Genomic DNA, 71,887 nt, shown 5'->3' with positions numbered 1-71,887 from the left:
AGAAGGTTTTAACTATCGAACTTGAGGTGCGAAGAGGCACAAGGGCTAAGTGTCTGCTTAATGCGTAAGAAATGAAGCAAATTGATACGGTGATGAAACACATTCGAAATAACAGGCTAAACTTCGTTTCCTACTGTAAGCAGCTGTTCTGTCTTCCTTGAACGGAGTACGCAGAAGACACGTCGACAACCATAGCACGCCTAGTTGGGCGAGGATCAGATCAGGGGGAGGGCACTGCAGTGCACGAGGGGCGGGGCGGCCACAATCCCCTGCCCCCACCTCCACACACGCACACACAGTGACATACGCACACACATGTAGAAAATATGTATAGGAGAGGTCTTGTTATCTGAGATCCGGCATGTTAAAGCCGCGCTTTTCTTTTTGTTTTTCAATATGACCTTAGGGTCACAGAATAACGGTTCATAAGATGCAGAGGGGAACATGTGGAGAGACAGTGCAAGACAACAGTATAAAACAAATTTCAGCCCTGCCGCGTCACATCCGTGGATCGCGCCAATAGCAGGCCTCCACCGCCTTGAGCATCTAGACTGTCGTAACCTCCTCGGAGGCATATGGTTCACCCCTCGTGGTTGAAGGTTAGCGATTTTTATTTTAAACGCCATTCCATTTTCGTGAGACGAGCAGGGGCGCAGCTCGATACCGGAAAATACGCATAAGTGAGGTCCAAACATTGAACATCATTAGATGAAGAAGTAGGGAGTACACCTTTTACCAACACTGTCGGTTGATAAAAGCTGTACGTTCAGTTAGCATACGCGATTTAACAAAGTACACATATGCACGTCGGTTGCAATCGTAATGCTCAGCTCATACGTGCGCGACCACTTGATCTACTTCAGGAGTTAGCCACAAGTGAGCCCATTTGAATTTTTCAGCTATTCATAAACTACAGCGCACTGCCTAACGACAAAACGCTTCGCCGGAGTACTGATTCCGCTCATGCGTACGTAGCGGTCGACGAATATTGCGACCTTCACTTAACCAGTGAGAAAAAAGAGCAGAATGTGCTGACTCATATGCCGCACAGAGAAAATTCGGAATTTATGATAGTTACAAATCGCGAGACGAGAATTATTCACCTTGCACGAGAGCATACGTGGCTCGTACGAGTTCCTTCAATACGCAAACATTCCTTGAAGCCCGACAAATGTATCATGAAACGTACGTACGTTTCCTGATACATTTTTCTTGATAGCAAAACACAGCAAATCTTGAATAACAGCTCAAGTAAACCCTGTTCGGTGTGATAACTGCTACACAGTGCAGTCTCGTTAATTAAGCGAACTCGCTTAATTCGAAGGCCGAATTAGAGATAGTTGACTGAAACACGCATTCTTCATTAAAAAAACATTAATGTATTTTCCGCTTGACAATCTCGCGCACGCGGCACACAACAAACTGAAATTCTAAACATCTACCGAGTCAAATCAAAACGCATGAACGCGCCAAACGTACCTTTGCTTGATACAGCGCGCCCTTTTCTGAAGACAGCTGTCGCGCCGGCTGCTTTGATACGAGTGGCGTAGCGCCCCACGCAGAGCGAAACAAACTGCTGGGAGTCCCCGCTTCTGAGGTCCGGCCGCGTGAACTGTACGTTTCGGAAATAAAAGTCTTATTGCCAATTTCAAAACTTTGTATCTGTCATAAATTTTGTTTGAAAAAAAAAATCTCACTTTTAAGGTCCTGAGAGTTGAACATCTTAATGTGATATAAGCGGCGTAAAAATTAAAGAAATAAAAGGCAGTAGATTTCACGCGTGAAAACAAGACGGGGAAATCCCCTCGGCAGTTTATCTTGCGACATCTAGTGCAGTTTCGCAAAAACTACTTCTGTTGTTTTGTGGCGCCCTCTATTGGCAATGTGCAGAAAACTAAGCGCAGCGGGAAATTCGAACACTATAAAAGACGTAGAGTCTAGTAACTGCAGGTACGACCGTTCAGTAGCCGATTACAGTTTTAGTTTAATAAGTTTTATTAACCATCAGAATATAAATGGTGGCAGGGTGCCCATAGTAAAAGTTGCCCATTGGACAGCTTGACTCGGCCATGGATACCCAGCCGCTAACTTCGGCACCAAAAGCGGGTCACACTTACATGTTACAGTACTATCGCGCTCAATATGAGTTGCAACGCGCGGTCATCGACCGGGGTTCGTTCCGTGGGGTGCCTCCTCCAAACAGTCGCTCGGAATTATGGGAAAAACTGCTGTTCCAGGAAACAACAGCACCCCCGCTCAGGAAAAAGTTTTTACCCAGAATTCCGAGCGACTGTTTGGAGGAAGCACCCCACGGAACGAACCCCGGTCGATGATCGCGCGTTGCAACTCATATTGAGCGCGATAGTACATGCGTGTTATACATAATAATACAGGATCACGATAGGTACTTCCCATAATAAAAATAAAATAATATATAAGGAGCAACTAAGCGAAAAATACCGTCAATTTGCATTACAAACGCAAGGAAGAGTGTCAATCAGTAAAATATGCTCCAAAAGGTTCTTGCGCGAGGTGGTTTCTAGGGCGGTGTTATTGAAACAGTGGGCATATAGCAGACGTGGTGGTATGTTTTCAAGTGTTTAGCAGCCATATGCCGTTATGCTTGTTTAAATATGCCATTTAAAGATGTTTCTTGTGTTGTGTACTTTGTAGCTTGGCTCAGTGTTCGTCAGTTCACCAAGAAAAGACGATTTATTAGCAACCTCGCGATTTAAAGCGTGGTATAAACGAAAATTATGTAGTTTTGTGATCGAAAGTATGTTATGTTTTTGAAAAAATGTCTGCGTGTGAACTTTTTAGGAAAATTTGCAATTATTGTTATAAAGCTGTACTGCAAGATGTGCATTTTTGTATTTTCTTCTCACGTTTTTCCTCACACTAAATACTGTCGTTTAGGCGAAATATAAGCGAATAATAAACTGGCAGCAGTAGTCTTGACTGCGATAACTGACATAATCGATAAATGAAACCAGTAATTCGCGACAGTTTGCTGGAAGTAAAATAGATATGATCGCCCCAGATCATCTTTTCGTTGAACGCAACACCAAGTGTCTTAAATGTGGTGCTATATCGAAATGAACGCTGCTGAAGCAAATGTGTTTTGTAAGTGTAACTTTTATTTTTGGCGCTGAAAATAAGGGCTTTTATTTTCTCGACGACATGAGAAAAATAAACTCGAATCGTCAGCATATATTATACATCTCGTAGGGGTTAATATATGCACAATATCACGGATAAAAATATAAAAAGAAAAAGACCAAGCCTGAGAAACACCATGGTAAACCGTTTCTATTTGCCATATATACCCTTTGTTACTAACACCTTGTCTGCGATTACACAAGTAAGACTGTATGAGAGGTCCTGAGTGACGTAGTAAACTAAAAATCATGCTTTCTGATTAGTAGTTAAGGATTCAACAAATAAGAAGCTTTTTTTAAAAACCTACGAAGATGCAGATAACGAATTTGTTTCGATCAAGGTGTTTTAATATGTATTTCTTTTATCTAATAGGGCGTGCTCTGTAGAGCGGTGCTCATTATATCCATACTCTGAAGCACTTATTATATGTTGTTCCTTCTCAAACTTTTCAAAGCGCCTGTGGATTAGTTTTTCAAGTTGCTTCGTGCAAACCCTGCTTGACGGCAAGCTGAAAGAAGTGAACGAACTATCGCTGGCTGGTCACCACGCTTTTGCAGCACATTACACTGCCTGCGGTAATGATCTGTCAGCCGACTTTTATAACGAATGTATAGAAGCCTAGGTCTAAAACAAATATCTAAAAGAACACTGACTTCGCTCCCTTTCGGTGCGCAGAAATGACAGCGATGTCATGGACGTTTAAGAGAAAAGCAGAACATTATTTAACAGTTACACAAAACGCTGAAATAATGATGTAGCCTTCGTAAGGCATAATCCTCTTTTAGTTGTGTGCTTACTCCAAGACAAATAAAAAAAATGCGTGGGACTACTGTGCAACAGCAAAATGTGCCGCAGTGAACACCGATCGTCATCTGGATTTCAGTTGTCAACCACACATCTTATATACGCTCACCTTTCGCAGCTTCACCTTGTTGTCGTAATGGGCTGAATTTATGCTACTTTTTTTTTAATATCGCGCTGCCTCCCTGGCAGTGGCGCGGATTTTTACTATTCATCTGCAGCACGGCTGCGAAGCTTCCCCGTAGAAAAGCTCACCGCCTTGTTTCGTGACCTCGGACGAATGTTCATCCCATCGAGGCTTAAATCTACGGATTTATTTTAGGGCAGTTTACAGTGCAGTTAGGGTTTATTTAGGTAAGAACTAACCGTTAACTGCTGGTGCTTATGACACTTAACTGTAGATTTGCATAGGATTAGGTTAGGGTACGTTTAACGCTAGGTCAACTTTAGGATAGGTTTTAAATACAGGCGTCAGCAATTAATGGTTAACAATTAACAACTAACTTCATGATGACAGTTTAGGTTAGGAGCGGTTGAGTTAAGGTTTGTTTTAAGCCTCCGTTATGTTTTAATAGATAGGTTTACAATTGTACCAGTCTATAACACTTCACAGGAAGTTTGGTTAGGCTGTTTAAGGTGAGGTCAGATTAGGTTTAAGGTTAGGTTATGCTTTAAATGGAAGTAATATCAATTAGCGGTTCTGTTAAGAGACTACGAAGGCTTTGGCGCGGTGAGTGTTTGTCCGCGGACACGAAAGAAGGCGGTGAACTTTTCTCCTGGTCAGTTCAAAATTGGTGCGCTTTTGTCCGGTGAGATTTCTTCCGGCGAGTTTGTGCCTGGGATTCATTCCCCACGACTGCCGCGAAGGTAGCCTTCCACGACTAGTTTGTTGGTTATTGGTTATTGGGGTTTAACGCCCCAAAGCGACTCAGGCTATGAGAGACGCCGTAGTGAAGGGCTCCGTAAATTTCGGCTGTCTGGGGTTCTTTAACTTGCACTGGCATCGCACAGTACACGGGTCTCTAGCATTTCGCCTCCATCGAAATTCAACCGCCCCGGCCGAAACGATTATTTCGCCGTTAATGAACTGCTATCCAGTCCGTTTGTTCAAGTGTGCAATGCAGCGCTACAACAACAATGAACTAGCAAGCGGTGGCACGTTTCCATACGTTTGATCGCTTTGCTAAAAATGAATCTCACAGCACGTGACACGCAGATGTTGCACGACTGTTGGGGTATTGTCGATATTTTTCCATTTGCTCCTATATACATGTATGTGTGGCGCAGGTGTATCAGCACCCATACCCGACTATCGCTCATAATTTGACACTCGGCGTATTATCGGGACGAAAAATGTCCATGAGACGTGAACGGCAGCCGAAGGTGATAGCTGTGTTATCGCGTGTTTGCTCAAGACAAAGATATAGGGCAGGTGGAAGCCAGACCTAGATGCTATATTGGCATGTATGCGCCCAGATCGTCTTCCGCGCGTCGTACAGCCTTTCTTCCCTTATGCATAGCGCAAGGACACCGACAATAGGCGTGATTTTGGATACAGTTTCCATGTTCATTGTTTTACTACCCTTGGATATTCAAGGCTTCTCGCCGATGGTAATAACCTGTGCGTAAAATTTATGAAGTAGGGATTACATGTTCATGCCTTCCAGAATTTACTGCGTTTTTCAGGGTTAATAAGTTATACTTTCAGGGAAGTAACATCCGCAACGAAGCCGATTTGTGGACCAAATAATGTTTGGATCTGCATATCATGCTGCCCTAATAGGCACAACTTCAAAAGAAGCGCGCTCTGGTAGGGGTGACAAGAAAGTCGATGTAGCATGAGTATTATCTTAATTTTCAGCAAGTGACCTACACTTTTACCACCAATTTCTTCATTGCATAGAATCAGAGCATAATGGACTAACGTCGCGTGATTCCACCCGTGTGTGTGCAGTTTGCGAACACGTTTTGGCGACAGAAAATTAAACGCATATGCTGTTGTCAATTCTATCCGCCACGGCTCTTTTGAGAGCATCGAAGATTCCTCCGCCGTCGCTTTGGCTCAGTGGTTATGGCGCTCGGTTGTTGACCCGAAAGACGCGGGTTCGATCCCGGCCGCGGCGGCTAGAATTTCTTTGGAGGAGAAATTCTAGAGGCCCGTGTACTGTGCGATGTCAGTGCACGTTAAAGAACCCCAGGTGGTTGAAATTTACGGAGTCCTTCACTACGGCGTCTCTCATAGCCTTAGTCGCTTTGGGACGTTAAACCCCATAAACCAAACCAAACCAAACCGAAAGACGCGGGTTCAATCCTGGCCTTGGCGGCCGCATTTCGATGGAGGCGAGATGCTAGAGGCCCGTGTGCTGTGCGGTGTCAGTGCACGTTAAAGACCCTCAGGTGGTTGAAATTTACGGAGCCCTTCTCTACGGCGTCTCTCATAGCCTTAGTCGCTTTGGGACGTTAAACCCCATAAACCAAACCAAACCGAAAGACGCGGGTTCAATCCTGGCCTTGGCGGCCGCATTTCGATGGAGGCGAGATGCTAGAGGCCCGTGTGCTGTGCGGTGTCAGTGCACGTTAAAGACCCTCAGGTGGTTGAAATTTCCGGAGCCCTCCACTACGGCGTCTCTCATAGCCTTAGTCGCTTTGGGACGTTAAACCCCATAAACCAAACCAAACCGAAAGACGCGGGTTCAATCCTGGCCTTGGCGGCCGCATTTCGATGGAGGCGAGATGCTAGAGGCCCGTGTGCTGTGCGGTGTCAGTGCACGTTAAAGACCCTCAGGTGGTTGAAATTTCCGGAGCCCTCCACTACGGCGTCTCTCATAGCCTTAGTCGCTTTGGGACGTTAAACCCCATAAACCAAACCAAACCGAAAGACGCGGGTTCAATCCTGGCCTTGGCGGCCGCATTTCGATGGAGGCGAGATGCTAGAGGCCCGTGTGCTGTGCGGTGTCAGTGCACGTTAAAGACCCTCAGGTGGTTGAAATTTACGGAGCCCTTCTCTACGGCGGCTCTCATAGCCTGAGTCTCTTTGGGACGTTACACACTCATAAACCAAACCCAACTGAAGATTCCTGTTGTCTTCTATATTTGAGCGTAGAATCCGTTCCAAGCCTACTAGCTAGCCTACTAGCTTATGCAATTCTTATTGCATGCAAAAATTTATTGCATGCAAATTGCATGCAATTCTTGACCATCGTTCCACTGCAGATTGCATATTTTTAGATTTCGCCAAGGCTTTTGATAAAGTTTGTCACCGGCTTTTGCTACTAAAACTGCGCATGATAGGGCTCGATACTGACGTACTAAAATGGCTAGAGTGCTTTTTAACAGACCGTCAGCAGTTTGTAGCAACTAATGGAACTAACTCACATTTACACCCCGTTCTTTCTGGCGTTCCTCAAGGTACCGTGCTTGGGCCCTTACTCTTCTTAATATTCATTAATGACCTGCCTGATTCTGTTACATCATCAATTCACTTATTTGCAGATGACTGCGTCCTTTTCCGTGAAATAATAACCGACGATGACGTACGCGCAATTCAAACTGACATTAACAACATCTCTTCTTGGTGCAAAGCATGGCAAATGACGCTAAACGTTAACAAGTGCAAATTCCTGCGCGTATCAAGGTCATCTAGCAACTCACCTACGTATCAACTTAACAATGTAGCTCTCGAATCAGTAGCGTCATACAAGTACCTTGGCATTCATATCGCTTCTAACCTTAGCTGGAACAGTCATGTCGAATTCATTGTCAACAAAGCTAACCGCATGCTAGGCTACTTAAAACGGAACTTTCGCTCGGCCCCTTCTAGTACCAAGCTTCTCTTTTACAAAACGTTAGTTCGTTCGCAACTTGAATACGCATCTTCAGTTTGGGACCCGGGCACTACTGATCTCATTAACCAGCTAGAAATGATTCAAAATAATGCAGCTCGTTTCATCTTCTCTAATTATCACCGCACCGCTTGTGTATCCTCAATGAAATCTAATCTCAATCTGCTACCCCTCACATTTCGTCGAAAGCATGCACGGTTATGCCTCTTTCATAAGATATTTTACCATGATGACTTACACGATAAATTGCTCATTCCGCCTTCATATGTATCATCACGCATTGACCACGCTCACAAGGTTGGCATAAATTCATGCAACACTAAATGTTTCTCCGATTCTTTCATACCCCACACATCTAAAGACTGGAACCGCCTTCCCTCTTCCGTTGCAACAATTGAAAAATTTTGGTTATTTCAGTCTGCCGTGCGCAATATAGACCATGCGAGTTCTTCTTAACATTGTATAAAACCTACCTCTTTCCTGTGTGTTCATATATTATTTAATTTCACCACTGTGTACACTCAAACGATTTTCATTGTGTTATATTAAGTGTTATGGGACTTTGTTTAGATCATTTTTAACCAAAATTAACTGTCACTTACAGTATTACTTGTATGTTTTTGTTGCTGTGCATATCTTTTGTTTGTTTATTGATTAAAACCCACTCCCCTCTGTAATGTTTATACCCTGAGGGTAACAATAAATAAATAAATAAATAAATAAATAAATAAATAAATATATTGAACACCACTAAAAATGGGGTGAACTAACTGGCCTAAAAATGTTTGGCAATATGCCGACCGACTGCTGTTAAAACGGTGCCCATGAGTTTCGTCTCGAATCTGACAACGCGTTTTCCTTCTGGAAAAAAAAAGCGTGTGGGTCAGTTACCGATTATGCCCTGACGAGGTGAGCCATCAAGGACTTACCAACAAACTTTGTTGGTGTGTGTGGTCGTGCGGGTGTGTGAAGTTTCCGGTGTCGTACTGACAACCCCTCACCAGACAGCCCAGCCTAACTCTCCGACTTTGGGAATTTTCAAACCTTTTAAAAGGCAAGCGACAGGCGCCGCAAGGGGTAGGTGGGGTAGCCTCCCGCCTTATATTAGATCCATTTATATATAATGTAAATTACTTCAGTTTCCTTCTCCTTATCCGTCTCCTTTCCTCGACGGCAACCCTGTCCTGGTGGAATGGGTAGCGACTTTGATCGGAGATCCGTTCAGTGGCACCCGAACCCCGCCTCCAACCTCAGCGAGCAGCAGTTTATACAATGAACACGACAGACTAAAAGGACAACAAATGGTTTTTAATTAATAATCTCTACTACGCCTGCAGCCTTTGTGCGCAAAACACCTTAATATAAGACCGTGTCTCCTTGTTGCCGCTGCGGTGATTGAAGGCGTGGAATTAATTCGGCGCTGAAGAAGGCTGATATATTCTCTCGACAGCTTCTTTGCTTATTTCAGTAGCGAGAGGAAGGACCTTAAGCGAAATCCCGTTTTTTCCCAAGTTTCCGTTGGCCCAGGCAAGATGGCTGACCATGTCCTTCGGGCCGTCGCAGCATGACCACGCAGTTTTTGTTTCAGCTTTCCAACATTTGTTTCATCGCCCATAACCCTTCTAGCGGGAGCTCCGCCATCTTTGGTCAACTGTGGCACGTGGGAAAGCTCGCTTGTGTAATATAACATAAAGGCCGCTATTAACGTTAATAGACATTTCATTAACGTTGCTCAATGTCCCCTCTGAGGAAGGTATCCTGCGAAAAACGAGCTCCTTTTGGGGTTTCGATAGCCCCAGTAATGTTACAGCAGTTGGTGCTCATATTATTATATTAACTGGAATCGAGGACACGAAAACCTTGATGTCGTCTTGGTAAACGTAGATTTAGGACAAAGCCATCAACTCAGACTATAGAAGCACTTTTACAGCACCTTGGGGAAGCTGGTCTCTTGAGTGGCGAAAGTCGAATGAGAAGTTGGAGACAGAGCGGTTATTTCCCCCTCCTCTTCTTCCTCACCCGATTCTGCCGGACCACATCAAAGATTCCTGATCGCACTGTGCCGAATTTATTTACCGTTTTTTATAGGTGCGGTGACACAACTTTGCCGTCAGAGAGCGGCCTCTCGGCTCGGTGTCCAAGTACGCTCTCCCCAAATACTTTTGACTTAATTTGGGAGGATTAGACGTCATTTATGCTGCCTTTAACGGCAGCCCAACCTAACGCCGGAGGCAGGGGGTGATGGGAAACTCGTTGGTCGTCGCCTGTCGGGAGCTTGGCTGGGACAGACCTCCTCAGAGCACAGATGACAACCCCGTAGAGTCCAGAAACTTGACGAAGTCCCTGCAGTTGATGCAGTGTAGGGAACAGGTGCATCTCCGTGTCACAGGGTAGGCCTAGGTTACGCATGTGGGCCACGAGTTGCCGTCGCTGAGAGTCGCAGCAGGGCAGGTAATCAGTAGGTTTCCAGGGTGTCATCTTGTCGGCAGCAGGAGCATGCTGGAGAGAGGGCTTGTTAGTGGTAGTATTTCCTGGAAGGAGTCCAGGAGCATCCGACCCACATTCGCAGCATCCCTCCTTGTTCGGTTCTTGTCGGGCAGGAGCTTGAAGAGGGGCCGTGAAGCGACTATTCATTCTGGTTCAAGAGCAGTGATGGTTGCCTTGATATGTGGCCGTGCGAAATCCTGCAGGGTCTCCGCTGTGGAGAGGGAAGCAGCTGTTTCGTCAGCTGCCTCAGGGTATCGGCCTCCTGGTTACTGAGGGCGCCAACGCGGGAAGGTAGCCAGTGGAATGAGATCTGACGGCCGGCCTCTTCCAGGTTATGGAAGCGGGCGTGGAGAAATGCCACGGAGGTTTGAGGGACAAGGGGTGTTAAAGCCTACGGAGATCGGCCCTCGAGTCGCATACGATAGCGAAAGGAGGGAGCTCCGTGAAGATGTCCGCCGCCAAGTGAAGTCTTGTGATCTCAGCTGAGTTGAGCTCGAGGAAAGATCAGACGACAGGATCTTGAGATGAACAGCTGAGGAACGATGTAGATTACAGCGGCTTCCCCTGTGGACGGAATGACGTATATATCTGTGAATAACTGACGACGTCTGGCAAGGCCTTCCAAGAGGGTACATGTGGCCTGTTGGATTGCCGGGCTGGGTGAATGAAGGCTTTTTGCTCTTGAAGCGATATCGGCCCCTTCAGTGGTGGCCGGGCTCTCCCCTCGTCTCCACTGCCGGCCGAGCCGCTTGAGAGTCTTCCCTTCCCCTTTCTCCCTACGGTCCTCCTCCCCAGCGGGCTCTTGGTATAGTATAGGCACAGGGTCCTGGATAGTTCCTGGTGCCCGTTGGCTGTTATGTAGGGGTCCGCCGCTCCCAAGTAGAGACCGCGGCCAGATCGGATGACACTCCTTCCCAGGGTGGTGCGTTTAACAGGAGCCAGCGCGTCGCCTCGGCTCTTCGCCGTCTCCCAGGCGCCAGTCGGCCTGCCCCCACTCCACTGCGAGCCGTCCTTGGGTGTCTTTCGTCCGCCGTCGCTGAGTCGCACGCAATACGCGCACACAAACAAGCGCACAAAACGCTCGTTCTGTCCACGTTCGGGGGCGACACAACCGCACGCATGAAATTTCGGGTCAAGGCTCTGAACTTTCGGGCAAACACGCAAGCGCAGAAAAGGCGAGCCCAACGGCGGAAAACTTCAGCAAATCGCGAGAGCGCTATAAAAATTCAAAAAGAACAAGCTGCTTGAATGGCTGATTTTCTGCAGTCGTTTACTTAGGAACTGTGCATCAAGTGTAAGAAGGAGCATATCGCTTACACGACGTATACAGGACGTTTCACGTAACTTGAACCGAGGATTAAAAAAAAGTGGCGTACCGGAGCTTGGTGAAACCAACTGCATGTTGTTACCCGTCGTGTGGCGCTCCTCAGTATTTTTTTTAATTCCGCTGAATTAGTTAATTACTTACGATTAAATATGCAAATTTTCTAATATTCACTTTGTGGTCACGTGCGTTTCGTTAAGTTGTAGTGGGGGTTAAGAGAGAAGCGGTCCAGTCTTTTGTTGCAAGGTACCTCCTACGTGGTCCTGCGTGGTCGGGATCTAAAGAAAGCCTCCGAAATATGAACTGTTGCTTGTTGCTTACATAATCTCTCTATAATTACTCTGCTTTGAACGACTGAGCAGAAGTCTTAGGTTGGCATCCTTTTTCTTTTCGCCCCTTCCAAACGCGTAGAGTGACAACCACTGGCACGATGAATGATGTGCCCCCGCAATACTGAAAAAGAGGGCACTTATTGCGTCTCCAGAACCCTATTTTATCAACAGAGGCACGGCCTGGAATTCCAGAAAAACTTTCTGCTTCTCAGGGCAACCATGACATACTGGTTTTTGGTGAAATGCTTCCACCACGCTTGCTGCATGTAAGTGCGCCCGCATCACCGGCAATCTATCTTGGCATGAAATGGGACAACCATGCTGCCCACTGCACACGCAAGGGCGCCATGGATCACTTCCACGATTCTAGACATGCAACCAGTCCAAGACTGTCGTTCACGAAAACCAGTGTTGCTGGCGCCTTCCTCAGTTCGACAAAACAAAGGCTTTCAACTCCTTCTGTGCTGATATCATAACCATACCACGCTTGGCCGGGCAATCTGAGTTGCTTATTTTAGGACGTTTGCTCATCGCCCATTCGAGGTACTACCCAAAAGTTCGGGAAATTTAAACAATGCGCGAGAATTTGGTGTACTACGCCTTTCCGCTCGTAGATATGATAAGCAGTCTGCCCTATGTATCAGTGTGCTGACAGCCGTGCAGTTGAGAGGACGCATTGTTATGCTGTGTTCGATTGTGCAAGGGTATACTTAAGTGATTCGAAATGGTAGACAATAAAGGGCAAAGAATTTGCAACGAATTCGGTTTCAAATTTAACAAACCTGCTGCAGAAAGCTTTCGGAGCTAATTTTATGATCCAAAACAACACGTTTTTGTTGTACAAACGCTTCAAAGATAGCCGAACGTCTGCTGGAGGCGATGGGCATTCTGTACGACCGCCAACGAGCATAACACCGAGAACATTCGCAGAAGTTCGTGATGATGTGTCCTTGCAGATTGCAGGCGAAATATACCCACGATGTCTATGATATTGCAGGAGAGCCATACCGGGCAGTTTCGGGACAGTATTCTGAACAAACGTACATAAAAGTGTAAGAAAACTGGCTGCTCCACCATGAAAAAAAAAACATCGCAGTGTCTCCGCACCTGCACTATTCGTCTGACCTTGTCCCTTTTGTCTTTTTTTCCTGTTCCTGAAAATGAAATCGAGGATGAAAGGGCGCCAGCTTAGCATAATTGCAGAGATCCAGTAGGAGTCGCAGGAGCTCCTCAATGCACTTGCACTTGGCAATTTCCACGGATACGTGGAATCATGGGAAAGATGCTGGGCTCGGCTTATATGTATATGCTCAAGATGACTACTTCGAAGAAAACAGTACAAACTAGGAGATAAGGTGACCATCTATATTTCTTTTTACGATCGAATTCAGGGAACTTTTGGGTAGCACATCGTATATCGCCATTGATGACTGCATTTCTTTGCTTCTGTTTCAACTGCACGTCCGTGACAGCCGCAACGAAAACGTTGCATGCCTGACCCTGGGTCACTGTGTGTGGGGCGTTTGGTAGGCTGGTTTGATTGTCGCTCACGTTTACAGAATGTTCAGTACTTGCATCCGGAGACAAATGAAATGCCTCAGGCTCAAGAGAACTGTGTGCGGAAGACGACGCCTGATGCTGTGTCTCTGAATGGTCCAACTTCTCAGCGTCGGCTATATTTCCGGACTGATCATTCAAGCCTCTATTTTCCGCCCGCTTCGTTCTTTCGTCGGTAGTGTTCGTCTTGTCGGACTTATGGATGCTTCCTTTCTTTTTTTCCTTGCAGATGAAAGACAGAGAGGACGTCAGGTAAGAGCACACGGAACAACTGCAGGAAGTATAGTACAGGTCTCTTCGACTTGTCCAGAATTACTACACCTCCTAGTTGAGCGTAATATTTTCTGCGCTGGATCATGCCAATTGTGAAGTGCTTCTCGCTGACGTAGCCGGTAGGTTTCAGCTACCGATCCTTTCTTGGGACCGCCCTAGCCCATGCCTGCAACAGCTGCTGGCCTTGAAGGAACTGCAGTTGGGAACGAAGCACTTACATAGTAAGACCGGGTCTGTTTCCAGAAACATGCTCCAACCAGCCCGACTGAGCCCTCTTCTTGAATTCAAATGCCTAATTTTGACGTTCGATAACTCGAACCGCATTACCAATTGAGGAAAATTAAAAACAATTCACATCTTCGATGTTGATTGCCATCAATTTCGCAATATAACCTTGCCCCCTAAAATCAAAAATTAAAAAGTTTAATAGTTCATTTTAGTTAATTAATCATCGGAATATTGATCCATGTGAAGTAGGTGATGTCCGCCTTGCTGTACATGCCAGCTAAGGAGACTGCACCTACGTATATCTCACAGTTCTTAAAATAAAAATCTCTAAAGGTTAAAAAAGCACCCTGTATAACTTATAAAAACCACACATTTGGTGTTTGCTATAGTCGCCCTATTCTGATTTCTATGATACTATTAACATCACTAGTAGCTAAAGTGGCTGTTTGGGCTTGTTGGTCAGTGATCATGGTTAAAGAATGCAGCGCGAAAAGACACGGACAAACGAAGAAGTGGACAGGACTGGCGCCAGTCCTGTCCACTTCTTCGTTTGTCCGTGTCTTTTCGCGCTGCATTCTTTAACCATGATCACTAGTAGACCCATCCAAAGTCTTCTTTAACGCTATTAAAAGAGTTAGCTGCATTTCCATAATTTGAACATCTAATTGCTGGTCGAACGGGCGGAGGCAGTGGACCTGGATCGAGGGCACCATCGGTGAGGGCGACACCCACTATGCTCTATAAATAAAGATCATCCGTTCATTAAACCACATCACCTCATCCGTTCATTAAACAATATCACCCCAGAGTAAGCCATTTAACACGGAGTGTCAGACTATCCTCGGTTCTTATTCTTTGTTCAGGGTCACTTAAGTGATTAATGGTCCAACACGGTTGCTGGTTCTTTTAAACACTACAATTGATTGGTTCTTGCCACTACTTTGCTCCTTATATATCCTGTCACATCCTGCTTGGACTTTTAGCCACCACTGCTACCTAGGCTTCCAGTTTTACATTGAGTTTAATTTCATTTCAATTTCTGCTTATTCAGTAGAGGAAATAAACGCGTTACAATTATAATATACAAATTCTTGCGTAATTATTAACAACAAACTTTCACTCTTCTTCGATCATTACATTTCGAGCTTCGACGCACGTTCACTGCCGGGTAACTCAGATATATTCACTAATAAGAAAAACAGCTTTTATGTTCACATATATACACAGAAAAACGGTGCCAGCTGTTATAGCCACCACTCTCCACATTGTACTGGTGCTCGATGTGGAAACAACGGGTGCCTTGGTATTCATTGCAGGGATTGCAGTTGCCTGTCATTTTTTTAAACTGCTGTACCATTACGAAAAGTAGCAATCGCCTTATCAGAAATATAAATTAAGCTTTTCAAATTATTTCTGCTGAGACTATGTGCACTGTTCCCTCGATCATTACCACAGAAAGGAAAGTGTTATTTCTTTCCGCAAACCTGGACGGTTGTTGGACTGGTCGATTCCCGTAATTTCATTTGTTTCCTTTGTCTTGTTCTTTCTGTTGATGATGATGATGCCGATTTTCTATGGCGCAGGGGCATCTGTGGCCAAAGAGCACCGTGATAGTGTGTTCCGTCTAGTAAAAGGGGGGTCAAAGACTCACTGCTAAGCAGTTCACCCTAAAGAAGCCGAGCATCAGGCCAGGCGACCCATTTTGTCACTGGTGGGTACCCGGCGGTTTCCTTTGTCTTCCTTCTTTAGAATGGCCGCTGGATTTTGTTTATGGTTTTTTTTTCGCGCTTCTTTTCACTTCTTCTTTTCCCCTTCTTCGTTCGTTCCTTTTCCTCTTCTTCCGCACCCTTTCCATCTTGCTTTACCACCTCTTCCCCGCTGAGTGATTCTACAACAGCGCTCATCTCTCCCTACTTTTTATTACAGCCATCCTTCGTTCACCCCCTACTCCGCCGCTTCACTGCTCCTAAGCTCTAGTTGTTCCTTAAATTTGGCCGCGTTCCCCTGCCTCTCAGCTTTCTCTTCAACTACTTTCCAAGCCTCAGAGGGTTTTTTGCTCTATGTGCCTTTGGTTAGTAATGCTTCCTGTTGGTATCCCGCTCAGGCGGTGTCGTCGCGACCAGCTTTGCGTGAAGTGTTACCACATGTCTGAGGAGTTCGCTCCGCGTTTGGTTGTTCTGTATATTTTGTGTTACCCCAGGCATTTTTTTTACCAGCTATCATAAAACCAGCAACCCCCCCCCCCCCCTCTCTCTCTTAGCACGGCCAACGCTCATGCAGGTTGGGTACCTCTTTTAATGGTAGTTGTGCTTCTCGTTGTTCTGTTTGCGCGTTTGGTCGAATGGCGATCGGGCGCCTAGTGTAACGAATTGTGAGAGAACCGGCGCCGATTCTTTAAGTGGACGATCATCGATCAAATGAGAAGGAAATTATTTTCTTTCAACACTGCTTATTTCAACATTCAAGCAAGTAGCAGTGCATTCTGCAGTGCCATAAAAGAAGCGTTGATTCGAGCTTAAGAAAGGTCAACGGCAGTTTATTTCAGAGCGCTTGGCGCGAGTGAAAGCTGTTTTCGCTTGGAAGAAAACGAACGAGCTTTCTTTTGTGAATAAAATAATTTCCACAAATATAAGCAAAAGAAGGTCACAAATTAAATGTGTGGGAGTATACTATGTTGTATATTTTACTAATGCTTAAAAAAGAATATAGCGCGTGCAGTGAGTTCGAAATTACCAGTGGGTAATGTAGTTCTGTCTAATGCAGTACGGCAGCCAAAAGTACAGAGCGGGTCAAAGCGTGCTAAGGCCGGCAGGTGGGCTCAGCGATTGAGTGTGGGACTGTGTGCATTGTACTAGTGTCGGCAACAAAATTATAGCAGCACTGGATTCTGAACGACTCGCTTGGTCTTGTTATCAGTTGATGGGCCATGCAACCCAGGTCCTATTTTCAAACATTTCAGGCGATTGGCTGCTTGTGCCGAAATAAACTTATCCACATTGGTGGCAAAGCGTCCTAAACGTTCGCTAACGATGTTATGAAAGCGAGGAGAATTTAGGTAAAGCTAGGGGGCCTACATTTTGATGGATTACACACGCTACCACTAAGAACAAGGGACAAAACAACGAACACAAGGAAAGCGCGCAACTGACAACTGTTTTATTCTGAAAACATGAGGGAGTATTAAATAAATTTCATGCGCATGCCCAGATTAATGCGCTGAAACACTCTTATAACGTCAATCTGTGCCATGTTTGTTGTATCATCGCTTCTTTATTAGTTTGTCTTCCTCCGCCGTCAGCATTTTTCACAGGGAAAAAAAAACTTCATTGACCTCCTTTTTTTATTTTGTTGGTGAAAAAGTAGAAATGCATTGTGAAAACAACTCCTGCAGCCTCCCATCCTCCTCCACAGCAAATGCCCAGAAAGCATCCCCTGGACGAAAGGAACTGTTTGGTTTTGTGGGGTTTAACGTCCCAAAGCAACTCAGGCTATGAGGGACGCCGTAGTGAAGAGCTCCGGAAATTTAGACCACCTGAGGTTCTTTAACGTGCACTGGCATCGCAAAGCACACGGGCTTCTAGAATTTCGCCTCCATCGAAATTTTCACCGCCGCGGCCGGGATCGAACTCGCGCCTTTCGGGTCAGCAGCCGAGCACCATAACCATTGAGCCACCGCGGCGGCAATGAAAGGAATTGGAAGAATATTATTGGGAACGTTTCCTTGGGGGGAAGGAGATTTGAAGCAGATTTTTCTGAACATGTATCTTGCGAACCACAACGTAACTCCTCAAATTAACTTTTCTTTGTTTAATCAGTGGAAATAGCCAAAACCGATTTGTACACAATTTTCACCTACCATCCCAATTTCGAAACAAATAAATCCGGAAAACTAGGGGTCCACCATTATGTCTGAGTGTCCCGTAACTTCCGATCCTCTTCGTGTTCTGCTGCGACTGGAGCCTGTCCAAATCTGGAAGGTAAAAAGCAAAGCAGTGCCGGCTAGTCGAGGCAGACGTAACTAATTACGTTAAAGATAGGCTGCAACGCACGTTCAAAGCTCGCGCACACAGTCGGCAGTCGGCTGCAGGCATCCCGCTGCGGGCTCGTCATGAAAAGGTGGCGCGCCGTTGCGAACTCTGCAGCCTAGCCGATGTGCACGCAACTCCATGCGCACACCTCCCCCTCTAGACACCATACTGATCACATCTCCCCCCCTCATCTGTGACGTCCAAGGTTTTTCTAGCCGCAGTACTGAAGCGCCCTCCCCCTTCTTTCCCCTGCTTAGGCGCCCTTCCAAAGCAATCGTGAGTTCCCTGCAAGCAGCAGGGGCTTGACGAGGGCAGGCGGGCGCGTGAAGGAGAGGCGTACGAGGCTGGCGTCGCCAGTGCGGCGCCCTTTTATGGCCAACAAAGCGCATTTGACCACGGCGCCACGAAGCCACGGGCCACCTTGAAGACTCATTAGCTTAACGAGTGCATAGATTCAGGCAGTCTTGATGCCATAGTAGCATAAGAGGGTTCTCGCATATATTTCGCCCGGTAATACTCGCGGTAATACGGGACGTACTGCATCCGCTGCTATGGACGAGGGTAGCGCTTGTGAACGCTCTCATGGTTAGTCTACACTGCACATGAAGACCCCCGAAAGCAGAAGATTGAACAGCCGCCACCGTAGCTCAGCTGGTAGAGCACTGGACGCAACATTTGGGAGGTCGTGGGATCAGATCCCACCGCCTCTGTGTGATGGTCTGTTTTCTTCCATTTTCTAATCTTTCAATGACAAAAGTAGTTCCTCTTAATTTCTCCACTTATCAACACCAAAAATTAAGAAAAATGAATAAAAGAAATCGAAACACTGCCTTACGCTCCTTGGTTTCGGTGACTGTTGGCTTCCTTCAGGTGTGTCTCGTAGCGAGCCTCTCATTTCCCTTCCCTTGTTTGATAAGAAAAGTAATTCATTACACTACAAATTACGGAAAAGTAATTAGATTGCTTCAATTTCATTGCAGCAATTTTACTGCAATTTCATTGCAGTAGTTCAGTTACTGGCGTGTCTGGTTTAGAGGTGCAAGCTAGAGAAAAGAATTGTGAAAAATGAATGAGTTATTAGCATACGTCCGAACTGCTGAGAACTCCATAAATGTGTTGGCACTAGAAATATACTGGGAAGGTTGGAGATAATGAAATGAAAATAGACATTGCATATTCGCCCTCCTTCCCCCTCCGCCCGCCTCCCCTGTGTCTTCTGAAAAAAAAAAAAGAAAAAGTCCTCTGTATATTTCTATGCATGTCGCCAATATTGTTATCAAATTACTGAAGGAGGCCTTCCTTTTCCGCAGCCCTGAATGGCCCCCTAACACAGATTGGTAGCACTAACAGCCTTTCCCATGGTGACGGCTGGTGGCCGATTACCGTCGCAAGAAGCCACCGCAAGCACTGATTAATCCTGACGCCGTGTGCAAAATCAGGGAACCATCCTGGACAATCTCTGCGGCAGCGCGGCTGTGTGTGCACCCTCGACAAAGCAACGGTGAGCCTCTGTGCATACATCGAGCAGGCAAGCCTGACTTCCCGCTTGCTCACGGCCAGGTAGTGCGCGCGTGACGTGGCCGCTTCGTGTGAGCTGCTTCGGACGATATGCGGCCGGGCGCCTCACCCCCACCACGTGTGCAGTGCGCAACGCGCGGTTATAATTCGAACAGTGCCTGGACACTCACATGTGAGCGGCGTAAACTTGTTCAGCTTTTTTATATTGTTGTAAATATTGTAAATAGTGCGTGAAGCTCTTCCCTGTCCGTACTCGCTGTCACCTCCCTCTGTACTTCTCCCTGCTATCTTCTCCCTGTCCCTTTATTTCCGTCAACCGCAACTCGTGTGCTTAAGTTATTAGATAGCGATTACCACGGCTGGCAGCATCTTTTTCTTCCTTTTGTATTTTTCTAATAATAAACCACTGCTAATGCTAAATCAGCGGTAATGCGCACCTCATCTTTCGTGACATCTTCTCAGCTGCAGCCGCAGCTAACTACTGCGGCCCTTGTTCGGAGGCGGACTCCTCTCGTCATCAGTGCCAGCAGCGCTGCACGCAGGAAAGATGCGCAGGAAATGGCGTCGCACCGCAGATGGGGTGTCGCAAACAGCGAAGGTCGCAACCCTCTGGGACCCCTTTCGGCTTTGGCCTTGCCGCCTTTGCGCGCCGCAGAAGCAGTCGATTCGGTGGCACTCCAAAACAGTGCCTTCATCCTCCTTCTCCTCTAGCATGACACTTTCATCCCTGCCCGTCCGCGTTAAGGCCGGAATACACGGAGCGTTTTTACCGCGGCGAGTCGTCGATTTTCGCCCGACGGCGCAGTTTTGACGCCCGGCGTCGAGAAAAACGCCCGCCGCCGCCGATCAGGGCTGGCTAGATTTTGACGCGCGGCGTCCGGTGAGACCGGAAGCGGCGGCTGAAGCGAGCCAATAGCAGCGCAGTGAGCCCGCTCTTCCGGTCCTCTCCCTGCCGCCGCCAACATGGCCGCCATGGCCGGCGAGCGACGCGGTGTTTTTGGCACGGAAATGTTATTTTCGTGAAAATAAACGCTTCATCAGACTTGAAATGTCGCTTTTTTTGGAGAACACGGCCGATTCTTGGATCGGAATACCTGCGCTCCCTCCCTGAAGCGAATGTGTCGAAGAAAACAGCAGCCGCTGGCGTGCGCGGCTGAGCGGGCGTCCAAAGGTACGCGACGGCATGCATTCGAGCACGCAAATCTTTATAGATACTTAAGCGCGCGTGCTAAAATTTGTGCAGTGGTGTCGAAGTGATGAAACTTTCCTGATTTTAACAGAATGTTCAGCGTCGCTGTTCTCACAGACCTCCTTGCACAGTGGTGTTTGCCACTTGTTGGTCACATTTACTTTCGCGTCGAGGGATACGCGGTGGCGCGCCGCCGCTTCAACGCTCCATGTATCTCCAGCCGAGCGTCGGCCGCCGCGACGTTTTCTGCCGCGCGAATGTCGTCGAAAAAAACGTCGCATGTATCCCGGCCTTTACGGTCGACGCGCAGAGCCTACACGAGCCGGCGCTCAGGGGCAGTGACCAGCACGACGAAGGGGCTCACACTCCGATTCCTTGGGCCAGCTGCGGGAGTTTTTTCATCTTGGCAGATGGGAGGGCGTGCATGATCCCTGATGGCATGAGCCGGTCGTCCCTGAACAGTGAAAAGCGGATAGATTCCTGCTCATGGAGCGCCACAAGGGCTGTTGGAAAACGCGGCAGCGGTTGGAACAGACGCGCTTCTTTCTGCTACTTTGCCTGGGCGTGGAGTGCCCTGTACCCGGAAGCGCTTGGCTGTTCATGCGCGTATGGTTTAGTGGTACCGTCTTAGCAATTTTTTTGTTTGACAAAGCAATGTCTTCGTGTTCTCGTGATGTGAGAAACAAGGACGGGCAACACTGCTTCTGCATTGCATCAAGTTCAGAGATGCGCAGACTTTCGAAAACTGTAATCATAGTTAGCTTCGAGCGCTAGCTGCCATGTCGAAGTCGCTGCAAAAGACAAAATCGCCTCACCCGACGACCTCGCACTACGAGCAAGGCAGGCACCAGCCCTGGTAGAGAGCAGCATAGCCTTTCGGGCGTACACCCTTATTGAATGCCTAGAAAAAGGCGTGATAAATCCCGAAGGCTTTCTACACATCATCTCATGGGCAGACTTTCACAAAATAATGTCCTGCGCTTTAATCGCGAAATCGGAACGAAATCCGCCGTGAGTCATATTCTGAAATAAGAACAAGAGACATTGTGCACCAGATGAAGGCGCGAAGGTGCACCCATTTTACCTATGAAATGGGAGCAGATGCAGATAAGCTTTGTTCGTATGAACACGGCCAAGGAACAAGAGCTCCGTGGCGTACGACATTTTTGACACAAGAGGAGTATCATAAACGCACTGCGAAACAAAAAAAGGCATTTTCGAATACGTCCGTGCCTTAACATAACGACTAAAAACCGCAACAGACACAGGACAGAGGCAGGCGACAACGCAAGGCGGTTGACACCAATTGGCCTACAACTTTACTGTCCTAAGTTCCATGCCTCAGATATATGCAGAAAAAATTCTATTGTTAGGAGAAAAAAAAAATGCATCTGGAAAAGTGACCACGAAAATCGAGATAAAAGATGAGAGAAGCCATAAAAAAAAAGCTTTCGAAAACAAAAGCCAAGGAGTTGTTTCGGAACGCACGAAAATATCTGAATGGCGGTAGATTCACTGCCCGAAAAGCCCTATGCCGAAACGCCTACATATTCGATATATCCAACACCTCAGACGACGATATCCTTTTGCAATCATTTCCATAATGGGCTCGTCCACATGGCTAATCAAGGTTAAAAATAGCAGCAAGCGTACCAAGAATTTGACCCTTTTCACTAAGCCATAAAACAAGACGCATGTTCCTACTAAGGCCGCGGTGTGCACTGTGTGGAAGGAGCTTCAGTTTGGCGCACTGTGCGCTGATTTACTCTGCAAATGCCTCGAAGTGGCAAACAACGTTTTATTCAATAAAAACGTCGCAAGTGAACATCACAGCAGGGCGTAAAAAACATCACAGGATATAAAAATACGCACCAAACACAATTTACAGCAACTCTATTGGCAGAACCCAGAAGGAAAAATATAAATATATGAACTAAAATTTGTCAAGTACATAAGAAGTATATACATAGCGACATTCAAAGTCATTAGTAAGAGATCGGTGCTTCAAATAGCATGCATATTTTCATAGGAACCGCCGCGCCGAAGTTTCCTTTACCGTTACGCAGCATCATTTACGGTTAGGCGTGTACAATATTACTGGCGACTGCAAGTAACGGCACAGCACGCCGCTAATTAGGCACTAAAGATGGAGGACTTGTCCTGTATTAAACATATTGACACTCGCGATCCGAAAATTGCGAAGAACTTTGACGCAATGGGACATCCACAGTTGTGACAGCAAAACGTTGTTCGTCAGATCTTACAAAGACCCCTGTGTATATCAAGAGCGTTCTTAGTGCTAGGGTTTGAGAGGGCTCAGGTCAGCAAGTAAGAAAGACTGTTCTTCAAAGGAATCGCTAAGCGGGGCTATGGGTCCAGAGACCTCGTCAAAGTCGGGAAGTGAGGTGGGAATATCTCCGTCCTCCATGCTTGGCATAGAATAATGATCAAACACGTCTCCACAAAATGCCTCCTCGTCTGTCAACATGCCACTGCCAGCGCAAACCTCTTGAAGGTTCAGCCGATTGTACACTTGTTCTGTCTCATAAAAGGAAAGCCTGTGGCAGTCATATTCCAGTGGCAGGTACGGCGCTTCTGATCCCAGCGGTGTCATAAGTAAATCGAAGGCGGCCTCCTGGGCCAAACATTCCTCCTGCTGTTGCTGCTTAACGGACGGCTCCGTCGCAACTGCCGGCTCGGAAACCACGGATAACACATTCTTAGGCGAGGCTGGCTCAGAGAATGCGTCTGAGTCCGAGACGACGTTGGGCAAGGTCTCCTCAAAGTCCGCGTCGGATACGGCGTCTGACGAGCAGCCTGGCGAGGTGGGAACTCGCTGCTCCCCTTTCTTCAGGAGGTAACCTGGGTAGAAGAGCCAAACATAACGACCACTATCAGCAGCTATTCGTCAAAGACACACAGTGCGAGCCATTCAGTTAGTCAGGAAATGAAAGCGACCGGCTTAGCCACAGTAGTCTGTGCCCGCGGTACTACCTTGTAGTGAAGAGGGGGCGACTGGGAAGGAGGAACGTATGCAGTGCCGCGCTACTACTGCATCAACTTTGTGTCGAGTGCTCGAGCAGTGCTCACCAGACGACACAAACTGAAATTCTACAGCAGCCGCTGGCTTTTGGGTGAAGCGCTCTTGCGACCAGTTTTATAGTTCTTTGTACCTGTACGTGCGCGCAAGCGCCTCTAGAACATAGCAGTTGCTGTGAGGTGCCCCTTTGTTTTCAGGGTAGTGCTGTGACGCAGAATGTCACACCGTCATCTGCGAACCTCATGCTAATGCCCACTCCGGTAAAGGAAGCCACAGCCATTCAAAGCAAACAGCATAATCGCAGTCACTTCGACCTCGAAAATATGTTCAGTGGGGAAGCGAACGTTAGGACACAAGAGCTCACAACTGACCTAGGTCATCCTCGGGGAACTTCCTGCACTGGAAGTTCTTCTCCAAAGGTCGATTCTTCCACCTATTCACAGTGCTCAGCTTCATCTTGTTCATAGCTGCACGGAAACGTTGTTTCGCCTCCATGGGTCCACACTTCTTAATGCGGCGAGTCTTGTAATGATGCCATTCCTGCAAACAGAATTGCAACAAGTAAAATGTGAGCAACTTCGCACGATCATTGTTCTTCGTATGCTCCGTTTCCGTGCAAACCAAGGCACAAAGAAATTGACGTAGGACAAAGATAAAAAATTCTACAAAAGGGCTCACAGTAGGAAACCCGACGGACTTTGTACTATTTACCAAATATACGGCGCTGATTCCTTGACTCGGCCCTCATGGCGCAGTAGTTTTCATCGATTGTTTCGATATTGTGGGCATGCATCCCTCGAGGGCTATCTTTCCCGATATCCCTAAATCGAGCCCTATTACTCTGTTGAGCAGTGAAGACGATAGCTCTGCAAATTTCGGGCTGGTAGGGGCTTGTTTTGATATCGTGGAGCATAGCTGGAGCTTCACCTAAATGCAGGCTCGCTGAAACATCGGGGAGGTAACAAGCCCGGCCCGGAGTACGTCGACACCAGCTTGAGTATGAACGGAGTGTGTACTGACTCTGGCTATTATGCTCTTATCATTAAATCAAACGGATTTGATACTAGGTTTGTTGTGTGGGTTCCACACTTTATTATGTCGGCTCTGCGTCGCTCTGCCATCTGCAACGGTATACAGGCCTTGTCAAGCCCTTCTTAGGCTTCTCGCTTGCTCCTCCGTATATTGATCGTAGATTGATCAATATATCGTGCGTATATTGACCACACCACCCAAGCGCAACGTTAATTTCAATTCAATTGACCACTGTTCGATATCCAGTATGACTTCTCGGTATTGGCACTTTGCGCAACGCGCGTGAATCACGGGTGCCGTACCATAAACACAGCACAGTCCTCTTCCGGCGTAGATGATGAACCGTTGCCGTGCTTCCAGAATATCCGGAAGACGCCCGCCGATCGGTCGAGCCATTGGAGGCGCTCGCCGAACGTTCCACGCTCGAGGTGGTCGAAGAGGAAGCGACACAGCTTGCCGGTGAAGCGTCTCGGCATCTGCACGACACCAAAGAAAAACAAAACGTTAATGACCGAAATGGGGCACGACGCTATTTTACCAAAGCTGGGAAGGCACTAAATGCAGCAGTCGAATATTCTCTGGTACCTTAAATACAAGGTCCATATGTAACGCAAGTTAACGATTTGGAAGAACCGGGCGCGAACGCTTGCGGAATTTAGAAACTTAAGCCAGCATTAAGGCCGACCTCCAACGGATGAATTGCAATGCGAAATTCTAGCATCGAAAAATCCTGCGCGAATTCATCGCACAATCCTGCAGTGGCTGCAGCATACGAGCAAATAGCAGACAAGGTGACAAAATATCGTACAGAATAAAAGCGCGGCGGGCACCGGCATCGTACACTATATGCTTGAGTAGCAGTCGGACCAAAGCACTGCCCTGACTGGCCCCTACGTTTGCTTTTTTCTTTATTGCCTTCAAAGGCGTGGGAATACAGTGGAATACAAGTCAGCTGGTTATTTACAAAACTGAATCACTCTTAGCTCGCAGCGAATGTTCCAACTTTTTCATTTGTGTTAGATTTTGAAACAGCAATACAATTTCATCATCACAGTCTTTGTCCTTCATTACACCACGAATTTTTAAAACACTCTCCATATAAAATATTCACATACGGATCTGGCCCTGGGATCGCAATGGCGGAAAGCCATTGCACTAGTCCACATTTAATGCAAAACAGGCAAGAATATGGCATCCTATAGGGTCGCACCATCTTCCACAGGCATAAACCTAATACCGTGCTGTGTGTGTGGCAGTACGCTGCAAGGCACGTCAAAAGAATACCGCATTATTGCTGTGGATAAAGACATGTTCTCTTCCTTCTTAAAGAAAGCAGTGTGTTCCCCAAGGTACAGTCTTTGTCAAAAGTTTAGAGCCCAGGGGGTTTGCTTCTAAGCTTCGCAGTGGCACTCCTGTAACATTCGTGGTAGTTCTACTCATTGGAGGAGGCAGGACCAGAACACTTCTTATCTCCAGCAAATTTGGAGCGCTGGAGATGCATTACGAACCAGACAGTGTGCTTCAGAAGCAAACCCCCTGGGCTCCAAACTTTTGACAAAGGCTGTACATTAATACCCTTTTCTTTCAACCAGCTTTTTACTGGCAGGGCCCCTGTATGGAGCTGAAAGAAAAACGTTTTTGTTGCAGGCGTAACCTACATACTAATCACCCTCTTTAACACGCTTTGTCCCGCTATGGCTTGAAAACCCGAACGATACAAGGGGACGAAGAAAACTGCGTTCGCTAAATGCTTCATAAGTTGTCTTCTTTTCACTGCTGACAAATATTCACGGGAAAAACGACTGACAAGGAAGGGCTAAGACGCAACCACCTCGCGGATGTAACGCGATACATTGTAACGACCACCTGCAGTAGACGAAACAACAAAGTCTGGTAGCCATGGGCGTCCGGAGGGGGGGGGGGGGGGGGGGCAAGGGGGGGCGGCTGCACCCCCCTGGAAAATCACTCACTCGAACCGTGAGTGATGGCCGCACGCCAGGGGCGGTGGTGCGCTCAGCCAAAAGGGTAAAAGCAGCCCCGCTTCGACGCTTGGTCACATCTGCGAAATGCCGCGTCCGGGCGCGCGTCGTTCCTCCGTTTTCAAACCACGCCACCGCCAGCTCTGCTGAAGGACGACCTGTTGCAGACATGCAGCGGCACCGGCGAGCATGTGTTTCGAGCCGTCTTGAGATGGGTGTCTGTTTCTTTGATCTCTAGAGAGATAGCGACACGGAGGCAGACAGTGCACAGGATACAGGTCGCTCGCTATAATCATGATACGTTCGTACGCCGGCCACCGATGAATTCTTGAGGGGGGAAGGACAAATCAGCCGTGTCCACCCCCGCTTTGTCGGGCTGCTCAGGGGCAAGCGGGCGACGAGTTGGCGCCGCCGCCGCTCGCTGTCTCCTCCGATCCACGGGAGAGCTCGGTGCGGTAGAAGCGCCGCTTTCAGAACCTTCGGCAAAGGGGATTAGCTGCTTTTGTTCACGGCGACGCAGTCTCCAGAGGCGCCCCCACACCAGCGTTCCTTGCGTCTTCTCCGAAAACCAGCGCCTTTGGTCAACGCAGCCCGATGGCGCCTGCCTGGCTCGCCTGTCACCTCTGGCTGGGCCTCAAATCACAACAGCGCCCATGTACTGTGCGTGTCAGTGCATGGTAAAGAGACCCAGGTGGTCGACATTATCCGAAACTCTGTACTACTCCGTCCCTCATAGCCTGAGTCGTTTTGGGGCTCTGAACCCCATAAAAGCACAAAAACAAATTTTCCGGCCGAATTAGTTGCGGGTGTCCCTTCCCCTCGGAAGTCGCGCGGCGTTCCTTACACCCCAAAAGTGCGCATTCGTGGATATTGTGGCAAGTAAGCCCTTGCACGTGTGCGCGCCTCTGTGTTTGTGCTTCGGTGTTTTTAGTGGCGGGTTGTCAACGAAGGTGAGAACAACCAAGACAGCGGACGAGAAAACGACGAGCGGCGAGCAGTGTGTGTGCGGTTGCTCGACTGTGCGGATGCGCGAGCAAGATGGAGCGAGGTGTATGAAGCTGCGAGCGTGCATTTATCTTGTAAATAAGTTTTCGTTGTATATATAGTCATCTTTTGTTTTCAACGTACTCGTTCAACCATTTTTCCAATCAATATATATGATGACTGTGCACTGAGAGCGTGTAATGAAGCACAGAAATGAATTTATCACCCGTGTAACTACGCAATTCGCCCAGAAAAATCCGAGGCGCCTACAGTTGCTGTTCAAGGAAGACTGACTGAGTGACTGTAGTTGCGTGTTTGTGAACATATTGCGCTGTGTGCTGGTCATCAATTCGGGTGAGTCGAGAACCCGTATGCAGTAAGACTGAGCACTTCGAGTATTGATAGTATCTTTTTGCATTTTTATTAATTTTAATTGTTTCTTTGTTGATAAACTCCAATGTATCTCTACAATCCGCGCTTTAATTTGCTGCTTGTAATTTTCTTTCATGTGTTTATTTTACTTATTTTTTATTTATATATAAATAAATAAATTTACTCCGCAAATAGTGCCTTTTCGCTACGAATATACCCCCCCCCCCCCCCCCTCCGGCGCCAACAACCAATGGGCCCCCCCCCTGCAAAAAATTCTGCGGACGCCCTTGCTGGTAGCGCATTTGACACCATGATCTGAACAAAAAAAAAAATGGAGGAAAGGATTTGTTTGCTCGCGGAGCAACATGAAGCGAACGACCACTTGGCGTAAAAACGAAAGAGGGCGAGCCCCCCGCCGACTCATCGGAAGAGATTCGTTCTGGACGTTCTCTCCCAAATGAACCCCATAGCGTCATCATCATCAGCCTGACTACGTCCACTGCAGAGCACAGGCCTCTCCCAAGTCTCCCCAATTAACCCTGTCCTGTGCCACCTGCCGCCACCCTGTCCCCGCAAACTTCTCAATATCATCCGCCCACCTAAGTTTCGGCCGCCCCTGCTACGCTTCCTTTCCCTTGGAATCCAGACTGTTAAAGGGACTATGAAACAAATTAATTGAGATTATGAAAGATAGGCAATCCATCACTCGTCACTCCAGCGCAAGAATTTTTGAGCTAGCATCAATAACAACGAAGTTATAGGCGATTAAAAATCACGCTCCTCCTCTCCCCCCTCAACTCGTACGCGCGGGGCACCATAAAAAAATAAAGAAAACAGCTCCGGGACTGGGCTCCGCCCATGAAAACGTCATTCGCTGACGTTCGGTTTACGACTTCCGGTTGTCGCACTCCCGAGGAGCAGTGTGCGTCGGCAGCGTCTCTCCGGTCTCGGCGCTTTCTTGGTTTGCGGCGCGCGTCGGGTTTCTTTGCTAGTTGGCAGAATGGACCCGGACCTGTTCCCGGCTCACACAATGTTTTATTTTTTGTGCGCTGGTTCGGCCGTCACACCGATGCTGCCAAGTCTTGGCGTGAAACACCGTGCATATACTGAGCCTAGCTGTCGAATGATGCTGGACACCCGGCTGCGGGATCGCAAAATCGCGCCGCCCGACTTATAGAACACAAGGAACATACGGTATTACGGTCGTAAAACGGACGGGAGAGTGAAAGAAGGTCGGGACCGAGTCTGCATGTCGAAGCAGCAGCCGAATGTGAACCGCAGCAGTACGTAGCCTTCAGGCCAAGGCCCTCCGCGACAGCTAACGCTTCGAATTCGTCCTGTGCCCTAAGTAAATGCGGCACCTTTTTTTAAGTTCTCGTAGATAAAATTGTCTTCCATCGCAGATCATATCGTGTAAACGTTCATACCGATCGCTGTAAGCTGGAAACTAGCCTTCCCGGCGGGAAGAAACAGTGTCGGCAGCGACTTCGGTCGAAGCTTCAGGTGCTTGACATTCATGCCTGACTGTCGAACGAGCGCTGGGTTATAGTAGTAAGCGTCAGGTGCGAAGTGTCGACCGCAAACGCGGAGTCTTCGGCGGGCGTGCGACGCTGGCAGTCCGATGCGCTCCATCCAGGCTGCTCGCTCACGCACGTCTCTAGGAATAACATGCCTGAGTTCAACACCTCGCCAGTCACTGGGTTTGCAGCCGACGACACAGCAAGGCGTATTCATCTTGGGCGGTCGAAAAAGGCACTGCGAGTGGCTCCCGAACTCGCGACAGAAAGAGGCGGCAGAGGTAAATTAAAACCATATGCGCGAAGGCAATGCCCTCGCTCGCGCTTGCCCGAGGGGGTCGCGCGGCAGCTCGAGCAGACGATTTTCACCGCTACCGGAAGTGTGCCCGTGACGTTGAAGCTGCCGCGGCTCTAGCGAATGACAGCGTGTGGTGGCCTGCCGACGTCATGGGACTAGTGACGTCTGTTTTCCCAATTTTGGTTTCAGAATTGCTCCCTACGAAGACACCAAGCGGCCCGCGAATTTTAAAAAACACGATTTTTAAAAATTCATAATAAATTGCCGGCTCAGTTCCGAAGACTCATACTTGGTGTCAATGCTTCTGAGCATCACTTCTAACATTTACAAGCGGCTTTTAATTATTTTCATGGTCCCTTTAAGGACCATCTATTATCTCGCCAAGACCTTCACCAACACCTTGCAATCGACGTTTGTTAGTGCGATTGGTCTGAGATCGACCAGCTAACCTTTACACGAGAGCCCGACAGGCTCTCGTGTAAAGGGATCGGCAGCGCATGCAAGGGTCATTACTACCGCTATTTTTTTCTCAGCACCCCGCCGCTGCCGTCTTCAATGGACACCCGCTCCCACCGGCGGGAGGGGACGGAGGGGTGCGCTCGACCTTTTGTGTCATCTTTCGTGCAACGATGCGCGCGCGCGGAGGCGCCGGGGCCGCTCGGGCGCCCATCGCCCCGCGGTACCGATTCGCGCCGGCTAGGCAAAAGAGCGGTGACAGCTTGGGGCTGAAGAGACGCCACACGACGACACCCCCCCTTGCCTTAATCCCCTCGTCTCAACGGACACCAGCCGAGACAGAAGCTCGCGACGAACGTCTGGTTCGAAAAGTCTGCAGAATTCGTGAGGATTAAGCACTGCCGGACGGAACGGTGTCAGGGCGCCGTTGAAGAGGGGTGCAATAGAGATGAGGGATAGCCGGCGACAGCGCGGCTAGCCGGGAGCAGCGAAGGCCCGAGTTGTGTGACGCTACTGACCGGGTGTCGGTGAGGCTCCGACTAAACAGCCTTGGAACGGTTAAGTCGCCTTGGAACGCAGGTCCGAACTCGCAGTGGCAGTTACAGCGGTAACTGCCCGTTTAAGCCTCATAATCCCCAGTTCCGAGACGACGCCAAAGTCGAGGGTCATCGGGAGAAACTGATGGCACGTGCTGGCACGACTTTGTGTTTTTGTTTGTTTTTATTTTTATTTTGCAATGGAGAGGGTGCTTTGCCCTACGGAAGCTGGAGGGCTGGCCAGGCTCTCGATAAACCAATCATGTGAACAGTGTAACATAACTGGAAGCTACCAAATGTGGGCCGGGCCTTTAGGGCTTTAAAACCGGGGCCCGGAGCCGGAAAAAGGGTTCTGGGCTAAGGTCAGGTGCTATGCATCTTCGGCTACGCCGAGTAGGGGCCTCCCCTAGTGTTAGCCAGTTCCGCCCTTTTGTTGTTTTCTCTTTGTGCCATTTAATATGTCTCCAGTGCCTAAATTTGTACGTGATGTAAATATCTGTACATAAATCTTCAAGTATTCCCTTTATCCCTGCGTCGTAACTCATCGCAAGACCGTCTCTGGCGGGGCACATCTGGTGCGAGGAAGGAAGAGAACCAGTGAACTTTACTGTGAGAGGACTTGAAGTTCAAATCATTTGACTAAGAACCCTCCATGCCTTCTAAGAAGTGCTAAAAGATGAGGAGCACTAAAAAATGAAGCAAGCTGCAGGAAAATGCGCCTATTTTTGCGCGCTGTTCTGCGCGCCAAAAGTGCCAAAGTTTTTACCGAAAGCGCTTTAGATAGCAAACCCATTTATTTACTTCCGAACGTTGTTGGTAAGTGCCACTACAAGGTGCAGTGTAGCAAACATTGTTGCCTTGTTACAGTAAGAAGACACCACGATACAAGCTAGGGTACAAAATCATAACGTGCAAAAATGCATTTTGCAATCCTGTTTTAAAATAATGATATCATGTGACATTATGCAACCTGGGGGTAATTAGGAATTTTGCTATGCTAGTTACAAAAAAAAAAGAGATGGCGTTCATGCGTTGATACTGCGGAGGATGAAAATTGATGTGACGTTTGAGCACTACAAGCAAAAAAAGGTTTTGCTCAGCCGGTTGCCGACGTACGGTCTGCTAAAGAAGGTCAGTGCGGGGAACTGCCCATTTCTGCAAATATTCTTTGCGGGAAAATTTTGCCAAAATGAACCTGGCATCCCTGCACTGCACTTCTTCGAGTATCTGAATTAGTACGGGTCCGAAGAGGTCCTATAACACTGATAACACATTATAATGTTGGCATCACGAACGTAAAATTCTACGTCGGAGCCAGTTAGTTCTGTGCACTTGAGCATATCACAATAAAGTTGGTATTACAACTTAAGTCATCAGATATTTGGTTACTCGTAAATTTTTGGCATCGTGAACAGCACTTGGCACGGTAGAGCTCAGCATATAGCTAAAATGAAGTGCGTGCTTTAATTTTGCCTTGTTTATTGGCTCGTCGGTGAGTTTTTCTCCAATTTATTTTCGTTTCACATATTACACCAGCAAACCATAGCTATGGCGGCAATGAAAGGTATTTAGCCTTCTAACGCGGCAGCGCTAAGGTTCTCGTTCTGCAGAAAATCCAGCGTCGTCCGATCGGCGGCGTTGTGAGCGAAAAATGGGCCACCCTACCCCTAGGTGTCAGGTGGACCGCCTAGGTCAAGCGACCCTGTCACGTCATCACAACATGCGAAAATTATTGTGAACTGCCCACCGTGGCAGGTGGAAATTAAATGAATGCTTGGTAGCGAAAGGCTGCTCGAGAAGAGCAACCTGGGTCGCATAAGCCCCACCGGTGGCAGCACCTGCCATCGCAGGGCAGTGGCGCATCGCTTAACCGCTGCACCACTGCGCCAGGAGGGGTGTGAGGACCCCCAGCGATCTATGTACGTAAAGTAGAGAATGAGCAATTTCTGAAGATTTTTTTTTTTTTGCTTTGGTCCTTACTTCTACACACGCATGAAGGTTCGCAATCAGCGAAAAGCCACATCGTAATATATTTATCAACGTCAGAAGCAATATGTACTACAAACTAAAAACAGAACTGGTTCCAAAACCAGATCCCCGAGGGGTGCTCGAAGGTATACGATTAAAAAAAATCTGATTTGCAAAAATTGACTTCTGCATACTGGGCATATCCAATGTATAGGTTAGAGTTCATTTTCAAAAGTGCTACGTTTTTTGTTTTTGTTACATCAGTATGAAATAGTCTGTCGACTGCCTTTGACAAGCTGAGACCCTGTCTCTTATTATACGGCTCCCTCGCTGGGTCAGCAATTGTTTCTGCAAGCCATTTGCGTTACTGTGGAAAATTTTTGAGCCTGTGCCATTTATTCAGAAACAAGCGAACACCGTAGATTTATGCATGCTAGATGTTTGCAAATGACGCACGTCAAAGAGAATGGCCTGTAATTTTCATTTTGCCAATTTTATAGTCTGTCTCATGATGCAGCTTAAGCTATTTGCCAGACATTTGAGAACCGTTTCTGTTGAATCGAGGTATTAAATGTATCGTACCCAATCACTGTGCTAGAACCTGCCGAAACATTACACATATTTATGACGAAACGGCAACGCTTTGATTTTTATGCGTAGCATATTGCAATCACTCAGTTCAGCTCTTGGGCGCAGCCGGGCAGCCACCAAACCACGTGACGTGACGTCACGACAGCCGGAGGAAAAGCCGTAGGTAAAGATGATGGCGATTCTTGGTGAGAATTGCAAGCACAGTAAACAAGGAAAAAAAGGAGAAAAAAAAAACAAAAAAGGAAAAGAAGAAAGAAAACAAACAAAAAAAAACAGCTGAGCATGGTGGCGGTTGCCACCGCCCCGTTTCAAAGGGGGCGCTCCTATCCATCCATCCATCCATCCATACGTCACGGAGGAAAAGCTGCTGAGAAAATCGAGTGCCGCCAAGCAATACCTCGCGCAAAAAGACCGCGCAATATGCAACGCATTCTTGGCTTAACCAAGCTAAGCCTGGGTATTTTTTTTTTTTTCTTGCACTCGGGTTGTCTTGTTTTTGCAACTTGCCTGTTGCGAAAAATGTTTCTTTTTTTTTTAATCGCGATTGTTATATGCTACGTTAAATATTTATCTTCTGATAACTTGCTTTTTTATGTACAAATCCCTTGTATAAACACGCAACTGCTCAACCATGGCTTCCATGTGACCAACGAGCAGAGAGAGTTTTTCAAGCTGTGTCTGTCAGCTTTTTTTCCTTTTCTCCCCTCTCCCACATTAGTAAATGTTCAGCGAGAGAAATACAGATTTCATTTTAAAAAATCCCCGGCAAGCAGTGAAGCAGGTATTCTTACGTATCCTCGTTCTGACCGACTGAAAACTTTATAGGACGAAGTATTTACAGGTGGGGGGAGCACTCATTAAGGGGCCTGTCGCGTCTTAAGGGGTTACATGGGGCTGAAACTGCAAGAATCTTGAAACAAATCGAATTTTAGAAAACATCAGATTTGTTACCTGTAAGGTCCACAAAAACTTTTTTCCAAAAACAGCCCACAAATGACTCTAGAAAATGTTTTTGTGACCGCAGGTAGCAAAAAAGTGGCTGTTGGTGGAACTTCACCGCCAGTTTTCTCAGTGTTTTTCCCTGCTTGCAGGAAGCACAGCATGACAACGGCTTCACGGATTTTAATGCGGTTCATTGCATTGTGTACCTTGATACATTTTTTAGGCATTGAAGTTTGTACATTTTTTATTTACTTTAATTTTTACTCTCCAACCGCTCTGACGTGGCAATAATGAGTGCATTGTGCAAGCATGAATATAATGTCCGGTGTAGAAAAAAATCAGGCTGATAAAAACATTTAGAGAATGTCACTACATGAACCATTCCTTTAGCTAAAATTTAAGAGCGACTGCAGGCTCGTACCATGTTTTGTTGATACGTCATGGTTTGCTGCAAGTTTGCATAGCAATGAAGCACATGAAAATATATAATGCCAAAACCTTCACGAGTACGTCAGTGCGTCCTTCTTCGACCACGGTGGGTCCTAACAGTAGGAAAATACACAGTGCCGGTCGCGCGGTAGCATAGTTGGTTTAAATTCTGAAATATGTTCTAGCCTTTTGTTTCCTTCTCGAAGGTCTGCTTGATATTGTCCTCGTTGCGCTCGTGCAGACTATTATCTACAGCGGTAGTTATCTCTTTGAGTCAGGAATACTTTCTCACAGCCCTGAACAGGACAATTGGAGGTCGGTGACCGAATTTCGAGTCTGCCAGCAGTGAACTGTGTTCTAATATGCGCGTGAAAAGCACCATTTGTTGTACAGGTTGCTATACTCTGTTTTGTTGCAGCGTGCTATCTACAAGATTAATCCCAGCTATTTCTATGCACAGGTGAGGCACATGTGCTACCCTTGGTAATCAAGCGATGAATGCCGGCGTGGTAAAGGCCGCATTTTCGAACACTTGAAAAGGCCAGCATGCCGTTTGCTTCGCCGCGCGTTGCGCAATGTCCTCTGCACGTGACACGCCCTTTGATCACAGATCTCGAGCCCTTTTCACGCCCAGGATATGCTCAGCATGGCACGTACATGTTGAACGTGACTTTAGGCCCGGGAAGTCTGTTCCCTTGCAGCGACGTCCACCTGATACTTGATAAAAATCAGCCTTATTCCTGTCATATCATGCTATCGGTGAAATCAAATCCTTATAGTACCCACCGCTATCTCCTAACCGCTCTAGACCGTGCCTTGACGCAAGTTTTATCCCGCATCACTTGACATCTGCTGAGTTGTCCTGCCAGCACACCGCCTGGCCAATCATACAAGTTGTTTACTCTTCCCAGCGCAGTCGCCGCTCATCCTTTGTCAATACCGCTCTGTACTGGAGCAGTCTGTCCACAGATGTTGCGTGCCACTCAGATGCACTTCCTTTCATGGCTCCTATCATACTTTGAACACTAAAGTATATACATTATGTAATTAACCCATCGCAGTCCAGGTAACAAACCAAATCAGAGTCCGTCTTCTCACCCACCTTCCCCCCTCCCACACGCACACATACACAAACACACACACATTTTTCTTACTTTTCGACAACCATGACGGTTCAAAAATCGAGCGGCCGGGCACTAGTCAGGCAGAGAGATAGCAGCAGCAGCGATGTCTGGATTGCCGCGTCATTCGTACCGATACCGTAAACAGCAAGCCATCGTTTTTAGTCCGCCGCATGAACGGTTTACCGCGTGGCGTTGGCGGGACCTCTCGAGATGGAATTTCGTTTTAACATATATTTTTTTTTATTCATGCACCTATGTTGCGTCCTAAAAATAGGTTCAATTGTCAAGACAAAGACGTTAAAGCATGGCAAATCATCAAGGCAAAACATATTAAAAATGAAAGGCTGTAGCAAAAATATGTGATCGGAAGAACACAGAAAACGCGCCAGCAGTATAGTATTTGCCTACAAGAATTAAAGAAGAAATAACATAAACACAGGACTACAATTTTTCACACCGGAGAGCGGCTAAAACGATACATTCTGGTAGCCGGTTCCATTGGTTTATTCTACGCGGGAAACACGACGATTGGTGTACAGATGTGCGGCAAGCTATTTCAGGTATTTTGCACTGCGGTCTTTCCTGGCCGAGATAAACGTAGGCGGCTTTGGGTGAAGATTGTGATCAACACAAACCTTTCCTCTATGTATACATCTCTACCCTTTGCGATTATGGGCCGGGACGTAACAAAATTTCAAAGAATGCGTATATGTGCGACCTTTTGTCACCAGTAATCCCAATAACTGAAATGCCAGCGTTCGGGGGTACATATGATCTAGAAAAAAACGCGGCACATAGCTAGCGCAGCCTCTACAAACGTTCCGTATGTACACCGGAACTTGCTTTCCATTTGGAATACGGGCAATTAGCCAAAAAAATTGATAATTGCAAGCCTAGGTTTTGGGACACCAGAGGATACCTAAGGAATTTGTGAGGTACCGCTTTTAGACCCTACAGACCGAATTCGCCCGCACGCCGCAACGAAAACAATATGCTACGAAGAAAATCGACGAAAATAAAACACCGTGCAGGCTCCCCAGAAGATTTAAATAAACTTGAAATATCACGCACTTTATAAAAGCTCATTATTATTATTCGTGTGCATTTCTGTGCGTAAGAACACACGTGGCGAATTTCTGCCTGAAGAGACATTATAATGTCCATTGCCCTCGTCCACTAAAATGAATAAAAGCATAACACCGTAATGTGTGAGCTGCTCATTACTTGTTATGAGCCGTTCATACTGAGCTGAACTGTGCACACTGCTCAACATGCATGAGTTGTTCACCCTCCACGAATGACACAGAATTATGCATTTTCCACGCGACACTTTTGCCCACTAAGCAAAGGACACACTGAAACTCAAAGTGCATGGTAGAATTAGACCACTTTAACATGCCAAAAGATTGTTATGTCAACTTACCTCGGCTTAATACAGCGCGCCCGGCACTTTCGACAGCAGAAGCAGCACCCGCACTGGCCTGCGATAGGGGCACGGCACCAAAATACTAAGCTCACAGCGACACGGCGGGAGTCCCCGCTCCTGAGGTCTCGCCGCGTGAACTCGAAAATGAGTAACTAATGTCCTGTTATGGAAACAAATATAGTTCGTTAAATGAAAAGCGTACTTTCACAGTAACTTACCTTCAATATTGTGGAAGTCGTGCGTCTCAAAATACTTTACTCACAGGGCGAATTTTAAGTTCCATTCAGTGTTTTCCAGAGTTCACGCGTCCGAGCGCAAAGGGAAATCCCCTCTTAGACGGCGCGAAAGCATGTATGGCGACATCTAGTGCCGCTTTACTGAAACCACAGCACCGCCGCGCGCGCGTGATCAAGGCGGCCGTGCTGAAACTAACGTTAGTTTGTCGCGCCATCTGTTTGTAAGAAGAAGCATTACTGCAAGAGGCGGGCTGTTTAAGTGGTTGGGACGAAATGCCTGCATTTAAACTTAACGACGTGCATAACCACACATCACAGTTATATTTTCACAACCGCGAAAAGACAAAAATCTAATTTTCTGAGCAGCTCGTGCTGAAAATGAAGCCAAATCAAATCGAACTTTATTCCAGCTGTAAAAAATCTTTTCTGGTCAGCACATTGCGTTATGAGAGAGCAAAACATTAGCTGATCACAAAACTTGTCTTCACAAAAATCGAACATAAAACAAAGGCCATGTTCTCCACTCAGCAAATAAAAATAAAAGGCAGTTAACTCAACATAACAAAGAAGAACACCACTCTACTTCACGACTCCGGTTTGTTATATCCGATGATGCTTGGCTAAGTCCTTCAAAAATGCCTGGTGCATAATAATATTTGGTTTCCTTGCCATGTTGTCAAATAATCGCAACATTTTTTTTTGTGTTCAGCGCAATGTCACACAATTTTCCAACAGTATTTTAAAAAGCTTTTGAATAATAATATTTATTTATTTATTTATTACCTCAAAGGCCCCGGTTGTGGGGCATTACATGAGGGATGGGCGGATTAGATGCAGATTATATAAAGATTACAGAGTACATAAAGATCAGGATACATAAAGATTACAGGATACATAATATCGCACCAGAACAACACAGACAAATACCGCATGAATAGGAGGTATGTCCAAAGTGCAGTAGTTTACCCTTCAATTGTCACCAATCCGCTACCATATATGATTAGCAGTGGCCAGTTCTTCTAAACACAAAATTATGTAGCTTTTTTTGCATATAATTGGAGCGCGTGACGCATGAGTTCTTCTCATATTTCGTAGATGATTCCACGGACGTTTTATACAGTTTTTCTGAAGTGAACTGGAGTTTTTCTCGCTGGTTATATATCACGTTCGCGAGAGCTGTCAGATTTCCGCAAACATGCGGGCTGTTCAAAATTAGACTTTTAGGATTAAGACAAAAGGAACAGCGATGATTGACACGCGGAAGACGTTTATCTACGTAGGTCATGCGACCAGGTTTACACAAAGTGAGAGGATAATTGAACACATTTAAGACAGTGCATTTGGCATGCATGGTTACGTCAGAAACATATGGGAGGTCATTTTGCAAGACTGTTTCATTTGGCAGACGAAACGCCATGCGCAACGTCTGCATCATGCCAGGAGTTCTGCGTCGATTGTAACGCACCCGTAATATTTAATGAGCGTGAAGCACTGGTAATGAGCATGCGTGATTTTTAAATAACTTTTGCACTTGTGAACACACACTGGGCATGGGTAATAATGCACATTGAGTGAGAAATTTGAAGACGAATATTTTGAAACATGAGAGCACCGCGACGATTCTTTTAACTAGCATATCTTTAAATACGACCACCTCTAAGATTCCTCCGCAAACATGCACGTTAATAGCAAAAACGTTAATAGCAAAATATTGCAAGCCTGCCGACGGGAGATTTGCGGATCTATTTTTATAGTGAAATCTTACAATATATAAAAAAATGCGTTCATAAACTCATTCATGTTCAAAAATGCTTTTGTCCAGAATCGTTGGGTATGGCAAGAGTAAGGAAATGAGGGGCTATTCATCACATACGTATTAAGGAAGCCAATAGTCACCGAATCATGGAAAGCATATGGGAACGTCTGTTTTTTTTATTTGTGTTGATGATGAATGGAAAATTAATAGTGAAAAAGCAAGGCTAGCGCTATACTGTAACTAGCACTAGTGCTATAATTATAGCGACTTGGATACGTCACAAGGAAGTACAGTGCGTTGTTCTGACTGTGACACTAACTTAGTAAAAGTTTACAACTGAATTTACAATACCGTCTGGGATCGCAAAGTACTCAGTGAATTCGGGAATGTCGTAAAGACGCAAACTAAAGTTATGGCGCAGTGGTATGGTCAGTCGAGTTCCGAAGCTGCACTTGGATTAGCAGAGACGCCGTTGTGGTTGGCTCTGAATTAATTTCGACCACCTGAAGTTCTCTAACGTGCACTGGTTTTTCGCACTTCGCATCTATGGAACACGGTGCCAGCGGCCAGGATTCGATCCCGCCGCCTTGAGCTCATCAGCTGGACATCAAAACCACCGAGCCTATTGCGGCAGCTTGAAAACACAGCAACGCAGGCGAAAAATGTGTTTCTAAGCAAAAGTGCCTGTCAGTATTCGTTGGACGATGTTTGTGAACAGGGACACTGTACCCTTGTGCCTTTCGCTCTGTTGAATAAAGCCTTCGGGTCGTCGCTTCCTTCCGAACCATCTGAAGGCAATGACCGTCTCCGGCCGGGAGGGCAGCAACGATCGGAGACGCGCCAGCGAGTGCACTCCCTCCCAGGCAGAGTTCGCGGCGTTGTTGCATTGTTGTGGGCTCGGAAGGGAAGAACCGGGGGAGGGGGTCCGAATAACTTGAAGGAGCTACCGACGAGCATCTCTTTAGGCCGAATCCTCCGACCCGCTTCAACGAAATGCGTCGTAGTCGTCGAGATCGTTTCTACGCATAGGCCGACGGCAGTCACGAGTTACCTGATAACGACACTACTACGGTCGAGCACTACAACACACTTTCTTCGCTCTTGGGAGCCCGCTAACCGCCACAGGGCTTTAATCGTACCCTCCATTGTCTAGGAGTCTTCAAGGCGTCTTTTGGGTTTCCATAGGCACCCCAGCTCTAAAGAGCTGTTAGTGTGATGGGGTTCTTGTAAATCTTTTGGTATACCATGGAATTCGCCGTGAAGCAGCTTAAAGGGACACTGAGGAATAATCTGCATCAACAAATACCGCGCCCTAATGAAAAAGGCACTACTTTCACGGAAACCAGAGAACCTGTAAGCCAGAAAAAATGTTGAAAAATGAATGCACGTGACAGATCTTTTCAGGCGCGGACCCCTCAGGACAGGCTAAACGGCTATTCACTTACAAACGGTGATTACGCAGTTTTTTCTGCCTTTACCTCGTCAGTTTGAGTCGAGTGGCGGAAGAAAGAAGAATATTAAAATTCAGTTTTCTCAGCAATAAATGTGTATTTTGCTGCCGGGCCAGAAGGAGCAATAGAAATGAGAAAAGAACAATGGTCACAAAGAGGACGCTCACAACGACGCCAGAGTCGCCGTATCAGGTCCGCCGCAGATACCGTCAGCCAAGCCCCGCCCGAGTTGCACAACTAAAGGAAATGCGAGCTGCTGCCCAGGTGAGGCGGTGAGGCGGAGCAGTTCGCTTACGCGAGGGCAAAGCCGTCACCAAAACAGCAGGATGCCGCACGGGCGCCCACCTCCCGGGGACGATCGCAGCTGCCTGAAAAAGGGGCAGTGTAGACAGACGTGTTTCAGAAAAGGCGCTTTGCACTCGTTTTGTTCAAGCAGTTTTCCTTTCCTCTGGTTGTTGCGGAAATTTCCGGCGTGATCTTGGATTCGTTTGTACTATAAGCCAGCACTTATTCCTCGTGGGAACACTCACAATTTTTGAGGCACCATCAAGAAAAATAGGACGTTAAAAATGAGACTTTCAGGATGTTTGTTAAGCTAGACGCCTATGGCGCCAGTAGCTAATTTCCCCCTACCGTGTCCGTCTGGAGGGGTTAGGAATGGCGAAAAGAGATTAGCGGTCAAGTGGGTGGGCGACAGTAAGGTCGGCGACTTTTGAAACCCCCGAAGCAGTGGACGTACTGGCGCCTCTAGAGTCGGGCTCTGGCGAGCAGCGGGCTCCACCTACTTGTACCTACAGTGCCATTGCAGCGGGATTGGTTGAAATTGGGCGAGAGCGAATTTAATAAAGCTCCTCCCGATTATCGAAGGTATTAAAACCCGCTGCGAACAAAGAGCAGGGACGAGCGCACCGAGTCTCAGTCTCGGCCGCTTTTTTACAGCCCCTTTTAAACAGCCTTTTTTGACAGCCTTTCTTTAAACCGCCTTTTTCTCCTATGTCCTTGTGTTTTGGTCTCGTCTTCATTAAATCAGTTTTGTCTCAAGAAGTTTGGAGTGGCTGCCCCAACCGGCAACGTGTCGCCGGACGAGCGGACGAAGACGCGAAGCGCTTCGTGCCATTGTCTTTCGTCGATTTCTTAACTGGTGCCGTGACCAGGATCGTTGAGCGGCTTTCTGCAGAGCGGTTGTAGGCAGTACCTTCCGGAAGCCAGGCGGGGCAATATCTTGGTGAGAAGCCCCGCGGACCAAGGTCCAATTGAGGTGACATCTTTGTGAGAGGCCTCGGAGTGAAGACTCCACGACAGCGCCGAGGAGTGAGCGAAGCAAGACCGACGGAGCGAAGCGCCGCGACTTCGGCGGCACTGTGCAACTTCGTCTGCCGGGAGGAAGTGATGGGCATGCTGCGAGCTCTGGATGCCGGCCACTCATCTGCGCCCAAGGACGCAACCTGCCGCTGCCCGACAACAGAGTAAGTTTCTCCATTCTCACTTCACTTGCCTCGGGAGTGTTTGAGCCACAGGGTTAGAGTAAACCAAGGCACAATGGCTACATTCAGTTGGCGGAGTGGATATGGCTATGAGTATCGTTATGGCCAGGAGCGAGCGCCAATGTCAGAGGCCGAGCGAGCCAGAGAAAAGCAGAGAAGCGACGCTTATATCCGAGACCTCAAGCGCCAGTTAGCGATAGCCGAAGAGAAGCTACGGTAGGAGAGGAAAAGGATCGAATAGGAGGAATGTTCAAGGAGAGCAGTGCGTATACTGCCGGAGACGGCACAGTCGAAGTCGTACCTTGATCGAACGCCGATCGAGGTAGCGAAGAAAGAGGATAGCGGCAGCGGCATTCGGTCGGTTCCTTTTGAGAACAGTATAGGAGGAACCTCTGGTTCCTGCAGACAGTGAAGCGATCACTAGCGCCGAGGAGCCGCACATTGTGCAGTCAGCCACGACTGTTGGCACAGAAAAGCAGGCCTTGATTCCCGAGGTGGAGGCGAGCTCCACGGATGTGCCAGCCAAAAATTCGTCTCGTGATCAGACTGTACAGGTCGAGTGCTGCGAGGCAGCCGAGCATGTCGTTAGCGATGCTAATGGCACTGATGAGCGCGACGACATGGAATGCTCGGCCGGCCGGGTTGCCCAGTGCAACCTTTTGTTGCCAACTCAGGCACCAGTATGCCAGACAGGGTTGGGTGAAAGCGCCATGTGTGTTCACACACCATGCGCGGCACTCACAGCGGTGTCGGAGAAGCCAGCAGCACAGCTGGGTAAGCGCGGCTGTTCTGATTCGGAAAAATCAGACCCGTGTAACGCCGCGGTAGGCTTCGGGGTAGATGAGTGTAATCTGAGCAGCGGCGACGGCGAATTCGCTCCATGCCCTCAGAGGAGCGAAGTTACACTGCCGCATACAGGGACCAACCGCGACCCATGCTGCGATCCCTTTGCGGGACTACTCAACAGGTGCACCAAAATCCTAGAGGTCGCTGATGATGAATTGGCTGAGCTGGCCATGCCACTTTCTAAGAGGCCCTCTAGGTACGAGCACCCAGAGCCTTATGCGGAGGCTTGCGCACCGTATGCGCACACGGTCAGCGGCCTCACCGAGGCAGATGAGCGACCGCGGAAAGCAGGAAGAATGTGGGAATTGTGCACGCTGCGGCACGGAATGTTCCCCCTTTTGAGATCAGATCGAGTGTTCGATCCTGGATGCTGGCAACGCACACCTAATGGTCACAGCCTTAACCCACTCTGCCACTGCCAGGTTGCATAAAGCGTAAAAATGTTCCTTGGCTCGAGCACACAATGCGGCAGTGGGTGAGAGTGGGGGAACGGGGTGGAATGTGAACGCTTCACAGTGAAGAGACTGAATATTATTGGACAGAACCATGCTGGTGTGCTTGTGCTGATTTTGTCTTGTGTGTCCTGTTTTCTTTTGTGATAACATGTAATCCTGAAGAGTACCGCATTTAATGCAGTGTTGTTGCATGTAAGTACCTCTGATTTTTGTAATGATTTATCAGAGGGTTTCATTTGCTTGTCTGCCCCCAGTCTAAATGTGCAAGCTAAGGATTGTGCTTGTATCTCATACCTGAAGGTTTCTTCCTGAGCATTCTTTCTGCGACGCAGAAGCGCTCCTTTTTTTTGCTGTTGTTCGTACAGCGCTCAGTTGAGACCCCGGTCTTTGTGCTGTTGGGGATCTTTTTTTATTATCTTGTTGACGGCCGGGTCTTTTGTGCTTCTGCGCGCTTTTGTATCTTGTGTGTACGGCCAGCGTCCACCCAACATTCTTGGTGGGGAGGTGTTAAGCTAGACGCCTATGGCGCCAGTAGCTAATTTCCCCCTACCGTGTCCGTCTGGAGGGGTTAGGAATGGCGACAGTGCGTCGCGCGCTTCGGACGCTGTCCAAGCCGCCTGAAGCGGGGAGTAAGACCGCGAACAGCCCTGTCGGGGCCGCAGGGGGCCGATGACCGTGCCCCATTGAAAAGAGATTAGCGGTCAAGTGGGTGGGGGACGGCGACTTTTGAAACCCCCGAAGCAGTGGACTTACTGGCGCCTCTAGAGTCGGGCTCTGGAGAGCACCGGGCTCCACCTACTTGTACGTACAGTGCCATTGCAGCGGGATTGGTTGAAATTGGGCGAGAGCGAATTTAATAAAGCTCCTCCCGATAATCGAAGGTATTAAAACCCGCTGCGAACAAAGAGCAGGGACGAGCGCACCGAGAGGGCGCGGTTATACTCCGACGTAGCGCGCGCGGCACGGCGACGTCACGTCGGCGAAACGCGACCCTCTATACTCCAGCGGCGCCCGATCGCCGGCGTGTTCGGCGGCTTCCGGCGCGGTCTGACGGCGCCCGGCGCGGAATGCAACCAGCTGCATTTCGAGCGGGCCGCGCCGAGAGCGCGCCGAAGCCGCCCACCCAGAATGCACCGCGCGCGCCTCCCACGCCACTCCTCCCCTCTACCCCCTTCGCCACTCGCTTCCTCTCCCAGCCGGTTTTCAAACGAAGAACGTTCTGCGCATGCGCTGCCTCGCGTCGGACGGCTTGAGTGTAGAGCTCCTGAACTGAGCCTGGCGTACCGTCGCCGATCTGACGCATCCGACCACAACCGGCTCTCGCCCGCGCGCGCGCTACGTCGGAGTATAACCGCGCCTAGTCTCGGCCGCTTTTTTACAGCCCCTTTTAAACAGCCTTTTTTGACAGCCTTTCTTTAAACCGCCTTTTTCTCCTACGTCCTTGTGTTTTGGTCTCGTCTTCATTAAATCAGTTTTGTCTCAAGAAGTTTGGAGTTGCTGCCCCAACCGGCAACGTGTCGCCGGACGAGCGGACGAAGACGCGAAGCGCTTCGTGCCATTGTCTTTCGTCTATTTCTTAACTATGTTCAAAAAAATAAATGAAAAAACGACGAGCAGTATGCGAAACGACCAAGTGGGCACAAAGTGGCAAGTTAATTGTCATCGTCAATCTCCTAATTAACTAAAATCAAGTAATAAACGTTTACTTGGTTTCTTTAAATGTAAGTACTTGTATCCTAACAACCCTTTGTTTTCCCTACCATTGTCTCCTTAAAGGGTGTATCAGCAACTAAAATGTTACTGCTGATGGCAGTGCTGTCTACAAGCTACTGGAGTTTTAACTGTCACCTCCGTCCCTTTTATAATGCAGCGAGGTTACTAAGATCTGGTAATCTCTTTGACCAGTAGAACTTAGTTGTTAGTAATAGCTTTAACCTTTTTTTTTGTCTTTAGGAAGTAAGCCGCACTTCACCAGCAACTGGCCCACGTACAGTGCACGTAAGTCGGGAAAAGGCTACATGAATAGACCTGTGCCAGCCATCACAACCCGGTATTTTTCATTGACCGAAGCGATGGATGCCATCGGCCGCGTAACGAACTTCACTTCACTTGACTTTATTTTCCATAAAGACCTCCCTCCGGAGGTATTACATAAGGGATGGGGTTACAGATGTTTGAGAAGAAAAAAATAACAAGTATCGGTGATTGCCTTCGAAAATGGATTTTCACGGCTTCAAGAAATGAAGATGGGCATGCGATGGCGGCGGCTTCATTAGGAAAGGCATTCCAGTTCACAATTGCTCGGGGCAAAGAAGATCCTGAAAACGTTGCTGTGCGAGCAACAGGCCTAGTCATCTGAAACGGATGCGCAGCGCGATGGGACATGTGGGTGCGATGCACAATGCAAGATGCTTGATTGAGCTTGAGCTTGATGCTTGAGATTGATGCTTGATTTCGGATTTTGTGCAGCGAACAAAGGCTGGCCCTGCGGCGACGAAGTAAGAGGCTTTCAAGGCTGGAATTTTCCTTCAGAGAAGAAACGCTAATGGAATACGATTTGGTTTATTGGGGTTTAAAGTCCCAAAGCGACTCAGGCTATGGGGACGCCGTAGTGAAGGTCTCCGGAAATTTCGACCACCTGGGGTTCTTTAACGTGCACTGACATCGCACAGTACACAGTAACGTGCACTGACATCGCAGAGGCCTCTAGAATTTCGCCTTCATCGAAATTCAGCCGCCGCAGACGGGATCGAACCCGCGTCTTTCGGGTCAGCAGCCGAGCGCCGTAACCACTGAGCCACCGCGGCGGGGCGGTGATGGAATACGAGTGTGCATGATGCGCGAAACGGACGGTACGGCTTTGAATCAACTTGAGCACTTTTGTTAGGCATATCTGAAGTGGGTTCCAGATGGCATTAGCGTACTCAAGTTTCGATCGGATGAGTGTTTTATATGCCAGAAGTTTCACGTGTTGGGTGCATGACGTAGGTGACGTTTCATGAAACCTAAAGACTTGTTGGCAGATGATATGATGTTAGTTATGTGCGTGCACTGTTGTGACCGGAGGACCAGCCAGCGGTAACAGACGAGCCAGGCAGGTGCCATCGAGCTACCGTGACTAAAGGCGCGGTTGTACGGAGAGGGCGCAAGAAACGCTGGCGTAAGGGCGGACAAAGGCATCAATTCTTGTCGGTGATGCTGAATGTGGCGCTTCTCCCGCACAGCGCTTTCCCGTGGACTAGGGTGCCTCGATGCCAGCGCCGCTTGGCATCGAGGCACCCTACCGTGGACCGGCGGAGGAGACCCCTAGAGGCAGCGACGGCGGCACCAACCCAACGCCCGCTTGCCCCTGAGCAGCCCGACAAAGCGGGGGCAGAATTCGTCCTTCCCTCCTGAAGGGTCTCGTGTCTCCCATGGTCACGGTCGCCGGATAGCAGCCAACGACCCTTTGGGCCTGGTCGGCCCGCGGGAAAGCGCATTTCGCGACTGCAAGGCGCCAAGGTTTCCCCTTGCCTGTGTGTGTTTCCGTGGGGTGTACGCGGTCACGTGGTAAGGGCGGAGCCCATTGGACACTCGACCAGATATGAGGTTCCCTAGCTAGGTGCCTGGGGACTATCAACGGTATTTAAGCCGCAATCTGTCGCACGCCGGCAGTGGTGGTGGCGATAACTCGCCAGTCACAGGCCCGTGCTAGTTTCCTTTCCTCTTCCTTCATGCACTTACTACTACTACTACTACTACTGTGTCTCAGCGCTTCATTTCGGGCTTTTGGTCTGCTTGTTATTTTCTAAATATGTAGAATAAACCTTCGAGCTTGCTGATTCTCCTGAAGACTTCGTTTCGTACTCTCCTTACTTCATCGCGATGCGGTGAAGAGCTCGGTCCAGATCCCCAAGCACATTAGCACCAAGAAAGATCGCTACAGGGGGGGATACCAAGACACTTATATGACTGGGATCGTTCTTTGGAAGAATTAGCAACTTCATATGAAAAAAGAAGGGTGTTACGCTGGCGAGTAAAAGAGACGAGTTTACATTCTCGGAATTCTTTTTTGCGCACAGCAAGACGACACAATAAGGACGAGGAAGAGAGGACGGAGCGCGAAGACAGGATACAATCCGTCGTGTCTTCCTCGTCCTTATTGTGTCGTCTTTGTGTGCGCAAAAGAGAATTTTGAGAATGGTACAACTAGCCCCACAACGCATATTACTGGAGTTTACATTTTTTGGCGTTTAAAATCAGTAACCAGCAATCACCATTCTTGGACTTGGTTGAGATCATGCTGTAGAGCTATTTGATCAGAGATATTAGTAATTTTCGAGAGATGACGCAGCCGTCGGCGAAAAATGTTATCTGACAGTGTACATCAAAAAGTAGGTCATTTATATATGTTAGAAACAGCAGAGGGGCGAGGGGCGGGACACCAGATGTTACAGGGATTGTGTACTTTGTTGTTAACAACGACGAACTGTGAGCGGTTAGTATCAGAATTCCTTAATCTAGTTCAGAATGTTGGGACGCAAATTGAGAGCCGCGAGTTTCAGCGGCAAGCGTTGCTGAGGTACCTTGTCCAAAGCCTTTGCAAAATCTAAGAATATTGAATGAGTTTGCAGGTTGCGATCAGGGTTAATGTGCAGGCTAAAAGTAAAGATTGCTATTTTTGTCTCGCACGAGAGGCCCTTTCGAAGCCATGTTGCGCAGGATGGAAAGACGTTTGAATCTAGGAAGTTTATGATATGGGAGTAGATGACATGTTCCATGATTCTGCATGGCCCTCTGGTTAGGGAGATTGGGCGATAATTTAATTGGGATTCTTTTGTATCCGACTTGTGGACCGGGATAACCTTCCCCATCTACCAGTCGTCCGGTAGCGTTCCTGTTGAAAGAGTCTGTGAGAATAATAGGGACAGATACTTGGAGGATATGCCCCTAGTATTTTTTAAGATTTTAAAATTTTTGTCATCAACTCCAGCAGATGATGAAAACTTAATTTTGTCAATGAAGATCAAGATGCCATGCGCATTGAACAGGGGACATTACTGAAAACATTGTCGGAGATAGGCTGAGAATTGATTGGTCGGTTTCTGTCGTGAAAACCGCGGAAAAAGAGCATTACGGTTTGGCGCCGTATGAGAGAGAACTTGAATGGGGCGTTAATAACTTTATGATCACTAATTTAGCGCAGATAGATAAATGATGTTTGATTTTCAGGGTGGTTCGTTAGGATTAGGTCTAGAATGTTTGATGTTCCGTCAGTAACACGAGTGGGTTCAAGGACCATTTGTCTGAGTTTAAAATTTAGACATACATCAAAGAAATTTCTTGCTTCTGAGTTTCAAGCCGTCACTGGTCCTACCTTTTGACAATCAATACACGGAAAGTTAGTCTCCAAAAAGGAGAAGTTTTGCCTTAGGATGTTTGGTAGTAACCTGGACAAGCGTTTCGTTTAGTTTTTCGGCTGACCCTAGTTTACTGTTTGGGGTCTTATAGCTGGCTCCAAGAAGGGCGGTTTCGTGTGGAGTGCTGCATTTTAGCCACAAGATTTCAAGATCAGAAATGACGTTAACAGTTGGACATGACATTTGTTTGTAAACGGCGATAAAGCATTTCCTCTTTGTGCACCTTTACGGTAGTTTTTATAAAGCTTTGAATCTCGCATGTCTTCCAGAACCTCACTATCTGCAACCTCGTTCGTGAGCCACGTTTCGGTTACGATTAGTATGTTGCTGACAGAAGACGAGAAATTTGGCAAGCTTCAGCGCTTAGGAAGAAAACTGCCAGCATTTGCGTAGATTATCGACAAAGAAAGGTTGTTTTGAGGGTTTCTTCCTGGCTGATTGCGCGCTTTCGGACGGAGAGATGATTCCCATAAGGTTTCGTTGACAGCTTGAGTTTGTTCATCAAAAGTATAGCGCCGTAGTAGCGAAAAAGGTCCAGTTAGGTTTTTCACGAACGCAGTAAGTTGCTTGCGTGCATTATTGAACAGGACGAGAAAAGTCCTCACCTATACTTAAGTCATTGTTTTTGAGCTTTGGTCCTTTTGATAGAATGATTCCTTTAGTTTTAAAAGAGGCCAATTTCACTGCTATTGGCCTTTGGCGGTCTGTGCTATGTTGGGCAAGGCGGTAAGCGCGTTCAGTATCTTTGGGCCCGCCGCGGTGGCTCAGTGGTTAAGGCGCTCATCTGCTGACCCGAAAGACGCGGGTTTGATCCCGGCCGCGGCGGCCGAATTTCGGTGAAGGCGAAATTCTAGAGGCCCGTGCACTGTGCGATGTCAGTGCACGTTAAAGAACCCCGGTGGTCGAAATTTCCGGAGCCCTTCACTACGGTGTCCCTGATAGCCTGATTCGCTTTCGGACGTTAAACACCAATCAACCAATTATCTTTGGACTCTTATTCTAAGCTAAGATTTTGGTTTATTGGTTTATTGTGGTTTAACGTTCCAAAGCGACTCAGGCTATGAGAGACGCCTTAGTGAAGGGCTCCGGAAATTTCGACCACCTGGGGTTCTTTAACGTGCACTGGCATCGCACAGTACACGGGCCTCTAGAATTTCGCCTCCATAGAAAGTCGGCCACCGCGGCCGGGATCGAACCCGCGTCTTTCGGGTCAGCAGCCGAGCTAAGCTAAGATTTTGAAAGCTGTGATCTATAATAATCTTTTCGGATTGTTCATAGGTTTCTGGTGTACTTGGATCGGGGAGGCCATAAAATATCAGGTTTTTCGTTCTCGACTGGTTCTCGAGATCATCCGATGCGCGAATCAAGGATGGACTGAAGGCTTTCAAGTTGTGTTGGTATGTTGCCCAGACATTGCCATTGGATTTCCAGGTCTGCAATTCAATTACTTAGGACGAATAACGTTTTATCAGTTGGTTTTTGAGACCTCAATGATGAGCTGCGATTGACCGGCTGTTAACTTCTGTAGTTCAGCCAAGACAGTGTCAGCATTAGATGGTCCCGGGTTCATTTCCACATCGCCAGAAACCAGCAACAATGCGCCGATTATATTTTCACATTCAATAGCGAGACAAAAGCAACACTGCGAACTCGGTAGTTGTACCAGGCAAATATTGTGTTTTTTTTTTTTTTATAGGAACTGGATACTCGTTACTAACCTGCATTGAAAAGGCTAGCGTGCTAGCGCGAATGCATTGGCGCAGCCGCAGAGCCAGTGCGCGGAGGACGGGGTGGGGGGGGATGGAGTCGCTGTTTTATAGGTGACGTGTTGCAGGTTATCGGTGGCGATCGGGTTGATGATGCTGGTCCGACGGTGCGGTTGCGACAGGGGGCGTTCCGAGGTGCTGCCAAATGTCGGTGTGCAGGGGACAGGAAGCCAAGTCGCCATCTTGAAGTAATGACACGGTAGCCAAAGTGATGGCTGGCGTGCCAACCAACAAGACCGGCAGGAAAGCACAGATGAAGAATCGGGCGAAAGCCTGCATTGCGAAGGTAAGCGCGTTAGCGACGTGTACAGTGGCACAGCCGCAGAGCCCACCAAAAAGTGCGGACATATCTAGGGCACCAGCGTTTCCAAGGTTGCCTGCAATTTTCTAGGAATCCACTCGTCTTACTAGAAGAGGTCCTGCAGCGTAGGGGTAGGGAACGTCCACGGGAATCATTCACAACCTGATCAGGCGGTATGGTCCTTTGGCGGAAGAAAAAAATTAGGGCCAGGATTAATATAAGAATTCTATTGCAATTCTATTTCTTGTCGTCTTTCATCACTGGCTGGCGCGTTGACGCCCATATAAGCCAGTCAGCGCGGCGGGTGACAACAACGGAATAGAAAAGAGTGAAGAGAATTGCTAAATTTACCGACTCAGGTTTCTTTCATTGCGTGAGAGTCAGCTCCGGATGGGAGAACGATTGTGTCTTCTAAGGAAACGACGGCGACCTCCAGCCGAAGTCACGAACAAGTTGCGAACGCAAGTGAAAAATAAATAAATAAATAAATAAATAAATAAATAAATAAATAAATAAATAAATAAATAAATAAATAAATAAATAAATAAATAAATAAATAAATAAATAAATAAGCGTTCTACTGTAGCTCAGTTAATTTCGACGGTCTTTTCTAACGCCATGATTTTAAGCTCCCCATGACTGGTAATAAAATAGTTTTACTAGGAGGTGTGGCACGGACCGTCCGTCGCTCTGTCCTGCACTTCCTTATCGCTGTTCGTGTTCGAATTGACTGGAGGGAGAATGACACTGCTTTGAGGGATTTACACTATATAAAGGGGAAGTTTTCAGGACATGTTCCTGCTTAGAAGGGTAGCAGTCTGGGACTGTTGGTAGCTGATGATCAGGTGCGGTCCGGCGCCCACCTGTCTCAAGATAAAGGGGTAACGTCTGGTAAGACTACCGCCTCCCGTTTCAACACATAAAACAATGTATACAGCAAATAGCATAATTTCAAGGCATAATATCGGGCACTAATATAAAAATGCGTATCCACAAGAGTAATCGGACTCACTTATATCTAGGGATTGGACTTCTCGGTTTTTATTTTTCGAAAATTCGGCAGTCTATTTTTGGTGTTTATTTGAGAACGCCACTTGGTTTTTTTGTTTCGACGAATATTATTTTCTACATACAAATTTTCGGTTCTTATCGGTGAAATATATGATACCCCTGTTCGGTCAAAAGCTATAAGCGCGCTACAGAAGCGAAAATGTTGTTACTATGAATTTCAGTGAAAAAGAGCCCGCCGTTGTTAAAATAGAGGTCTAAGTGTTACGTCGTCCAGGTAGCGTGGCCAGTTATTACGTCTCCCTGGGGCTCGTCCGAGATGAGGAAACGGTCTGAAGCTTCGAAGGTTGGGGATACGAAAACAAGCAGGTTTAATGGCATTTACATAAAGAAAGGCAGAAAAGCAAAGAAACAAAAATTAAGAGTTCAAAGCGTCGAGCGACTGGATGAGCCTGTTACCCAAGGCCCAGAGCGTTCGTTCTCACTTTGGGTGCTGGCTAAATAGCCTAAGGCTCCGCACCCTTTCACCAGGCGGCAATTCAACACGACACACAGAACGGCACAGCACAACAATCGAAGGCACCTGCTGCAGAGTCCACGCGTGGGAACTGGCGAGGAGGAAACGCAAGTCCTCAACTCCTTCGCACTGCGGTGCAACATTACTGCAGCAGCACGTGTCTGTCGAATACAAGTGTGGCATAGACATGCTGGCGCCGCGGCCGCATCTGCGCCGGCTTCCTCCGATTCGTTCCGTTTCCTCTCAGACGCGGTTAATCCTTTCTTCCCTTGTCGTCGGTCCATCGTCGGTCGCTTCTAGAAGGGAAGGTCGTTCGCACCGAGCCGAGCGTGGGAAGAGCTCCATCGACCACTTTCCAGCTAGTCATCCTTTTTGGTGGGGTCATCTTGGGGTCAAACGACCTTTCGAAATTTCCGCTGTTGAATCCGCCACCGTTATCATCCCGGGTCTCAAGTTGGGTTAGTCCGAGACAGGACGCTACGTGCGCGCGGCTATTTACATACAGTTTACTCCTTGTGTAATTGTGCGCAGTGGCCGCTCGCGCGCACTTATTTTCGGACAATGCTTGGACATTAGCGCGCGAGCGGCGCGAACTTGATTACTTTTGTATTTTGTAAATAGTGTACAAACCTCTACCCTGTCCTTTCTCGCTGTCGCTCCCCTCTATACTTCTCCTCACTATCCTCTCCCTTTCCCTTTCGTTTCCGCCGGCTGCAGCTCGGGTGCTTAAGATATTAGATAGCAATTGCCGCGGCCGGCAACACTCTTTTACTTCACTTTTTTATTTATTTATTTATTTATTTATTTATTTATTTATTTAATAAACCACTACCACCACCACCATAAGTTTATCTAGTTTCATGCATCTGGTCGAGTTGGTACTTTTAAAGCGAAAGCTTCACTACGTCATGTTCGGCGAGCTTCGCCGACTCCGTCGCTTTGACCACCTTCAGAGGCCTTCAGCCGCTCCGGAGCTGCGCTGGCTCGACCATGTGACTAACACGTCACTCGCCGCCGCCGCCGGCGCGCGCCCTCTCTCCACCGCCGCAGCTGGAGCTGGCCATCTCGGAACCTTACGCAGAGGACCTTGCAACGTCGTCAGCAAGCGACATCTAACCACCCCGAGGCTATCGCTCGCTTTCGCTTTGTATTTATATCTAGGTTAATAGGCTCTAAAATAACGCACAACCGCCCTCCTCACCTCGATCCCTCCCACGGAACGGTAAACCACTTGAGAGGAGGTCTCTTAATTTCCCTGGTTCCCCTGAACAACTAGAGGCAAACCCTGCGCCACCCACCAAGCCCCCAGAACCGAAGAATTCACCATTCTAACCACCAGAGCAGGTAACCCGCAATGGGCCCTGCGAGTGGCGTTGGCCAGATAGCCAAGGCGATTGGCACACCCAGCGCTGCGCCCTCGCAATTGCAGCAGGCCCTATATAGGCCACGCAAGCGGCAAGAGGCACACACCTCAATACGCTGCTGCAAGGAATGCTGCTGAGGGACGGACGGGACTAGATCCCACACCTACCTCCCCAAAGGGGCAATGGCCTCGCATTCCAAGTATGGCTATCCCTGTAAAAATCAGCAGATTCTGCGAGCTCGCACAACCTTCAACCGATAAGCCGAGGGTGGTCTTAGTCGCAATGCAAAGCGACCCCCGGGCGTCGCAATGCAAAGGGACCCCCTGGGGTTCTTTAACGTGCTCTGACACCGCACAGTACACGGGCCTCTAGAATTTCACCTTTATCGAAATGCGGCCGCTGCAGCCGGGATCGAACCCGCGTCTTTCGGGTCAGCAGCCGAGCGCCGTAACCACTGAGCCACCGCGGCGGGCCAGCTCTGCCTTAAGGGTATGACGCGATAGCGTAGTGGTTTAGGCTTTCCATTCTGAGCAGTTTGACACCTTTGAATGCATTTTTCATTTTTTTTTTCAATTGTTTCAATTAACTAACTAATCAGTTACACGCTCTAAATTTTCTTAATTAGCATTAGCAAGCATTGGATTTTCATTCTTAGCATTTTGACACCTTTGAACCCCCCTTTTTCCAATTTTTTCTTCCTTTATTTATTCAATTAATTACAGTTACTTCACTAACTCGGCATCGCCTATCACACACCACTCATTCATCAATCACTGTATCCACAAATTACCATGATACGATTTTTTTTTTTGCGCAGCCCCCGATTATTTCCGACACTCGGTGCCGACTACGCCGACGGCTTTTCGACCGAACGAGCTGTACACGCTATCGCGTAAAAGAACACGCTTTCAGCAGGACGCTTACTTGCAGCCTTCATATTACCGCGGGTGATGCAATCGCGGGCGGCCGAAAGCCCGACAGAACTATTTTGTTTTCCAAGCACTCCGTTTTTTCACGCGGCGGTGACGACAGGCAGACAGAGAGAAGGCAGACAACCTTGAAAAGCTCCCAGTTCACTGGGTGCTTTTGCCCACAAAAATTAGCAAAACAACTAGTTGGCGGCGACAGCGATGCGCACGCTTGGTGCTACGTTTACCGCGGCTGTCGGCCGCTCTCTATTTCGACGTGACTTAAATATATAAGCGTGGAGGTTTCGAACGGCCAGAACAATGTAGAGTCACCTCAAGCCGCCATGAACGCTGAAGTTGTGTCAAGGGAGGAATGAATTTTTTTTTTTTGAAAAACAAGTTGTGTTTCACGGCGGTGATCAGAAAATGACGACGCCATAAGCTGGTGGTGATGGAAGAACACAGGAAAAGTAAATTGCACCGAACATCGAAACATTACACGCTTTGCCTAAGTGGGATATTTTCACGGAGGCGAATTACACAAACGCCCGTGTGCTGTTCGAAGTAAGCGCATGTTAAAAAGGTTCTCCAGGTGGTCTAAAGTAGTCCGGATTCCTTCACTACGGCGTCCTCATAACCCATGTGTCAGTTAGGGAGGTTAATGTGACACATGCAATGCTTTTCCTATGTGTTTTCGGACATGCCGCAATCCGTCGTCGAGTCTTTGCAAACATTAAGAGAAACCTACCAACTTTCTTTTTTTATTGCAGCATTTTCATTGCCGCAGGTGTCATAAGTGTCTGAAATGTGACAATAATGAGGACTTGACAGGGCCTACAAGGAGACATAGATTATATTGGGACTAAAAAAGAAAAAAGAAAAGTGTGTCCCGGCCCGCACCCTACGAGGAGACAGCTAAACTATAGGCTTATCGCGTTCGCTCCGATCATTTCGCGGGCAACGACTACTCTGTCCCCATGAGAGCAAGCTGCATTTGTCGGCCGTGCAGGTGGTAAAAGTCACCAAGGCACGTGGCTAGATATCACGCATACATGTATCAATTAATGACGTATTCCACTTAGCGATCCGGAATACGAAAACTTGCTCAGCGAAATCGAAGATCATGTTTCATGACATGGTTTACGCAATAAGCGCACTGGTGCTAAAAGACGGAGACAACACACACAAGACAGGACTAGCGGCGCCAACTTCCAACTAAGTTTATTCATGGAATAAAGCACTTAATAACCACACGAGCAGTCAAGAAGATAAGAGCAAAACAGATAAAAGCAATTATAACGGTGACAAAGACCCACTAAGAAAACTAATCTCTTCATCTGACAGCGACACAGATGGCTTGCTTATGCAGATATGGGCCCTCTGCTTGATGTGATATGCTTCTATTATTTTGAGACGGAATTGGTAATAGCGCTACAGCAAGACGTACACAAGAAAGACTGACACAGGACATGAGCTAACTTCATCTGTGTTTATTTACTGCAAAGCCAGCAAATATATAGAAAATTTGAGACATGCGCAAAAACCGGTACAACAAGGCATCAAGAAAACCGTTCAAGATATGATATCTCAGTCTTGAAAAGGCGGACCGAAGTATCACTAACACAATCTAATCCCTTATTTTTAATATGGAATGCGTCCAAAAGCTCCCGTGCCTTCATATCACCACTCCTGCCCAGAATCTTTATCTCCCGAAGCCGTGGCTCACACTTCTTGCATTGCTGGCATCTTTTTGCCCCGGCTCATGTTCTGCCACACGATTTCACACGAAGCACTCTCAACAAAGCCATTCAGCAATCTTAGCACAAGACAAGAACCTCCTATCACCCTGTCGCAACACATTCCCCGAAAGCGCGAATCTCTTTCCACGAGATTGATAGAAGGCAAGGCGACACATGTTCCACACTCCTGCCTTATCAGAAACGCCTCAGCTAACTCCCTGCTGCTCCGATCTGGGTGGTTGAACAAGATATTCGTCCTGTCCAAATGGGGGAAACAATCTTTACACTTCCGGCAGTGTACAGCCAGGTTCGATGAAACTGCCCCTTTCACTGACTTGCGGTGTTCAAACAGCCGCTCCTTTATACAGCGGCCTTTTTGGCCGATGTACGTCTTGCCGCAGGAAAACGGTATGAGAATAAACCCCTCCGGTGTCGCAAACGACGAGAGGTTTTTTGTGTGAAACTGTGCATCCATTCCTCGCTTGGTCATCCCGGCACTCGGGCTTCTTCCTTACCGCACTGCAGACTCTGCTCAGCTAATTCTTAGCTGTGAAAACTACTTTCACTCATATATCTCGACCCTACCTTCTTCAACCGGTGTGACATTCCATGTACAGGGTGGTCCAAAATATGTGCGAACACGGCTGAGCGTGGCCGCGCTCCGCGGCGCGCGGTGCAGGCGCACATGGGCCCGGAGGCGGTGCTTCGTGTCGTCGTCTGCTACACGTCGTCGTCTGCGGCCACACCGGATGCTCTGACGCGCCGCGGAGCGCGGCCACGCTCAGCCGTGTTCGCACACATTTTGGACGACCCTGTACGTACGGAATCCCCACGGTTCTTGTAAGCGTGCCGTCTTTTATGCGAAGCATACTAGCCGCACAACAGAGCTCTTCCTTGCTGCGCCGCGCGCGGCCGCGTAGCTACCACTTGACCTACATCGGCGCACCACGTGATATGACGTCACAACAGCTGTGAAAGCTGGGGCTCAACTCATGCGCTCGCTTGCGGACGCGCAGCCTCCGCCGGCGGTATGCTTCGCATCCTAGGCTTAACCATAAGCTAAGCCAGGCCATTTTTTTCTTTTGCGAGACTATCGCCCCTAGTCAGTATCCTCTCCGATATTTGAGCCAGAGCCACGTCCGGAAAACCAGCGTCCCTAAGCATCTGAACCTGCCCCTGGAAGCTAGTCTCAACCCTATGGGAGCACGATTTCCGCAATGAAGCTTTGAGACATGCAGTCACTATTCCCGTCTTGACCAACCTAGAGTACTCTGAATTGAAACAAAGGAGCGGCTTAGCTGTTCTTGGGTTATATTCCCAACACGTATATTCCCAACCCAAGAACAGCTAAGCCGCTCCTCAGTTTCAAGTCAGAGCACTCTAGGTTGGTCAAGGCGGGAATAGCGACTGCATGTCTCAAAGCGACTGCATGTCACAGCCGCACAACAAACCGCAAGGAATCTGTGGTGAGCATCGGGCACCACACGCGGCCTCCCGTTTCTCTGGCCTTGTGTCCTCTGTAGCGCCCGCCGCATTCCACACCACCACCGTCGCAGGCGTATATAGGTCTGTAATTCTGAAGATAAGCGCAATGTCGCTGGCACAAGTCGGCGAAGTGAGTTTTTGTAACACTGGTTTTGAGCAATGTATGAGCCTCACGGATTCAGTCCTTCACACATGTGTTGATTAGAGGCAGATACACCGAAATAAATGCTTTGACGAACTGGGTAAAAAAATTACGCAAAATGAATTAAAAGAAGATTGTGCAACAACTTCAGTTTCAGGGAGAAAAAAAGGTGAGTTATGAGAAACGCAATTTGAGCATGCAAACGGCGTCAGTTGTTCGAGGAGTTGTTAGAGGAACGGTAAAGGAATTCCTCGACCGTTCCATGCCAGCAGCCCATGCTTTTATTCAGGTTGCACACAACAGCTTTATGTCGTTTCCTTTATGACCTCTCCTTCCTTCCTTCTTTTTATTTCGAAACTGAAGACTCCCTACTACACTTTTGTATTAAAATTATTGTGCTTAGATTTATACCGTGCAGGTAAGCGTGCGTGATCTCTTAGTACCTAAACAATTAAGCGCAGCGCAGAAATAGTCAGAGTAGCACTATGCGGCTGTCTAAAACGATAAGATGGTTCCATCCGCGTAGCGCTCGCCGTCATTTTGTGAACATTGGCCCAGCTTAGCTGAAACACCTTCTTCTATTTTGAGTAGACGAAGCCGCAATCAATAGAGACGCTATCTAGCAGACTAGAAATTTATCTGCACTTAAATTACGCTGTAGTGCACGTCATAAAGGTTTCGAGGCTATGGATGCTTTCAGCAACTGCACTCATAAGGTTACGCATAAGGCGTAATCCGTTGCACGCTTCGTTATTGAGAGCACGTCTGTGATTTCTGGGATCACTACCGGCCGGTAAGCCATAACCAATCAGCCTTTATTATTTTGCTTTTGTCTGGAGCTGTAGACGCCAGAAAAGGGAAGAATTAACGCATGGCACTGGCCTACTCAGTTTCTTCCAAAATACAAAACCCGGAAGTGAAAGACGCCAAGAATGCATAATGCATGCGACATCGGAGGCGAAAGAGGTGGAAGCCAGAAGAAGCGACGCGCATGAAGCCGCCAGAGTGGCGTATTCTGCGATATATAGAGAGAAGACATAAAGGAAACGGGAAAGGGCAGAAAACCGACGCGGGCGAAGGCAGATCCCCGCGGTGCACGCGCGCATAGTTTCGCATTGCCCTCAGCCCGTCACGTCGGCAACTCGGCGGGGGTCCTTATTCGCAGTCCTGGTCAGTGCATTGAGTAAACGTGTTGAACGTGGCTGGACCGGACGTAGCAAGAGGCGCCATCAGTCGCACGTTTCTGAAGCACTTGCGTCTCCACACGGTTGATTTTTCAAGAACGAGGATCAGCTACCGTTCACTTCGCCTGCCGTTAGCCAGCGCCCTGCAAGCAACTACAGTAAGTTCGTCATTCATTATAGCTGATTTTAAACTGTGTTAGAGAAGCCGTGGCATAATAAGTCGTGAAAAAAAAATTAGGTGTGGTTCAACTACTGCTGAAACTGCTTAGAGAGCGAAAACTATGGCGTATTGGGCAACTATACGCGGCTTGGCGTCTGTAACGTTCAGTGCGTTCCGGACACTGGATAGGCAGCGCGCCCACCCTGCCACCCTGGCAGGTGGCAGTTAATGGTTGATCGCGAGGGTTTGCTCACCCAATGAAAACTGCGGCCTACTGCTGCAGTGTCGCGTGTCTGCCACAACGTTGACAGCGCTAACGCATGCAGCCCAGATCTCTCTCTCTCTCTCTCATCACCCCACGTGCCTATATATAAGCGCGATTCAGGCGTCCACTGACCCAGGGAGCCAGTTATGTGCACTTCCTTTCCTTCAAATCATCGGAGTCTAAAACGTCAACGCCGACGCAATGAACGCAATGAACAGCGACGGCCTATGGCTTCAGTGCCGCGTTTCTGCCACAACGTTGTCAGTGCCAACGCATGCAGCGCATGCCACGTAGCTTAAGACACGACTGGGGTGTCCACTGCCCCAGGGGGCCAGCTATGCGCCTTTCGTTTGCTTTCGAAGCTGCCGCTCTTCATCGGTTTCGTAGCTTAAAGCGCGACTAAGGTGTCCACTATCGCAGGGGGGCAGTTATGCATCTTTCCTTTCCTTTGCTTTATGTGAAGGTGAAATGAAGGTGAAATCCGCAAGCACACCGTGACCTTGGCTTTGCCTAGCGTAGTGAAGCTTTCACTTCCAAAAAAAACAAAAACAGATGAGCTCAGTCCATAAAGGTGAATGTGGGGACCAAGTGCAGTTTAATAGAAGTAAAAACTTCAGCCGCAGGTGGGCTTTTAGAGTGGTACCAACCAACGCGTACTTTTGGCACACACGCCATGGAGCGAGCAGAAACATTTATTGCATCATACAAGCCTTTCTTTGCGGGTAAGACGCCGATGAAGCTGCGGCGGCACCAGGCCGCGCACTGTTGTGAACGTTATGTTTCGAAGAACGACAGTTTTCCGTGCTTCGACCTCGAAAACCAATTCCCCGCTTTTGTGGAAACATTTGGACTTATTTACGACCGTCTGTGCCCTTCGAGGAAGGCGCCTCCCGTCCCTCTGGCGTGGACGACCGTGCCCTTCGAGGAAGGCGCCCCCCGTCCCTCTGCGCCACGCCAGCCGCCTCTCCCTGGAGAGTGTCGCTCAACACCGGGGCCCTCTAGTGGCGAGAGGGGAGGTGTCTGGCGACTGAGACCGGGGGAGCGCGAGATAACCACGAGAGCGTCAGTCGCAAAACGAACCTTGTACTCATGGAACCTTTTTGTAAGCTCTCTTTCAGCCAGTATTAAATTCAGTTATTCTTTGTTCACCGGTTGCTTATTCTTCGCTGAAAGTCAATGTATTCACGACAAAAAATATACTTGGTGCCGAAACCCGAGACGGGAAGTGAAGAGACGAAATTCTGAACAACGAACCGTGGATATTCGCCTGATTGTGACCTTTCATGGCAACGCACAAGTAGTCTGCCCAACGCTGCTACATGAAGTCGTAGAAGGCGGAGTACGAGCAGATTTTCGAAAACAACGATCGCATCATAACCGTCTTGGTAAAGCTGCAACAGTGTATCTGCAACCCGACTGGAAATACACCAACGACTCAGTGCGAGAATAACGGCGCCCAGACAACGACGACCTCGAAGATCAGGGCCATACTGCCAAAGCTGGAGCTCACGAGATTCAGCGGACGGCGACACGACTGGCAGCCCTTCTGGGAAGTATTCGAACAAGTCGTCGGCAGGAACGAAGAAATGTCATCTGTCGACAAGTTCCACTACCTGAAGGCTTTGGTCACAGGTGACGCCGCCGCTGCACTCGCCGGACTTCCACCCACAGCGCGATGCTACAGCGACGCTGTAGAGCTTCTCAAGAAGCGCTTCGGCAACGAAGCGCTCCTGATCTAAAAGCACATAAAGAAGCTAATTGATTTACAACCAATTCGCTCTTCGGACGACGTACGTCGGCTTCGCCGCCTGTACGATACGCTGGCTGCGCACATCAAGGGCTTGCAGATACTGGGACGAAAGCAGGATTCATACAGCTCACTTCTCATGCCAATCGTGCAAGGAGTATTACCAACGGACATTCTTCTCGAGTACAGCCATCCTTTTCGAGTTTTGTGCTTTGTGTCCTGCGCGTGTGTTTGTACTGTGTCCTACCAAACCTTCACGCGCGTGCGACCTGTATATATTTATATTTATCATGTATATATGTAAATAGATTCATTGTCAGTGTACCCCTCCCCGTGTCCTTTCTACTATCCCCTCACCTCTCTCTTTTCACTTCTGCACACTGCCTGCTATCCTTTATTTCTGCTGCCCCAGCTCAGGTGCTTCCAGCCGCGATAGCAGATGCCGGGGTCGCAAAAATTCTTTTATCTTCCATATTCGATGCAAATAAAAGCCACTACTACTACTAACCTGGAAAGTGGTCCAAATTCAACGGCCGACCTTGTGGGCTTGTTGCTCAACTTCCGCAGACATAAAAAAGCTCTCGTAGCGGATATCGAGCAGGCGTTCTTACAGATCGCTGTAAGAGCTGAGGATAGAGACTCCCTGCGTTTCTTGTGGTATGAAACGATGCCTGAACTAGGTGGCCCACTTCCGCCAATTATGACATGGCGCATGAAACGAGTTCCATTCGGGACGACTGCCATGTCCGTTCTTGCTCTTTGTCACTATCCAACACCACTCAAAGAACATAGAGCCACAGTTCCCGATCACTGCAAATCGACTGCAACCTAGCCTTTATGTCGACGACATACTGATGGGAGCCGAAAACGAACAGGCCGCACTGAATCTCTACAATGAGTCAAACGCAATTTTCGGAGCGGCCTCGATGCAGCTGCACAAACGGGCATCAAATAGTGAACAGTTGTGTCAGAGATTTGTGCAAGACTCGAAGGAAGCCAAGCCGCTGGGTTACCTATCAGGAGAATTGAAGGTGTTAGGACTCACGTGGAAACCAAGTACAGACATGTTAACATTCTGCCCCTGCACCGATACAATCCCCACGACAGAACCACCCATCAAACGATCCGTCCTACAAACTACCGCACGGATTTATGATCCCCTACTCCTAGGGTGGCTATCCCCTTTCATCGTACGAGCGACGGTACTATTTCAGCAGCTTTGGCGCCTGAATATCGAATGGGATGGTGCCCTGCCCGAAGGAATTGCAGCGGAGTGTTCAAATTGGGTTGACGAACTGTCTTACCTCCTGGAGGTCAAAGTGCCGCGATACTACAAGGCAAAGGCAGGCAGAGACGGAGCGACCAGTCTGCACATTTTTGCGGATGCGAGCCCAGTCTATATGGAGCCCAGCCTATGGAGCGGTCGCCTACCTGACGACAGATGGCGATGATGGTAGTGCGACAATAATAACAAGCAAATATAAGGTCGTTCCAATTAAGGAGCTTACCCTAGCCAGACTGGAGCTAATGGCATGCCTGCTAGCTGCGCGATTGGGCCGCTACATTCTCGACCAGCTAGAAGAACCTCCCCAAAATATCTATTTCTGGACAGACTCAACCATCGCATTAGATAGATAGATAGATAGATCTTTATTTAGACAACAAGGTCTCGGATACAGGGGCAAAAGGCAGATGCACTCTGCCTGACGGGGCCCAAGCACCCGACACAATGCTCAGGACAAGCGGCAAAAGAAGCAAGAGCTTCATACACTCTGTTGAGAACGGGGCCACACAACCCACCGCTGGAACCAGTGTTAAAGATGGGGCTTCTATCCCACCGCTGGAACCAGAGTTGAAGACGGAGGGGTCCTGGAGATGACTAACTCGTTTAGCCCCGCAGGTACCGGCTCCGAATGACGATGTCGGACTGCGTTGTCGAGGAAACTGTACAGAAGGGTTTATTCTACATATTTACAGATGAGAATCGAATCCAATGCTCCGATCACACAACAACATCCCGTTAAATACGGTTCGCGTTCCCTAGATCCCTGACTGGGGAACTTGGTTCGAATAACGTTGTCCAATCGGATGGGCCATTGATGACGCTGGCGGTACCACCCACGGCACGGGGCGGTGCTGAAGCTCTCGCTCTCTCACAGCTCGGGGGATGAGAAGGGGAAGACAGTCATCAAACACAGATGCGTCACCTTGACCACTGCCGCAAGTATTCTGTGCGTTGCCTCCGTGGGAAAGCAGTATCCCGCAGTCTTCTCGCAGGTGGTTGAACCTTCTCGAACTCCCCCGCCGGATGGCCGAAGCACGAGACCCATTCGACACAGCGTCTTTCAATTAGCAGCCTCGCTCAGCGTGACCTTGCGTAGCATCATCCAGTCCGGTGACCCGAAGGCTTCCGCCGTGCTTCTTGTGCATCTCTGCTTCCAGCGTTGCGGCTGCTGTCACAAGTTCTCGCCGCATCTCTGCCTAACGACGACACTCGTCTGACAGTAATTTCTCCCAGCCCCGTGGGAGACAGCGTCCTTCGATCGGTTCGGAGGTTCGGTGATTTGGAGAGCAACAGCCCCGGCCGTCGTCGTCTATGCTTCTGCCGCCGGCGCCAGGCCTCGTCATATCCCTTGCTTTGCGATGAGTCACACCCGGCTCTCAGGACCACGTTGTCCACTCTTAACAGCTCGTCCGCGGCCCGAAAAATCTCGAATGGCCAGCGTTCACGACCGCTGGGCAGGAAGAGATGAGGCCGGAGTCGGGTGGAAGGGCTGGTTTCCAGAAATGGCATCCAAGCACGAACATTCAACAAAGAATGGCATCAGTGGACTGTTCCACGAGACAGGGCACTGACCCACAAGCAAGCGCTCGGAATTTGCCAAAGACCCACCAGGCTTCCCTCAATGACAATAAATGTTTACTAAAACATTACTGAATTTTGGCGTAATTTTGGTGCCAAGAAAGCGCAAAATATCCCCTTTGAAATCGCCAAAGACGGACTGCTTGGACCAAGGTTAAAATCAAAAACCCACACACAGTAGGTGGTCCTACCAAGTACTCCTGTCTACAACAATCGGCTGAATCCATCAGCATTTCCGTGCGGTTTTCCGTTCCTGAAACGCATCGAGAAATTGTTTTTGGAGAGCAGGACTCCGTCTAAGCAAGCGACCATTTTTGGGGGGACAAAACTGTCATAATCATGTTTGAGACGATGGTCAGTCTCAAACATGAACTTTGCGCCGTTCAAGTAACTATGGTAACCCGACAACATCTGTGCCGCCTAAACCAAACGCGCGCTCTTTGCCTAAAGCGCTTAACGCTTCTCTACATGTCAGCCTGCGGCTGACGTACTGAACATGGTGCTCTTCGTGGCCGTCGCCAACTTGACTTAATATAGCACCCAGTTCTCTATCACTGGCGTCACACTGAGCTTCTTTAACAAAATAAGTGGCCCGAATCAAAGGTCTGGACACGAGCGCTTCCCCCAGACGAGTTTTCTCTTCGGTCATTTCAGTGTACGTCAGTGAGGCTCCCTTTTCGTAAGGTGTCAGTCAATCAAGGGATCAACGCTCCGCCTACGCGACGATAAGCGTAGTTCTACTCGAGCTGCACTCCTGTGAGTGCCCTTATCTCTTGGTAGCATGGGAAATCAACACCTGTGATTTCTAACTCAGTGACGCCCTAGCCTTTCTAACTTAGTGACGCCATAGCCCTTGTCTAAGGTAAGGAAAAAAAACAGTAACCTCCGATCAACTCGTTTTAACTCAAAAGTAGCCTTTCCCTGCCTGATTTCATAAACACACACAAAAAAAAGAGGAATAAAAAAAAAAACAGCTACTTCGAATCGCCACGCGGGGGGGAAAGCTGACTCCCCGCCGCCGAGTTGAAAGGATTAGTCTTTCAGACGCGCCCGCCGGGGTCGCGCTTTGACTGATTGTACTGCGGTCAACTCGTGACAAAAGGCTGCAGAAAAAAACCATCCCTGACTTCCGCTTTCGCATCCGCGCCCCCTCGACGTGCTCGGAAAGCCTTGGCAGTGCATGCAATGTCGATGACCGACTCTGGACGACAAGCAGCGACCAGCGCGAGAAGCTGCTCCCTGTTCTCGCCACAAGCACGAAGCTCGGCCACCCTTTCGTCCTGCGCGATTCCTAGAATGGGGTGCCAAAAGTGAAGGACGAATCCCCCTCAAGTGCGCCCGCCGAACCCGCCTGCCTGCGTCGTCTCGGTTGTTCGACGCCTGCGTTTGCATGCGCTGAGTACCGTGCAACCTGGCGCCTCCTGTTTTGTCGGGCCGCCTTGCCCTTTCTCTTACGGGCCCTTTGTCAGGACGACGCGGTCTAGGTTTTCCTGCAGGCCGATGCCCCTTGATGCACTTCGCGCCTGTTTCGCTTGGAAGACGCGCTCTCCCCTTTTCATTACTGCGGTCAGCCTTTGACTTGCGTGCCGCCTGACCAGTAACTGCAAGCCTAAGTTTACGAGGCGCAACGCGGGAAGGCTTCGCCTTTCTTTCCACCGCATTTCTTTCTTTCGCACCTGTCCGCGCATCCGAATTTAGGGCTTTGAATTTGATCCGTTTCCTCTTGGTCCTTGCCCTTTTTCTTTTTCTGCGCCTAGACTGTACCGCGTGCGTTTCTTGATCACAACTAGCTATCTCTAGTTTTTCCGTCGCACTTTGGAAATTTTCCTCGAATTCAAAACTGGCCTCTCCGGCTTTGCAGCAGAGTGCCAGCTCCACGCAGCTGACAGACGGACATGAAACTGCCCCTGAGATCCCTAGCTCATTCCTTTGGGGGTTGTCCTCTCCAGCTTGCCTGTCGCTCTGCGCGCCATTCTCTGCATTGCTGCGCTCAGCTACAACTGAGCCCGCCTGGCTGTCGCTCTGTGCGTCATGCTCTACATCGCAGTGCTGAGCCACTACTGAGCCCGCTTGCCTGTCGCTCTGTGCGTCTTTGTCTACATCGCAGTGCTCAGCTACAACTGAGCCCGCCTGGCTGTCGCTCTGCGCGCCATTCTCTACTCTGCAGTGCTCAGCTACAACTGAGCCCGCCTGGCTGTCGCTCTGCGCGCCATTCTCTGCACTGCAGTGCTCAGCTACAACTAAGCCCGCCTGGCTCTCGCTCTGCGCGCCATTCTCTCTTTGTCTAGAAGTCTGGCTCTTACTTCTATCTTTATGTTCGGCAGCCTCGCATTCTTCTTGCGCCAGCTTTGCCAAGGTAGCTTCTCCCGAGCCTTTGTCACTGAAGCCACTGTGACATCTCAACTCGATCTTACCGCGGTTGTTACTCTCAAAAGGGGTTTTCGCTGTTTCTACCTCGAAACCTTTCTCGCTAGGAAAATCTCCCTTTTCGCGGTTCTGCCGGTTTGACGCCTGTACCGACTCTACTGAAAGGGTCGCGCTCGTAACTGTCCCGACAAAGCTGTCCATTGCCACTCCTTCCTCACTTGGAGGAGAATCCTCGCACTCGTGTCGTTGAGACGCTATCTCGGAATGCTCTCTCTTAGCATTACGTCCAACTACACTGGACACGGTCTCGGATTCTGCGGCTTTCCTTGGACTACCGTACCGGTTGAACGCGTTCTCTGCCACTTCCCTCGTGGTGTCGCGATTTACCAACGCGGCTACGGTCACAGACTTTTCGGGTCTTATCTGCGGACCTATTTCATAAGCATCGCTTGCTCTTTCAGGAGTTCCGGCTCTCACACTACCGCCCTTTCTTCGTATTTCGTTTTGAAGTTCTAATATCTTTAGTTTCCTTGTTTCAATTTCAACCTTCCACTGTTGCCGTTGCCGTTCCTTCTCTTTTTCCCACTCCCGATCAGCTTCCTCTTTACGCGCTTTTTCCTCTGTGCGCGCTTTTTCTTTACGGGCTTTTTCCTCCTGTATCAAGTTCCACGTATCTACCACCAACTGATCGTTATGCTTGACTTGTTTAAGAATGAATTCGCCCAATTCAATTTTGGTTAGTTTGCTAGGCACTTCAACTGACAGTTCCTCGCATATCAACAGCAAGTCCGACTTCTACAACCTCATTAGGTCCATGACAACGCTTTCTCCGCTTTGGCTCTGCTAAAACAACAATGCCTTGAGAATAACCCCTCTCAAACGACAAAGCCCTGATTCCCTGTCAAGATTATTCTCTGAATCTTAAAGCCTGGCGAATCCCATAGCAAAAGCCAAAACGCTCACCCGTGGAGAAAGTACGATGTCGCACGGTCCATCCCAGCTGCTGCCAACCAGTGTTGGAAGTGGGGGCCACATGCCCCTCCTTGCTGCCACCTGTGTTAGGAACGGGTCACAAGCCCACCGCTGGAACCAGTGTTAGAGATGGGGCTTCTATCCCACCGCTGCCACCAGTGTTGAGAACGGGGCCACACAACCCACCGCTGGAACCAGTGTTAAAGATGGGGCTTCTATCCCACCGCTGGAACCAGAGTTGAAGACGGAGGGGTCCTGGAGATGACTAACTCGTTTAGCCCCGCAGGTACCGGCTCCGAATGACGATGTCGGACTGCGTTGTCGAGGAAACTGTACAGAAGGGTTTATTCTACATATTTACAGATGAGAATCGAATCCAATGCTCCGATCACACAACAACATCCCGTTAAATACGGTTCGCGTTCCCTAGATCCCTGACTGGGGAACTTGGTTCGAATAACGTTGTCCAATCGGATGGGCCATTGATGACGCTGGCGGTACCACCCACGGCACGGGGCGGTGCTGAAGCTCTCGCTCTCTCACAGCTCGGGGGATGAGAAGGGGAAGACAGTCATCAAACACAGATGCGTCACCTTGACCACTGCCGCAAGTATTCTGTGCGTTGCCTCCGTGGGAAAGCAGAATCCCGCAGTCTTCTCGCAGGTGGTTGAACCTTCTCGAACTCCCCCGCCGGATGGCCGAAGCACGAGACCCATTCGACACAGCGTCTTTCAATTAGCAGCCTCGCTCAGCGTGACCTTGCGTAGCATCATCCAGTCCGGTGACCCGAAGGCTTCCGCCGTGCTTCTTGTGCATCTCTGCTTCCAGCGTTGCGGCTGCTGTCACAAGTTCTCGCCGCATCTCTGCCTAACGACGACACTCGTCTGACAGTAATTTCTCCCAGCCCCGTGGGAGACAGCGTCCTTCGATCGGTTCGGAGGTTCGGTGATTTGGAGAGCAACAGCCCCGGCCGTCGTCGTCTATGCTTCTGCCGCCGGCGCCAGGCCTCGTCATATCCCTTGCTTTGCGATGAGTCACACCCGGCTCTCAGGACCACGTTGTCCACTCTTAACAACTCTCATTACAAAAACAAAAAATAATTATTACATTGGATTCACGGGAACGCCGATCGCTGGCAGCAGTTTGTACAGACTGAGCCATCGCATTACGTTGGATTCACGGGAACGCCGATCGCTGGCAGCAGTTTGTACGCAACCGCGTGGTCGATATTCACAGAATGACTGCACAATTCACTTGGAGGCATTGCCCAGAATGGGAAAATCCTGCAGATCTCCTTACCCGCTGTGTACCCGCACAGAAGCTGCCGAAGAGCGAGCTTTGGTGAACGGGTTCACGATGGATCTGCATGGAGGAATGCCACTGGCCTCAGGGCGGAATCGCGCCTACATTCACCGAAGCGGAGCTGGAGCGAAGAAGGGAAACGAAGGCACTACTCGCTGCCGCGACTGCATCGATTGAGAATGCCTTGGCGGAAATACAACGTTTCAGTTCCTTCTCACGCTTGAATAGAGTGACCGCCTGGGTGCTGCGATTTGTCGCGAAAGCAAGACGCCAGAAAAGTGAATCCGGACCACTGACATCGGAGGAGCTAAATAGGGCAGAAAAATACTGGATACTTCATGAGCAAGGCACTAGCTTTTCCAACGAAGTGCAGTGCGTACGAAACAGCCGGAGAATCGCATCAGACTCACCGCTAATGATTATGTCCTTACAGCTCGACAGTCACGGTGTTCTTAGAAGTGCACGGAAGGCTTCAACCGACCCAACTGACTTATACCAGCAAGCACCCTATCATTCTGCCTAAACACAGTGACTTGTCTAAGCTCATTGCTAAACAATGCCACCGACAAGTGCTGCATGGAGGCATCCGCAATACTCTGACTCAACTCAGTGAAAAATTCTGGGTGATCGGCGCAAGACAGCTGGTAAAGAAAATAGTCAAGGAGTGCGTCATCTGTCAGCGCTACCACGCATAACCAGCCATCGAGGTCTGCGCGCCACTTCCAAGGGACAGAATAACAGAGGCTCATCCGTTTCAGGTGATTGGAGTTGACTTCGCCGGTCCTTTACATCAAGGGGAACGGTGCGTCAAAGTGTTACATCGCTCTGTTCACTTGTGGCGTCACCCGAGTGCTCCACCTTGAATTGGTGAGTGACATGTCTACAATCTCCTTTCTTTTGGCTTTTCGCAGATTTATCGCCCGACGAGGTGTACCTCGTCTACAGTGATAATGCACTTACCTTTAAAGGAGGCAAGCAAGGACCTGGCTACTCTTTGGAGCATTATCAGAAGTGACGAAGTCAAAACCTACTTCGCGAACACCCGAGTTGAGTGGAAGTTCATAGTGGAACTCGCGCCATGGTGGGGCGGCTTCTACAAACGACTTGTCGGCCTGACAAAGAAAACCTTAAAGAAAACGCTGGGAACAAGCTGTCTCAGTTTTGAACAGCTCACCACAACGCTCACAGAGGTGGAAGCCATCCTCAACTCTCGTCCACTCACGCACTTACACACCAAAGCGAACGAACCTCAGCCGCTGTGCCCGGCCTCGTTTCTCACCAGCAGGAGGCTCACCTCACTGCCAGATGTTCCGCATGTCGAACTGAATGCAATTACTGGTGCGACCCTACGGCAAATGTTCACGAACAGAGCTCGACTCCTTCGCGGATTCTGGCGGCAGTGGATGAATAAGTATTTGAAGGAATTGCAAACGCCACAGCTTCACCAAAAGAACCCCACTCGGAGTCTACAGGCAGGCGATCTTGTGCTGCTTAAAGAGTCTCTTCAGCCAAGACAGCTCTGGAAGATGGCAATAGTTGACGCGGCCTTTCCCGGGCTTGACGGGCGAGTTAGGTCGTGCACCGTGCGACTTCCCGGAGGAGCACCCCTCCTCCGGTTCAACTGCTCTATCCGATAGAGCTTATGAAGTGAGTGTGTCTGTGAAATGTCAGTGCCATTTCGGGCGGGAACGTGTTGTGAATGTTACGTTTCGCAGAACGAGTTTTCCGTGCGTCGACCTCGAAGACGGTACTGGTTTATTTAAAAAAAAAAATAAAGCAAAAGAGTGTTGCCGGCCGCGGCAATTGCTATCTAATATCTTAAGCGCCCTAGCTGCAGCCGGCGGAAATTAAAGGGAAAGGGAGAGGATAGTGAGGAGAAGTATAGAGGGGAGCGACAGCAAGAAAGGACAGGGGAGAGTTTTGTACACTATATACAAAATACAAAAGTAATCAAGTTCGCGCCGCTTGCGCGCTGATGTCCAAGCATTGTCCGAAAATAAGTGCGCGCGAGCGGCCACTGCGCACAACCACAAAAAGAAGTAAACTGTATGTACATAGCCGCGCGCACGTAGCGTCCTGTCTCTGACCAATCGCGCGCGCGGCACACTGCACTAGCGGCCGTGGTGGCGCGCCCGGCCGCGTATACCGTCCGAGGTAGCACCCACAGAGCGTTCATGTCACGCGTGCACTACCTGGCGAAGAGCAAGCGGGAAGTCAAGCCCACCTGCTCGATGAACGCACAGAGGCTCACCATTGTTCCGTCACGGGTGCGCGCACTGCCGCGCGGCCGCAGGAGCGCTTCGAGACTGTCCGGGATGATTCCCAGCGCCCTGTAGGCCGCGAGCATCTCGCGACGCGACACTGCAGAAGCGGTACAGCGAAGGAGCATGTGCTCCAGTGTCTCCACTGCGCCGCAGTCAGCGCACGCGTCGCTCGGCGAAAGTCTGTGGCGCACCCGTCCTTCCCCGGTCCAGACGCAGCCGACGCGCACTCGGATGATCATCGCCCGCTGGAGGCGCGACAATGAACGCGCGCCGACGAGAGAAATGCGCTCTCCTCGCGCGATGCGAGGGTCCAGGTGTTGCTGACGGAGGTGGTCGTTCGTAGATCACCGGACGCACGTCTTCCAGGGCGAGCGTTTCGTCGCTGGGAGGAAGCTGATGTGCGGCGGTGGCGAGCTCGTCGGCTTGCTCGTTGCCGCGGATGCCGCAGTGACCGGACACCCACTGCACGCGAAT

The 71,887-nt window shown here is 48.7% G+C and overlaps 2 protein-coding genes across 2 annotated transcripts in view; both read right to left on the bottom strand.

Annotated features, from left to right (window-relative positions):
• Positions 1–1,525, bottom strand: part of LOC149351162 (uncharacterized) — an 8,218-nt gene extending 6,693 nt beyond the window's left edge. Inside the window, exon 1 of the mRNA XM_089576979.1 lies at positions 1,480–1,525. The gene's annotated coding sequence lies outside the window, so the exon portion shown is untranslated. The remainder of the gene's footprint in view (positions 1–1,479) is intronic.
• A 21,039-nt stretch (positions 1,526–22,564) lies between these two features.
• LOC149351161 (uncharacterized) lies at positions 22,565–37,512 on the bottom strand. The gene is made up of 4 exons (XM_089576978.1): positions 37,430–37,512; positions 25,113–25,286; positions 24,150–24,318; positions 22,565–23,600 (listed from the first exon to the last, which is right to left on the bottom strand). The coding sequence occupies exons 2-4, from the start codon at positions 25,284–25,286 to the stop codon at positions 23,038–23,040; spliced, it is 906 nt and encodes a 301-aa protein (XP_089433104.1). The 5' UTR covers positions 37,430–37,512; the 3' UTR covers positions 22,565–23,037.
• Between the last annotated feature and the right edge of the window lie 34,375 nt (positions 37,513–71,887).

Source organism: Amblyomma mixtum, chromosome 3 (genome assembly GCF_055824585.1).
Source record: "Amblyomma mixtum isolate Tamu chromosome 3, ASM5582458v1, whole genome shotgun sequence".
NCBI lineage: Eukaryota > Metazoa > Arthropoda > Arachnida > Ixodida > Ixodidae > Amblyomma > Amblyomma mixtum.
Note: the sequence above shows the minus strand (reverse complement) of the source record. Positions and strands in the feature narration are given on the sequence as shown.

Coding starts and splice junctions, on each gene's coding strand:
- LOC149351161 (XM_089576978.1), bottom strand. CDS start 25,286: ATGCCGAGACGCTTCACCGGCAAGCTGTGTCGCTTCCTCTTCGACCAC. Junction 24,319..25,112: donor AGGACTGTGCTGTGTTTATG/GTACGGCACCCG, acceptor TTCTGTTTGCAG/GAATGGCATCATTACAAGAC. Junction 23,601..24,149: donor GTTCCCCGAGGATGACCTAG/GTCAGTTGTGAG, acceptor TCTTCTACCCAG/GTTACCTCCTGAAGAAAGGG.